General features: G+C 42.1%; 2 protein-coding genes across 9 annotated transcripts in view; both read left to right on the top strand.

The window, feature by feature from the left end:
• LOC125689973 (gamma-aminobutyric acid receptor subunit rho-2) overlaps positions 1 to 19,849 on the top strand; it is a 29,995-nt gene extending 10,146 nt beyond the window's left edge. For 2 of the 3 annotated variants that reach the window (XM_048937814.1, XM_048937816.1), the window contains 7 exons: positions 5,652 to 5,719; positions 7,944 to 8,167; positions 10,561 to 10,643; positions 11,817 to 11,957; positions 12,157 to 12,309; positions 13,694 to 13,890; positions 15,729 to 19,849. In XM_048937814.1, coding sequence (XP_048793771.1) covers positions 5,652 to 5,719; positions 7,944 to 8,167; positions 10,561 to 10,643; positions 11,817 to 11,957; positions 12,157 to 12,309; positions 13,694 to 13,890; positions 15,729 to 16,037 — 1,175 coding nt within the window. In that variant the 3' untranslated portion in view covers positions 16,038 to 19,849. The remainder of the gene's footprint in view (positions 1 to 5,651; positions 5,720 to 7,943; positions 8,168 to 10,560; positions 10,644 to 11,816; positions 11,958 to 12,156; positions 12,310 to 13,693; positions 13,891 to 15,728) is intronic. The other variant, XM_048937815.1, reaches the window with a different exon arrangement.
• Positions 19,850 to 35,734: 15,885 nt separating this feature from the next.
• GABRR1 (gamma-aminobutyric acid type A receptor subunit rho1) lies at positions 35,735 to 70,104 on the top strand. Of its 6 annotated transcripts, XM_048937820.1 has the most exons (11): positions 35,737 to 35,837; positions 36,271 to 36,363; positions 49,244 to 49,297; positions 53,292 to 53,401; positions 54,731 to 54,798; positions 57,262 to 57,485; positions 59,826 to 59,908; positions 61,086 to 61,226; positions 61,605 to 61,757; positions 67,611 to 67,807; positions 68,505 to 70,104. In XM_048937820.1, the coding sequence occupies exons 1-11, from the start codon at positions 35,821 to 35,823 to the stop codon at positions 68,790 to 68,792; spliced, it is 1,428 nt and encodes a 475-aa protein (XP_048793777.1). In that variant the 5' UTR covers positions 35,737 to 35,820; the 3' UTR covers positions 68,793 to 70,104. The 6 variants fall into 6 exon arrangements, with proteins under 6 accessions (XP_048793778.1, XP_048793777.1, XP_048793776.1 ...); XM_048937821.1 differs by lacking the exon at positions 36,271 to 36,363 and having other exon boundaries at positions 35,735 to 35,837; XM_048937819.1 differs by lacking the exon at positions 35,737 to 35,837 and having other exon boundaries at positions 36,116 to 36,363; positions 53,295 to 53,401.
• The last annotated feature ends 1,626 nt before the right edge of the window (positions 70,105 to 71,730 follow it).

The following is a 71,730-nucleotide window of genomic DNA, read 5'->3' as shown; positions in this document are numbered from 1 at the left end:
GGGTGCAGAGAGACTGTCTCAGAGAAAATAATGAGCCTTTGAAATAACTGCCAAAGAGTAAAAAAACAGGAGGTCTCACAAAGCTTTAGTCTCAGTGTGGGAGTGGAAAACTGACTTCAAGCATTTTTGTTGTGCCACGTTTTTCCCTATCTTCAAACATACCGCAGTGTTAAAAATAAACATCAAGTTTGAAGCCTCAACCTCCTGCTGCGCTGTGGGCAGCTGACCAGCCTGGTTCAGTTTCCTTGCTGCACTGGGATATGATAGGCTTTGGTGTTAGGCACCTTCTGATGTTGTCCCTGAACTGAATTTGTGGAAGCTTCTGTGCTTGCCAGAGAAGTTAGCCCTAAACTAGATGTTCCACACAGCTTGGGACAGAATTGGTGTAGAAAAGGGAATTTTTGCAAGTTGAAGCCACCAAGTCTTCTCAGTGTCAGAAACCACCCCACATGGAAGCCTGTCCGAGCTTTTGGTTGATCTGTTATTGTCTGACCACTGAATGGAGAAGCAGAATGAGCCTTCTGTAAAGGTCTTCTGTCCCAGATCTTTTCACCTTCATTTCTATTCCATCTGCTGAGTTCTGTGAGCTACTCTTCAGCAAAAGCCATTAAGCATTCAAAAGAACATGGCGGAAGCAGCTTTAGAAGGTGATACAGTGAATGGGTGCAGTGTTATTCTTATCACAGAATCACCAGGGTTAGAAAAGACCTCCAATATCATCTGGTCCAACTGTCCATCTACCACTGATATCTCCCCAGTAAACCACGTCCCTCAGAACAACATCTGAACGTTTCTGAACACCTGCAGGGACGGTGACTCCACCACCTCTTTGGGCAGCCCATCCCAGCACCTGACTACTCTTTTGAATGTGAAATTTTTCCTAATATCCAACCTGAGCCTTCCCTGGCACAGCTTGAGGCTGTCATCTCTCATCCAATAGCTAGTTATGCAAGAAAGGAGCATAAAAGGAAAAGTGCTCCCATCAGCCTCAGGTTGTGCTGCAGATCTCTTAAACTCACTCTGAGCTGTGTCAGAGATGCGAGAGAAATAGTTTATAGCTGGGAAGATGAGTTCATTTCTATATTGTATGTAGAAGTCTGACTTTTACAGAGTTGTGGAGGGTTTTTTTTGTTTGTTGGTTGGCTGGTTGTTTCTGGAAGAATAAGGATTTGTGTTATGCAAGATGTTGCTGTGGACAGTGTTGGCCATGACTGATGCTGATGTGTTTACTGTTCCTGGAGGAAACATGAAGGCTCTACAGTTTATCTCTAGACCCCAAACTTCAAATATTTGAGCTCATGTTTGAACAACCAGTGGTCCAATGGATTGGACTGGTACTTCTCAGAGACCAGAAAGCATGATCTGCAAAGCTTTGCTGGGCTGCAGGCTTTGGGCAAAAGATCCAATGCTTTTGCTGGGGATCTGTTTGGTCTCCCATCACACCTTTCTTATCCTCTGCTCCCCCCAGTAAGGACATTTTGTCTATTTACTCATCAGTGGCGACATTTGATAAGGAATTCGGGGAACCATGTGAGGCCCCAGTGTTCAAACACTTCAGTTTGTAGAGAGACAGGATTGGAAGTTCAGCAGATCCCGACTGGCTCTGAGGATTAGCGAGACCAAAAATCTCTTGGCTTCTTTCTGTGTCTAATCAACAGCTGTTTAATTCAGTGCTATGCTCTGTGCACAGCCAGGCTGTGACCCTTATGGGAAACTCAGATTTGTTTACAAGGTTTAAGGAGGGCACTTCTTTCCAGGGCTTCTGCTCAGCTTCAAACACTGTGTGCAGTTTTGATGTTGCCCACGCCAAGTGTGTCTGCAAAATGGCATCTAGATAGGAGTTTTGGAAGGGTGATGGGCTAAATGAATATGCAGAATGTTTGCTCTCTGATTCAGATAGCACAGTGTTTACTTGGCCTTAGAAGCTTCGTATGCACAATTTGAAATTTTGGCATACAAATCACTGTAAAATAGTGGTTAAAACTGGAACCTCATGTTGTATCAGCTTCCAGACGGGTACCTGGTCTCTCCTTGCAATGAGGTAATGGCTTTTTATCTGGGATCCAAGCTGAAAGTTTTGTGGAGGAGCATGGAATAAAAGAAGTGCCTTTTCTGAACACTGGCATGGTATTTTATCTCTGAGAGCAGCTAGGGAAGGAATGAAGAGGAGGGCAGTGTTCTTCTGTTGTTAGTTTTTAAATCAGTGATTAGTGCTCAGTCAAGCATGGAAATTGCAGCAATAAATAGACTTTGGATGGCTGGCAATTTCCTGAATGGAGCCTAAATTAAGCATTCAAGCACAGAGGGCATCTCTCTCCATCTAGAAGCTGGGGGGTACAGCCCCTCAGCGCCAGGCAGACCCTGTGGTACGTATGCGTCTGATGGCTGCCTTCCTTGTTGAGCCAACAGGATGCTGCTGCAAGGCTGCTCCAGCAGAGGCTGCCTCTTCTTTGTGAGCATTGTGTCTGCTGTTGGTGTGGCTGCTTGGGGATGGCAGCCAGTGGGCACCACTGCAATTCCAACTACTGTGTGTAACAGCAAATGACAAATTATTGGTGCTTTCTACAGCAAGAGACAGGCTAATGGCAGCCTTGTGCCTGTTCTGGTATGGGCTGTCTTGGGTTCTGAAGCTTTTCTGAGCCAAATGGAGACAAGCAGCATTGTGTGAGAGTCCGTGCTCCAGCTTCACATAAAGAGCATGGTGTCACCACAAGTTTTGGAGCAGTTTTGTTTGTTTGCATTTTTTTTTTTTTTTTTTTTTGAGGTTTTGGAAGCAAAACAAGCTTAAGAAACAATCAATCATAGGAACATAAAATATGCTGATCCTTCTGAGATTTAATTGAAAGCTTTTGTGCTAGTGTACAGATTGAGTTCTTATGAGACTGGGACTTCAATGGTTTTAATAGCCTGTAATCATCCTTCTGCTGCGTCATTTGATGTGATCACATCACCATCACTGGATTTGCTACAAATCAGGTCTAAACTCCATCATGCTGTGCTTTTTGAACGGAGGAAGAGACCAATGCCAAGGAGCAAAGCAAACAGACAAGGATCTTACTCTTGAGTGTTGAGGATTTCTGTTACAGCAGCAAGTTACACATCAAAAATATGGTTACACTAAAGAGCCATTGGCTAACTAAAGGCAACGGGGGGATATACAAGTACTGAATCATTGCCCATGCTCTCCTTCGCCACTGTGTATGACTTCACTAAGTATGTGAGCAAAGAAAGGTTAATTGCCTATCTACAGAGCACCACCTATCAGTAGCCTTGTGCTCTTTCCCCATTGATTACCCTGCACATCAAAGAAGCTGTTATCACCACAGATACACTGCTTCTTGCTACAAAAGTCTGTCTTGTTTTAAAAAACAACCTTTTTCCTTTCAATTGAAAGAAGTAACAAGCCAACTCCTTAATAACAGCACTATAGGAGCTAGTTTGCTTGTTAAATCTTATCATCCCTCATAACTACTCAGCTGAAGAGGACAAAACCACTGCCACAGTGTTTTCACTTAATGAAGCTGTTGGTTGTCTCTGGTCACACCAGCAGTGTTTGTGAGGTGACAGAATGGCCACGTGTTGGTCCTTGCCTGCTGGATGCTGGACTGCACACTGGGAAGCTGCAAGAGGCCTAAGCAATTTCTCCTCCCAAGATGGGCAAAGAACAAAACAGAAAAAGGGTTTATGGCAATGGAATCAAGGAAATCATATTTGTGGTTTTGCCATGGATTTGCATTTCTCTAATGAGTCACGGTGGTCTGAGAAAGAACCCGATGATGAACCATCATGTCCCGCATCCATATTTTAGGAGCTGAGCATCCTGGTCTATCAGATGTGGAGTGGCTCACAGGGAGCTGAGCTGTTGCTCCCAAAGATAAAAGGCTTGCTGACTCTTATTCTCCTCCATGCCTGTCTCTTCTGTTACCAGTGGCCAAATTGGGCACCTGGCAGGACTTTCCAGAGCTAATTCACTTCACTGATTGGAATAAAATAGTCTACTTGTTGCTGTTGCTTTGGTTTTGGCTGGTTTGCTTTTCCATGGGTTAGTGAGATGGACAGTCTGAGAGAAGGGCCCACGGCTTGTCTGTGCAATATCAGCCTCTGCTGAAAGATCTCCCCAGAGTAATTTGGGGAGGGAGCTGAGGAATGTTCTCCCCTGTTAAATGAGCACACCTAGACTGTGAAGCCTTGTGTACAAGGGGAAAAGCCATCAGCCCTTCTCAGCCTTGCTGTTGAAAGGAGTTGTCACACCATGTCTGCATTTCAGCAGCTGCTGCAGTTGGGGGATCTGTGGGTTTTCCCAGTTCCAGGGAATAAACAGGAGGAAGAGAATTAACTACTAAAAAGGAGATAATTTCCTCGGCCTCCAGTGATGCCTTAAGGAAGCAAGAGTGGCTCATCTTGTTGGACTGAAAAAACACCAACACTGTAGATCCTGAACGTTCCTGCAAGCCGTGATGAGTGCGACCGCAGTCTTCTGATGCCTCATTTCTGCTGGGCAAGTCACATGGATGTCTGCAGAGCTACTGTTTTGGTCTGTCAGTCTGTCCCAGTGAGGCTGCAAGGTTGGAGGCATGCTCCAGATGTGTGTGTTAGTGCAAGAGCTACCAGTCCCACTGCTCCAAGCTGAGAGCTGAAGCTAGCACTGCATCCACACAGGCTGCTCCTCAGCAATTCCTTGGTGTGCTTGGTGTGCAAGTCTCTGTATGCACTTAACTCCTCAGCACAGTGGAGAGATGGAATACCAGGAGATACCTCCAGAACATATGTAAAATCAATGTATGTTGCAACAACAAACTGTGGTACACAGCTTTGTCAACCCTCCTCACTCCTCTGACTAAGAAGCAAAGTAAACAGATAAAAACAGCACTGTCCAGGCACAGGCACAGTGCAGAACAGTTCTGGAGCAAATAACAGCATGTTTTTTATTCACAATTCAGTTTCCTCAAGTTCAGAAGCAGAGCAGAGAAAAAGAAAATGGAGAATAGTTGTCCACAGTGGAAAATGAAATGAGCTGTGGGAAGATACACTACAGGGAACTTGAGCAGCTCTTGGCTGTTAATGAGCAGCAATATGCAGAGAAACCTAGATATATGGGTCTTCTAGTAACAGAGGATTTATCATAGTGTGTTTTCTGCTTATTTATTCTTTGTGAATTCTCTGGTTGCTAATTTTAACACTGCTTTGAAAAGCTATTAACGTCATCAATGAGTCATACAAATGAATACGATGCTGGGCTCTTGAGAGATTAACATAGCTGTCTTGTCGAGAAATGAGAAACCCACAAGGAAGACTACATTGCTTACAGCTTCTTATCAGTCTCTGGTTCTCAGGGCTAAATTTCCTCTTATAAAGATGTAAAATGTATAATGAGATGGCTCAGCTTCTAGAAACATTTGCAGATGTTTCATTGTAGCTCACCAAAATGTCAACACTGCAGGGCTGCTATGGAGAAGAGAAGGCGATGTTTCACAGGGGATCTCACATGATTATTGACTGACTTGTTTCTCTGCCCTCTCTGCTTCAAGAATCATGGACAGGAAGGAAACCACGAGCTCAGAAATGTGTTGCATTCTACCTCATGATGTTAATCAACTGCAGATGATATAAAATAGCAGTTATTTACGTACCTAAATCTCATTCTCTTACAGGCCCTGCAATTCCTGTTGGAGTGGATGTGCAAGTTGAAAGTTTGGACAGTATTTCTGAGGTTGACATGGTATGTAATCCTTGTGATCCTATTTTATGGCTAGGCTCAACTATTCCTAGTGAGAGAATGTCCCTTCCTCCTGAAACAACTGGGTTTCAAATTGTTAGCCAGGTGAAAGTACTAGCAGTAACTGGCAAGTTCACAGAAACTTGACAAAACCAGGTGAATGTCAAAGGCTGATCTCTGTATCTTCAGATGAGAGCTACAAAAGATAAAGAGAATTTAACTGGTGCTATGAAGGATCTGTCACAGCAAAAAAGTGTAAATAGCTGTACGGAATGTTTGAAGGTATGTAGTGAAGGTCACATAAGCCATGACATTTGCAAGAGTTTTCTTTGCTAGGGAACCATTGAGTCTATCTCTTAAAATGCATGATTTGGGGAGGTGCGTTAGAAAAAAGAGTTGGCATCACTAATGAGAATGAGCAGTTCCTACTTCTTTGTCACTAGGAGTAACCTTACTGGGGCCTATGATGGGGAACTGTCAGCATGAGCTTGAGCCACTTCTACCAACATAGAACATGGTGTCTGGGAGTAATTATTTAGTCACTGAGGCTGTTCAAGAAATTTGTATTAAATTCAATTGTGTTTTGATATCTTTGTTTTTTGTTACTTAAAAAAAAGGTAGAAATGTAAGAAGTATGACATTCAACACATTTCAAGATATTATCACTGAAAAGAGTATTTGTAAGCACTTTCCTGGTTTGGTGTTTTTTATTTGTTTCTGGCTAGAGGTAATGGAATTAAGAGCGGAAAGAGAATTGGGAAGGGGAATGTAGAGGAGAAGAGGAAGTTTTTTGATTCCTTCCTCCTTCTGCCTTCTCCTTCTTGTTCTTGGCCACCATCCATGATGGTGTACAAGCGAAACACGAAGGCTTACTGGAGTAGATTTAGGCTGACTGCATTTTACTGCAATGCAATTACATATTCATCACAAGAGTAGGGCTTGCCTGCCCGGATATTGAAATAGAGGGTTTGGGAGATACACACAATGAACTGCGTGGGAAGCATAGGAAAGGGCTGTAACGAGAAGCTCTGGAGCTCTAATAGATCAAGATAATGTCACAGTAGTGAGGAGAACTAATTAGTACAAGTAAATTTCTTTCAGTGCTTTCTCTTCAGAGCATCTGATTTCAACAGAAGTCTCACCTATCAGAAAGCTGTGAAGTCAGCTCTCTTTGCTATAGATAGATCTGCAGTACTGGTTTCCCACCACAGGACAACTTCCTCCAGCGGCTGCTGATTTGCATTCATGGTAGGAAGACAGTCTGTCAGATCATCCTAAGCCAAGTTAGTTTGTTTTTCCAGCACTTTTCTCACTAGGGTGAGTGGTGCCTGTGGAAATCCACCAGCCCCTGCAAATGTGTCCCACTTTGGGCGCTGGAGGCTTCTTCGACGTATTCCTGAAAAACCCGAAGGCAATATGAGCTTGTTGCCAGAACAGCCCTTTGAAATGGAAAGTCAGGTTAATCGATGGCTTGGCGTCAGCAGAACAAGAAGAGGAGGTGGTAGCAATTTTAAAAAGCAATTGAGAGGTTAAGAAGGGATCTGAGCCTGGGTTGTTGATTGCTCAGTCTTGGCAGCTTCAGCTGCTGTAACCAATTTCTTAATAGGGAATATAAAGAAAACGGTGTGTTTGATCTCTCAGTGTGAGGGAGTAGATGCAGCTCTGAAAGCAACAGCTGCCAGGTTGGAATCAACAGATGTTTTCCTTTGTGTGAGTGAAGCTCCTGACCCCTCAACGAGATTAAAAAAGAGGTTTATTTATATGCTTCTTTGATAGGAAAAGCAGTTCTCCACTTGGGTGCTGTTTGCCACAATTTAGTTCCTTTAGAGATAAATTACTTGTGTTTAGCCTGACCATTTATTTTATTTTGAAAGGTTTTCCTCTTTATCACTCTGTTGGTGCTGTACTCTTTCAAGATAATTTTGCCACGACTGAAGAATACTTTCTGCAGGGCAGTGCTTCTTTTGGCACATGTTTATATCACCTTTAGGACTGTGTGTTACGGGGTACTGTAATACACTGATTGTGGATTTATGTTTTGTTTTGGCTGAAATGATTTTGTCAGGAATATCCATTTAGAACAAGCATTGGTCTAGAAAAGGAATAAAAGTCTAGAAAGGATGTATTTCATCTACCTAGCAGGAGTGAGTTTTCTTTCTGGCTTTTTTGAGATGTGAAAAGCAGCACTGACAATCCTCTTTCTGCTTCTCTTCTTTTTTTCATGAAGGATTTCACCATGACTCTGTACTTGAGGCACTACTGGAAGGATGAGCGTCTCTCATTTCCCAGCACCACCAACAACAGCATGACCTTTGATGGCAGGCTGGTGAAGAAGATCTGGGTCCCAGATGTCTTTTTTGTGCACTCCAAAAGGTCTTTCATTCATGACACAACCACGGACAACATCATGCTGCGAGTGTTCCCTGATGGTCACGTCCTCTACAGCATGAGGTAAAGGTCCTACACCCTGGGTCTTTACTGTCCATTTTGCCCTGGTGTGGCTTTGGTGACCTCCAGGACTTCTGTTGCCAACACTGCTACTCCTGCAGCTAATGCAGAGCTCTGTGGCCATCGGCCCCTGTACCAGATGCTTCACAGGAAGCTGAGAGAAACCATGCTGTGGGCAATAACAGGATAATCTCCCCGAGGGAAGCATTTCCCTAAGTCTTTGTGGTCAAAGGAGGGCTTAGTCAAGCAGGGATGTTCGTCCCAGGGTCAGTGTGTGATTAAACTGGAAGCTGCTGATGTACCAGATGGTGACCTCTATAATTATCCTATTTTGCTTCCTGTTTGTCTGGAAATACGTCTTCCTTTTTTTGTTTGAAGTTTTGCATGTTGATACAAAGTAAGTTTACTGAAGCTGAAACAGCAGTATTAAAGACACCTTGGAATCCCTGATTCTTTAGAACATGTTGACTGGAAGAATCTTGAGACACATCCCAACTGACTGTATTTCCTTCAGATGAATAGAAAAAGAGAGGCAGGGAAAAATGCACTGCCAGAGGAGAAAAATTCAAGAGCCCAGGTAGAGGGACATTTCCCCAGGACAGGAAACTTGCTGTCGATTACAGTGATTTTCAAATGTTCCATAGCACAAGGATTTATTTTCTAGAACCTCGATTTTATTCATTTCAGATATGGCAAAATAATGCTCAAAATCTAGATGTGTTTCCCCCTCCCCTGTCCCATTCCCCCTCAAAAACAGTAAGTTTGATTCAGGACGCTGTTTCTCTTCAAAGAATAAGCATCATGTGCAATAATTTCCCAAATAAGGCAATATCCAGACAAACCAGGGAGCTCTGAAGTTTGCTGGTTCCACATTCCAACTGCAATTATGATGAATTTATTTGAAAACAAATTACGGACAAATTATTAAAACCACAAAGGAAGTTGTGTGATGGAAAAAAAAAAAAAAAGAAGAAAAAAAAAGAGAGAGATGCTCTGTACAGTTACTTAATTTTGCCTTATCTTCCTGAGCTATAAAATCCCACCTTATTCAAGCATCTCAGAACCTGCCCTCTATTCTGAACCCATTTATTGCATACTACCTCAAATAAGCTCAAGATGCTGTCCATTTTATTAGAACTAAATGAGGATAAAAGTGCCATATAGAATGAGAGACAAGGGAGCAGAACAAAATGGAGAGGGATGTTTGATGTAAACTTGAGTCAGTTCTGACAGGAGAAGAGCAGAAGTAGCAGGGCAGAGGTCTTTTTGACTGATGTTTCAGTATAGCTGAGTATCAGTTGCATTGTTCCTGACCTGCAGTTGTCATGCAGAGACGCCAGCAGCACTCCTCTTGTTAGCAGTGTTCAACTACCAAAATGAAGAATGAGTGTGTTTAATAGCAATGCTGTTTCTATTCAGTTCTTCTCATTTGCTCTCTTGCATTTAATTTCAAAGTTTTCTGAGCCATCGAAAGGGTGATGTGAATTTGTAATGTCACAAGAGAGAAGAGTGTGAGCAACCATGGCTGACTACACTAGAGTTAAATTGATAATTAACTAATAAAATCCAAGGATAATGAGAATCTGCATGATATTTGGGACTGGCAGTGTTTAAGACTCTCAGAACCAGATGCGGTTGCCCAAGCATGAGATTCAGTGCTGCTGGATATGCCCTCAGATATCTGAAATATCTACATGAGGTTGGTACAGAGCTGAGGGGCATTTCAGTCCCTTTGGGGATCTTGTGCTTTCAAGGCCACCTGAACACTGTACTCTAATTGAGGAATATCTTACTGATGAGTTGAGTTTCTGTGTTGTCCCTAACAAACTGTTAATGACCATGGCTTGTTCTACAATTTAGGTAACGCTGAGGGAAGAAAATAGCACACTGTAAAGAGTTGGAGTTACATGATGTGTTTAATTGCTCCATACAACTATGGGAAGTCAACAATATACTTTCTGGAATGAAAAGCTTCTCTAAGTTCACTTCATGTGACTTGCTGTAAGGCTTATCATGTTCCTTAGGTTTGTTGGTGTGGTGGTTGTTGGTGGGACCCGGGGGGAAACTGAGCAAAGGGAAAGCAAGAAGGCCTTAAGCAAACTGGACAAAATGGGATCTTGATATGTAAATGGTGAAGTATTTTTTGTTGCTGTTGTTACCTTGTAGGGAAATAGTTGGATACAAATGATAGAGAAGTGTCTGTATTGGCAGTATTACCACAACGTATTACCACACTTTAGCTCTTTGATAGGTACTGAGATTACAGCTACCACAGGAGTGCAAGAAGTGCTGAGCATTTTCTTGCAGATTTTTGCTGTCTTTAAAGATGCCAAATTGTTTATATGTCCCTTCATTAATCCTCACAGAAAACAACCTTTCTCATTTTTGACTTCCAGGATCACAGTGACAGCCATGTGCAACATGGACTTCAGCCACTTCCCCTTGGACTCTCAGACGTGTTTTCTGGAGCTGGAAAGCTGTATGTTGTATCCGCGTTTCTAGTTAGGCATGCTCCACAGTTGCTGCACTCACAAACTCTGGACTGTTTTAAAGCCTAAAACAATTTCACCAAAGTCACTGGGAGTTTTTCTATTAACTTATTGGATTGCATACCTGGACCTTACACTGCAAGACCAAGACAGGGGAATTTGCAAGGAAAAACTCTTGGATGAGTTTTGGTGAATGGCACCTTCAAAAAAACAAAAAAACAAAAAACCAACATAATCAACAACAACAAAAAACAATCCCCAAGCCCCCATCAACAAGGGTCTTCAACATATATTGGATCTCAGCAGCTTGCTGATGAGAAATTTTGGGGAGAAGTTGTATTCTGTTTGTTATTTCTGATTGGGAAGGGATGCTTTCAGATGCCACAGTAAAAAGCTGAGTATAATGATCACTGATTTTTCTATATTTCAACACCAATATGGTTTATGTATGATAATCATGATCCTGCAAACGCTGTTGCTTGTGTTCAACTTTTTTAAAAGGAGTTATTCTGTGGAGAAGGTGATTTGAACAGTATGATTTTCATGGCTGTCTGTAAATCCCCTCCACATTGTTATAGGCTAATGTTTAACTGTTTTCAAGTCTTCCTGGTTATTGAACTGAAATTGTCCTTTAGAAACAACAGAATCCCAAAATGATGGGGTGGTTTATACTGGGGAACAGTTTCAAGTTGGTCTTGAGGTCAACTAGCCCAACGCATTGCTCAAAGCAGGAGAACTTTAGAGAGGCTTTCTCAAGGCTGTGTCCCATTGAGTTTTATATCTGCAACATAATGGAGGCTCCACAACTTCTCTCTGCTACGTATTGAGATGTTTGACAGTTCTCATTGCAAAAAAATTGCCTTAGAAAAAAATCCCCTGCTGCAGCTTGTATTCTTTTTGCCTTGTCCTTTCACTCTGCATGCTTTAGTACTGTGGTTTCACTAACCTGGAGTAAAGAGGATGTATTTCCTGAATTAGGATGCCCTGTTTTGTTGTTGCCACAGTATATCACATTAAGATCTTTTTCATTCACTGCTATTAGCAAACTTTTGTGGCTATTGCATGCTAAAGGTCCCTTTCTGTTTGTTGATTTTCTCTGAATCCATAAAACATTTCCATCTAAACTAAATCCACACTACACTTGCGTTTCTTCTTTCCCTAAGATGCTTACACTGATGAAGATCTGATGCTGTACTGGAAAAATGGGAATGAATCTCTGAAAACGGATGAGAAAATTTCTTTGTCTCAGTTCTTGATACAAAAATTCCACACTACATCAAGACTGGCTTTTTACAGTAGTACAGGTATGGGTCTTTGCTATTTAAGGCCATTCTTGAAGCTAATGCTGTACTGCCTACTTACAAGAGAGTTCTGAATCCTCCCATGCTTGTTTTGAAAGATCAGTTTCTTTTTCCTCTGCCCTTCAGAAACAAAAGGTCTTGCTTCTCTTTGGCTACCATTCATTCTGATCTCACCAATTCTGCCTTTCCTTCTTTCTCAAAGGTTGGTACAATCGTCTCTACATAAGCTTCACTTTACGCCGACACATCTTCTTCTTCCTGCTCCAAACCTATTTCCCTGCCACTCTGATGGTCATGTTGTCCTGGGTGTCTTTCTGGATCGATCGCAGGGCAGTTCCTGCCAGAGTCTCTTTGGGTGAGAGCAATCACAACGAGCCACAGCTGTGTGAAATTCTTTGAATGTGAAAATTTTGGCAGGAAAGGGAACCGTTCATTTTTATGGTCAAAGTTTCTGGGGAAACAACTGTCTAATAATTACTAACTAACTTATCTAATAATTAAACTAACTTATCTAATAATTAACGCAAAATTTGCAGTTTGCCTTATGTCCTTCCATTGCTAAGCAGTCTTAGAATTAGTCCTGATCTATAGTTAGCTCAGGGCAGAGCTGTGGTTTCAAAAATGAAGGTGGGCAAAGAGAGATTTCATTATTTATAAGCCAATGAATCAAGGTTTATCCTCGTTGTCCAAGCCTGCAGCACTGAGACTTATGTACCCATGAGTGAGAGTTGTGTTTTAAAGTTTAGGTACCTGAACTGAAATGAAGACTTACGTTATAACTTTCATCCAGAGCAGGATCCTGGCAATATACATGTCTTCTCACCCAAGGGTGCCTTGCATTCATGGTTCAGGCATTCTGGAGTGGGGAGGAATGGGAAAGAGAGAAGGAGCTGCTTGAAAATCCTGCATGCACCACTCTGCAACTTTGGATGTCTAAAGACAGGAGAAGCTTTTTCTATGTCAGAGCTGGAGGAAATTCTTTTATCTGAGCATAAAAAGAGCTGATTTGTTTATCACTCTATGCAAAGATTAGAAAAAGCAGAAAAATCTCTGAATGTTGATATGTAAGGCTTCCAATGCTAAAAGCATAAAACAGTATTTTAGCCCAGCACCTTAACTTGATTGGAAAGCTATGCACTGCAGCAAACCTGTGAGAAGAGGCAGCCAAGAATCTACTCCATCAAAAGAAATGTTTTGACTGGATATTTAAAAAAAAAAAAAAAAAGAACCAAGAAACTCTTGAAAAAATGAGCAATAGTAGCTGTGTTTGTAGCAGTCACTACTTTAAAAAGGCTCTGTTTTCTCTATTTCAGTAGCTTTGACAGCTTGCAAGTACTTTTATTTCCACAAGTATCCAAACCAAATATATTTCTCATGATTTTATATCATCTAAATATATGGACATACAAAACACCCCTATACACATACATTTTGCATATACAATTATACGTACATATGTACGTATAAATACCTACATGTGCTAACATCTATATATATATAGTATATTGGTCACTTTCAAGATGTTTTGATTCCTATCATTCCTCAAAACCCAGCTCTTCCAGTGAGCAGAAATGCAGGCAGCAGAGCAGTTCTGCATCAGTAAGAGATACTTACTACTAAATACTGCACATTTTATTTCTGATAGAGTATTTTGCAGAGCAAAGTTCTATTTTTCTAGAGACCAAAGGCTGTGTAGAATTCATCAGCTAAAGCCATTTATTTCTGTTGTTTCTTTTCAGGGATCACCACCGTGCTGACCATGTCTACGATCATCACTGGGGTGAACGCCTCCATGCCCCGCGTTTCCTACATCAAAGCAGTGGACATTTACCTGTGGGTCAGTTTTGTGTTCGTCTTCCTTTCGGTGCTGGAATATGCAGCAGTGAATTACCTGACCACAGTGCAAGAGAGAAAGGAGAGGAAACTCCGGGAAAAGGTATGATAGCCATTCATTCCTTCCCTCCCTCCCCCCCCCCCCCTTTTTTTTAATCCAATATTTATATTGGATTCGATTAATGTAATATTAGAGTTGTTCCCTGACATCAAATGTCAACAGTTAGCCAAGGTTATGCCTGTAATTTTTGATGTTTCCATGCTAATGTCCAAACCATACGTAGAATTTTTTTGGTGCTAGTTGGTCTGGACAAAATTGAGGCCAGAAACCTTTCTGACACTTCAGTGTTGTCAGTAAAGTGTCCCATGGGACACTCTCCGGGAATATTTAATTTATTAATGTCAACATAGACTAAAATTATATGGAATATTTCTGCATGTCCACTGTTGATTTAAGACAGAGTGAAGGTGAGCTTCTAATATATTAGGCTCCCATGTCCACGAGGATGACCATCAGCACATTAAGCCAAAGGAACTGCGACTTGACCTGGGTGCTAAAAGTACATCTGTGCAATTTATTTCTCTGTTGGGTCCTGCAGTGATAAACTTACTGCCTTTACCTGCTGTCCCTTCTACCCTCCAGCTCCCAGATGTGTCACCAGTTGATGATGACAAAGTATTTGATGTGACTTTTTTTTTTTTGAGAATGAGAGGAGGAAGACACAAGGGATATAACTTTATCTCTTTCCCAAGATAAATCAAGTTTCTCTTCATACAAAAAACAAAAAAACCCTTAAGTTCTAGGTACAACTACTTCATAATAACATATGTCTTAAAAACCAACCATTCAACTGTACCCATGGACTGCTCAGAAAAAGTCCTGGATCTGATGAGTGGAGTAAACAGGCTATAAACTTGTCATGCTTTTTTTCTTCACACCATCTGCTGTGAAAGCATTTGGTTATGGCTAAAACACAGAAAACAGCTCAAACACTGTTTCTCAAGCTTTCACTGAGCAGCGTGAGCTGTTGGTTAAATAACTTGAAGAGCAAGCTTTGAGTGTGGAGTTTTTCAGTAGCAACCTGAATATGCTGTATTTCCAAGTATATATACTTTGTTATTTTGGCTGAATGCTGTCCTTATAAAAAGTCCTTGGATAATGCAAGTGTCAAAACTGCCTGAAGAAGGAACAGAGGGCAAAGTATTACTGGGTGAGGAAAGCAAAAAAAGCAGGCTGTGGGGATTCAGAGTCAGGAACTTCTTGCAGAAAGAAGGCTGGTTTTTATTGCATACAAACATATTATCTGTATTGTTAAGACTGAAAACATAGATTTTCACTGTAAGAAGACTTCTTCGTATTTAAAATTCTTCCTGCATTCACTGTGGGATGCATTTTGGCACTGCTGAAATCAGTGTGAGTTTTGAAATGGACTTCGAAAGAGTTAGGGCTTTACACCCTTCTTGTAACTGTTTCTTGTCTTATTAAAAATAAAACAAAAACATATTTACATAGAAAATACTGTGTATATCTGTGAAACCACAACTTGGCACCTTTTCCCATAGCATGTACTGAATAAGACATTGCTACAGAACACTGTGTCTTGCCCTTGAGTAATGATAAGCCCAATGAATGCATAACAAGGAATCTCAAGACAGTGAAGTTGAACAGTGAAGCTAGGATCTTTCACTTAATTTCTCTATCTGCAAAATTACTTTCTCTAATCTTTTCTGAAGCTGCTTGCCAAGTATAGCTAAACCACATCTCCTCCATTTGGAACACGGAAAAAAAGCCATCTTTTGTTCCCAAAGTTATTTTGCTTTATGACACTTCAAACTCACACTTCAAACTTTACTGTTTACAAGCTGTCTGCTACAAGAAACTCACCACTTCTAGCTCTGTATTCTTCTAATATGCAGCTGTATTTCTCACTTATGTTCCAGTTTCCTTGCACGTGTGGGATACCTCATTCAAAAACTATGATGCTGGATGGAAACTACAGTGAATCAGATGCCAACAGCCTGGCAGGTTACACAAGAAGCCAGATGGTCCCAGAAGAAGAAAAACAAGAAAAGATGGTTGTGCACTTAGCCATGAGCAACGCTTCTAATTCATCAAGGAAGAGAGGCCTGAAAGGCCATGTGGGCTTGCGCATCATCCAGAACACTCATGCAATTGATAAATACTCCAGATTAATATTTCCAGGCACTTACATATTTTTTAATTTGATATACTGGTCTGTCTTTAGCTAGGCATATTGCACAGCAGTGATCGAAGCAGAAGACCGTCACAAAACTTTCTTTGTTAGTACTTATTAAAGTCCAGTTTGGTTACAAATGCAGAAAACTGATAATTTTACTAGAAAACTGATCATTTTACTGATACTTTGGAGGATAAAGAGGAGGACACTTCCAACCATGGGCAGCTCCATGCACAGCGTCATGGAGGATCTTATTCTACTTGTTGCTCTCTAACCCACACTCCAGCTCTCATTGGCTTTGTGGTACATGCTGTTTCTCATACTTGAAAATCTGTACTCTCTGTTTGCCCAAAAGGTGCTGTATGTGTATTTGGGGCTTGCAACAGTGAAATGGACTACCAAGAGATATACTGTGCTGGGGGATTAGACATATGCAACTTAGAATCTCATGAAAGGGTTGGAATTATATTGCTTTCCACTGACTTCTGAACAAGACATCCTTTTAGGGTCCACATTGCCTTCTCTCTGGACAGGGCCTACATTAATACCGGAAGGAACATTGGCTGACGAAAGTGCTGGTGGTATGTTTGAGTGGGTGGTCTTTTTATTTTGAGATGTGAAGTAAGGAGCAATGATAAAGCAGGGCAAAGAAGCCCACAAACTCACAGAAGATGTCTCCCAGGGTGCACAGGTAATTCAAATACTTGTGTGTGGCATGCACCGTCACCGTATGGGAATGGGCAGCATCTCTGGGACCCATCACTTTCTCCAAAAGCAGAAAACTGTCAAGAGCAGTACTAGTAGTGTTCAGAGATTTTTCTCATCCCTGTGAGGAAAGCGCAGCTCACAGAGAAACTGTGTATTCCAACATGCTTCTCGAAACCAACACATTGCCCTTTTGTTTAGAGTTTTCAGATTGAGGGGGAGAGATGCCTGCCAGAATATCCTTCTGCAGAAATACAGGCATGCCAGAAATTGAAGCAGCCAAGAATAATACTGTGGGATTCAATGAAACCCTCTCTGGCCTCTGGCTCCAAGGTCATTGTAAGCCCTTTGAAACAGCTGGAGAGCATTGTAACAAGCCTTGGTGCTTTTCATTTTTCGCCCTGTTATGTCAGCTGAAAATGCTGAGAATAAAACCCAAGTCTTTCTACATGATAGCAACTAGACAATGTTGGCCAGGTTTGCACACCTTTTGTTTCTGAAAAACATCATGGCTTTCTGGCTGTGGAGGAGAGTATGTCTATCAAAGTGTTTGCTGTTAAGCTGAAATGCAGCAGAATGTACAGAGACTGAAGCATAAAGACCCAGGACTGAAGCTTAACACTGATTCAGTGATAAGATTCAATTATGCATGTAACTGGGGTTGGGACATGAAAATTCAGCTAAATCACATTAACGTAAGGAAAAAACAAACAAACAAACAAACAAACAAACACTAGTAAAACTGTAACTATTTACTGGTGTGATTTTTGTTTGTTTGTTTTAACACAGCAGTAAATCTTGCATCTGAAATCTCAAGGGACATAGAAGTGGGCTGGGAATCGCAACCTCCAGACTATCAGCAACACCCAGAATTTTCTTTGTGCCTCAGATATTGCTGCCTAAGTCACACCAATGGTCACACTTACTGGAAACAGGAGCGACCAGGGAAACTGAAATGAGGAACTACATTTTCCTTTTCATCAGCCACAGTAATAACTGGAATTAGTGGAGTTCTGTGCGGATATAGAAGCAGGAAAATACAGCCCAGAAATCACTGGAGAGAAGGGGAGCTATGGGAAGGCAGCATCTGAGAGGAAGGCTCATCCTGCATCCCAGTCTGACATTTCAATCCTGAGCCATCGGGTTCATGCATTTACCACTCATCAGCCTTGAAGCTGAAACCTGGATAACTTTTGCATTAACAGGTGAAGATAACTACGTTGAAGAGATAAAAATCTCTAAAGAAAGAGCCCTCTCAACTTTTGAGAAATTAAAGCCTGAATGAAACAGGATGGACCTCTTCAGTATTAGCAGCTTTGAGCATGAGACAGTGAACAGCATGGTGCTGAGGCGATCAAGTGGAGTTGGCAGAAACCTTTGCTGTGGGATGAATGCTGCAGGAGCCAGTAGGGCTGCACTGCTGGTGCTGCTATCTTCCTACACAACCCATGCACATGGATTCAGCCTCCTAGTGCCTCTGCTTCTCCATCAGGAAAATGGGGAGCAATGACATCTACCTACCTCAGGAGGTGATGAGGGGTTTAACTGACTTAAGGAGGGCATGTACAGAGAAGTTATGATTTTTGAACAGGACTACCTTACTGTTGTTGTTTATGCTGGTGTATATGACTGATAGAGTAGTATGTACTGGAACATTCACATCTGTTTCTAGAGCATGTAACATCATCAAGGAGGGTATATTGTCACTAAATAAAAACAAAATCTCTATCTTGAGCACCACTTACAACTACAACTCGTTAAACAATAGATGAAAAATATAGATGTGAATAAAACCAAGACATCCACCTCTGCCAGGTTATGAATTTTGTTTTTCTGATTATTAAGAGGAGCCTGGCTAGACATGAAGCTAGAGTAAATATTAAAGTATGATACTGAGAAGTAGTTTCAACTCTGATTTCTCCTGAGTTACAAGAGACTTCATGAGCACTGACTTGCAGCCACAAGATCCAACCAATGTTTTGGAAAATAGTGCCTGAAGAAGCTGGGCTCTGACAACTGTGTGATGGATGCAGCCCAGTTCTGTAAAGCACTGCGCATCTGGACAATTAACCTACTAAAGGACAGGTTTTTCAGAAGTGCATAAGGGATTTGTGGAAATAAAGCCTACTAATGAGTATACCATCTCCACATAGCCCAATCCAACTGGGAGGAGACAGAACGTCAGTCCTACTCCTATGTCTGCTTGCATCGTATTCTTACCTCTGTGTTACCGAATTGTGTATTTAAAAAAGCAAAACCACCCACAACATATACACACACACACACACACACACACACACACACACACAAATATATGTAATGTACATACAGGTAGCAAATAAAAGAAAACACTGGAATGTGTACCAATGTCAGATAGCGTACATATGTGAAATTGCAATATGTTGAATGTAAATAACACCATGCCTGAGAAAAACTTACAGAATATGTTGATCTGGAGAAAGGCCCTTATTGTCAGAAAAAAGAAAAAAAAAGAAAAAAAAAAAATAAAAGCAGCACTGGCCAATTATTCCATAAACAGTAATTTCTCTGTGCTCTCATGTTTTCTTCAGAAAAAAGAATGCGTTGAAAAGATTTCAAGATGGCTGATGCTAATCTGGCTGTGCAATGGATACAAACTACTGTGCTGATAACTGTAATCAAACCTAGTAATTAAATAGCAACTGGAAAGGGTGGAAACGAGTCCACTTTGTGGTGTGAATTTTAAAGTATGATTTAAACTCTATTTCCAAACATTTGCTACATGCAAGTTAATGACCAGTGGTAAAATATTTGAATAAACATCTTATTTGTAACTGATTTTAAATAAAAAGTGTCTCAGAAGGTGGAAGAAACTCAGTAGAAGCATGCAAGTTGTTAAGTACATAAAGCTCCTTGGAAAACCAAAGCCATTAATTACTGCTATAAGCTACAGAGATCTTTTGTGATAACTACACCTCACAACTCAAGAAATTTTAATAATTAAAATTTCAGGGCACGTTTTCAAAAGCCTGAATAGCAGGTAGATTTCTCAGTCTCCATTTGACTATGAATGAAATCTTGTCATGTAATTCCTCCTTTGTGCTTTGAAAAGGTTCTCTCTGTATGTACTAATGGAAAATAAAACTGCCCATAGGCCCCAGCTGTCCAATCTTTGCTGTTATCCCTCATGCAGACAATGCAACTGAAAAGCAACACATACAGACTAGACTGATACCAGAACCACTGAATAATGGCTCATCTGTTGAGTTTCCCCAGCCAAAAGATTAGAGTAAGGCACAGTCCAACTGGGATGCTACCCTTCTGAAGTTTAAAGAACTGAAAAATGCATTTAAAAAAACAGCAAGACTTAGAAGACTTAGCACTATTAAAATTAAAATGTAATCCAGCCTTTCACTAAGCTGATTAATTCCTCCACAAAAATGACATTTGAAATAATGCACCAGGGTCATTACTCTCCCAGTTAGAGGAATTACCATTTCAGATGAAGTGAGAACAGTGGGGAGAAACACCAGCCACGAGCAGGGCAAGTGCTGCTCTTTGTGTCCATTTTTTGCAGCTGTGCAGGGCACCTACAAGAGAGGAGGAGAAGACCCAGCTCTCCCAAGGCAGCTGATGCCTGGCTATCACACATCACCAAGTGGTACTCTATTTTGTGCTAGAAGCTGTCCTGTGCTATATGGGACAAGTCCTTCTGCTGGCTCCTTTAGCTCAGACTCTGCTCTGGAAATGAACAAGGCCCCAGACTGACATCCCACATAGCCCTGCCTCCTAGAACTTCACATGACCCTCGGCAGGAAAGGCTTCTGGCTCTTGGTTTGCAAGAGGTGCTCAGGCTCAGACATAACTTTGTTCTTCAGATGAATTGTGCCTTCTGCCACTAGCTTTTGTTGCTAGTTTTCATCATGCCAATGAAAGAATACTTCACCTGCCATTGTACATCTGCTGAGGATCACAGCTAGTGAGCAGCAAACTAGGGCTGAAAGTCAGCCTTAGCATGTCACACTGTGATAGCTGGTGGGCATAGGACATAGTGAGGTCCAGCCATAGACTTATTTCCAGACTGATGTGATGATCTTACTATTCTCACACATCCTGTGTTCAGCTGTATAACACTATAATGTGATGGGAAGCACAGCAATGACAGCAGGGTAGCAGAGTCCCAAGCTGCAGCAAATAAGGATAAGCCCAAGTGCAGCAATGATGGATACAGAAACAAAGGAAAAAAGCTGCTTACCTTTGGAAAACCCCAGGTAGGCAGGGATCTCCATCAAGATATGCTCACCTCCACTGCCAACCCTTAAATGAGGTCTGGGAGGGGGTCAATCCTGGCTCCACCCCTTGTGGTCACTCAGATGCGTGGCCCTGCCTTCCCACCAGTTGAACCAGCTCAATCACTGGTTCAGGCTATAACTTAGCATTTGTGCTCCAAGCTGGCAGCCCCACGGCCCAGCTCTGAAGAGATGGGATTCCCCCAAGCCTTGAGGCAGTGGTACAGAGTGGTGGCACACAGTGATGTTGATGTTGTGACAGAAGGCTTGGGTTACAGTTCTGGCTGCATGTTGTTACCTGATCCTTAGCCAGCTGTTCATGGGGCAGCCACATAATATTGGGGTGTCTTGAAGGGCATCCCCCATCCCTGCTTTCATTAGAGACTTCCAAACCAGGACAACCTGTGTTGTCTGCTCCCCAGAGCAAATAGAAAGTCTTTAGAAAATGATAAGAAGGCTGATTCATGCCTCTGAGAAAACACATAAGACTCATTTTGGCTAGTTGATCAAACGGAGTTTCTCCCACAAGTCTTTTAGGGTGCTGTGAGTATTGATATGTGCCCTCACAAACTTAGAAATCAGCTTAGGAAACATGCCTGGGAACCCAACCCGTGGAAAATGCATATAAATGATGAAGGGAAAAGAATAATCTTCTCTACTTGTCACACAGATTTATAGACAAAAATTGTGTGTTTAGCTTAGAGGGAATTCAGAAAAGAAAATGAAAGGAGAAGTTAATGGTAATGACAGTTTGAATTACTTGAATGAATATATTTTGGGAAAAGCAACAGAATGCTGGGGTTGTGAAAGTATCTAGCCTCCTGGATCTTTCCATTTTACTTGGATTTTTGTTGTGATATAAATTCATTTCAATCATAAAATTTTAAATCTTTACTATTAAGGTGCGTAATGACCACATTTTGTAGGTAAAGTTGTGAGGAGATCTTTAGTGCCTCACTCTGACTGTAAAAGCAATGGCTTCCAAGTAGAAGTACCTCTATTTTGCCAGCTACTGTTTCAGGACAGAAAATGGGAACAGTGGAACTATTGAACAACTAGGTGGGGAGACAAAACACTCTTCAAAGAGCCAGGCAAGTGAAAGGCCATGTAATTGCAGGAGGCAGCGGGGTCTTGGCTAACACACCTTGCTGGGTTGCTAGATGCTCGGTGCAGTGCTCAAGCAGACTCTGTGAGACTGCATGAGAAGGTCTGATTGGGTCAGATCTGGAGACCATAACCAGCTTGGAGAGTCAGTTGTGAGTCAGTTGTGACCGTGATATGGATGCAAACCACTACCTTGGAGAAGGTAGATAACAAGGACATTTCCTCGTGGTCCCACACACTGTGCCCCTGTGGGCACCCTTTCTTTGTGGGGTCAGTGCTGCCAGGTGGCTGTGCTCTGCCCCAAAGTTGGTGTGTGGAAAGAAAGGATTCTTTTTCCCAGGGGCAGGGATTGCCCTTTCAATACTGTCCATGGAGGAGCTCAGTGCCTCGGTGTGATGGCTGTTTGCAGGACTTTGCTGCCAGATCCCTGTCATATCAGACCTGCCATACCTACCTGTGAAAGCTCAGGCTTCATAGGGTTGGCCAGTTTGAAGAGCAGCTGCTATACAGCACAGAAAGCAAGAACAGGATTGAAATGGGAGGACTTGCTGATGACATGCGGCCAACTGGCCTGCCTCAGGCTCTCAGGCACTCTGTGCCCTACATGATCAAAGAAGTGAAAACCGTGTAACTCAATTTTGAGTGGAGCTGTTAGATGGAAATTGCACTTTGGTGAGCTGCCCAGAGCCCTCTCTGGCATTTGTACAGAGCTGGGCTTGAGCATGAGCTCAGTGCATGTCATTTGTTACCTCAGCGATGCAGTAAGGCCTGGCATTGAGGCGATGTAGCCCAGGGGTAATGTTGCCCCTGGACTCTCTTCCCCAAACTCAGCTCTCCCACAGGAGGGTTCTCACCATCTGTCCTCAGCATCCTCAGGCCGAGCTTAGGAGGACACAGCTTCCATAAAAAAACAAAGAAAAAAGGGGAAGAGAAAGAGGCAAGACATGGAAACACCTCTCCCCCTCCCAAACGAAAGTATTCCTGTGACCATGCCAAAGGCAGGGTTTTGCCAAGCCATTAGCTGTTCCTTACTTCTCTATTTTTTCTTTAATCATGGCTGTAACATTTGTGCTTTCTCTCCCTTAGTCCTCTCAGAGCTGATGTAAAAATTGCAGCATGTCAATATTCTTCCCACGTCACAGCTGGTGACAAATGGCATGAAAATATGTGACTAACGGCTCCAGTGCTCTGCCAAAGGGAGAGATCACTAAGGCTGTTTTGCAGTGCAAACCCCATCCGCAGGGCCTTTTCCTTACCATGTCAATCCAATCAGCCAATTAACTTAACCAGGTTAATTGGCAGGAGGTGAAACAACTTGATACAAATATAAAAAACATTCTGCACAGACCTACTTGCCGTCTATTGATGTTTTGGAGGACAAATTCAGGCTTGCATACACTGGTTATTCAGCACTGTAGTGGCTGAACTGCCTTTGGTGCCAGCTCCCATCTTCATCCTCAGTGTGGACATGCCTGAACACTGTGAACACTTTGCTATGTCTCAGGCATAGCAAAGCATTGCCTTGATACTCTCTGTTTTCATTTCATACCACAGATAGCAAACTCAGCGGGGAGAGCTTTATGCTACTTGGCTGCCAACCCTCTCCAGCTATCAGCTGGTGTCTCCTGTCAGTTTCTGCCCCTTGTAAGGTGAGTAGGCACTGAACAGAGACAGGTCAGTGGCAGCCAGGTGAAGAAGGAAGGGGAAAGAGGCTGCAGGGGTTTTCAAGATGTGGGAAGATGGGGCTGGGCGGTCACTGAGATCAGTCCTTGGGTGCTTCAGGAGAGCTTGGAGCCAAGAGCTGTTGGGCACCAGAGCTCTGGCACAGCACACTGAAGATTCCCCAGCTTGCATTAAGGAAATCCCAACAAAAACCTGTTGTTGCAGCCCTGCCAGCTTGCACTGTTCCCTCCTGCAGGAGCAGCAGCAGGACAGGATCTCAATGGATGGATATCCAACTGAAGACCTTTCTTAGACTGGCCTAACAAAGCTTCATAGAATCATAGAATCACCAAGGTTGGAAAAAACTTCAAAAGTAATCCAGTCCAATTGTCCATCTACCAACAGTATTTCCCTACAAAATCACATACTTAGCTCAGCATATAAGTGTTTCTTAGATATGTTTCTTGCATGCCTTAGCTCCACCTGCTTTTCTGCTGAGTGATGGCCCGCCTGCATGCTCTGTGTCCAAAGCTCACGGTAGCTGGTACAGGTGTCTCTGCTGTCATGTTCCTCTCGGCCCACAGGTAGCATTTCCCAGCATAGATAGGGACATTGCTCAGGGAACAATATGCAAAGAAAGAGGAGCTGTGCAACTTTGGCACTGGATTTCAGTGCCTGCTGAGGAGGACAAGCACAGTCCCTCCCAACCAAGCAACAACAGTCAGGTCACAGAGCCCTGCCCTCACTCCTCTGCAGTGCTGCTGGTGTAGGCAGCCCAAGAGCTGGGCTCCTGCAACTGGAATATGGATAAGTGTATTTTCATACTGCATCTAATGTCATAAGTCAGATGAACACTCCTAGCCTGGGGCAGGCAGCATGTTAATAACCCCTCGTTACCAACAGCTGACAGTTGGTTAGCACAGATTAATCCCTAATGAAGAGAAAACCTCTTTATGTAATGTAACGCTTCTGGCTGTGGACCAGAGGTTGCAATCATCCACCCACAGCGGACCTCCAAATCCGGCTTTGTTCCACAGCAGAAAGCATAGACAAAATGTATGTATGGAGAGAGAGGTTGCAGCTCAGCCAACATCAATTAGATCCTAATTCTGAGAGAGCTGCACATGTGTCCTCAAGAGCACAGTGCTCTTCACCACAGGGTGCTGATGCTGAGTGTGGAGGAGGCATGGAGGCAGGAGGTTCCCTGGTCACAGCCCCATGTGTAGAAGAAGCATGTGGGAGCAGGAGGTGGCACCAGTGGGGCCAGGAGTGAGGAGCTGATATGTTCCTCACAGCTGGGAGATGAAAAGCAAAATCAACATGAATGCCAGATCCACTGAAACATCATTGATGTCAGTAATAAGTCTAGTCACAGAGATGATTCACACACTGGGAAGAGAGCTATGCATATGAGTGCTGGCTTCTACTGCCATTTCATCTTACTTATCGTCAGACAGCTTCCTACTGATTTACTGATAATCTCACAGGAAATAACCAGAATTAAATTCACAACTGCAGTTAAAAGAGAGAATTGCTCCATTTTATTTCAGCATTTAGTATTTCACAGTATCTTGACATAAACAAAATAAATGTTCCTACAGTATGACCCTCCGTACCCAAGACATGCCATGTAAATAGGTGAGGACAGATGAGAGTAATCAGCAGGTGAAATGGGAAGAGACAGAAAGGGATGGGGTGTCTGAGATGTTTGAGTTTACTTTCTTCTTTTCCTTTCTCCTCGCCTTCCTGCAGTGATGCCAGGGCTGCAGGGAGCAGATAAACCTGAAGGAAGCATAGAACAAAGCCAGCCCTGCACAAAGAGGGGTGTCAAGCAGCAGGAAGGGCTGGCAGGGAGAATTTTCACAGGGAGAAGTTTCCAAAGAGGTGCATCAGGTGATTAATGCTGTAACTAATTGCTGAGGCCACAGAGAAGCTGAACACTTCATTTTCCTGTTTGAGGTATTAATTTGAGTTCTTGCCATTTGTGTGAGGTACAGGAAGAGGACCTGGATGAGCAGAGAACCCAGGAGCAGCTCTGGGCTTCTCAGCACAAAGCAAAATCCACCTCCTTTCCACCCATGTCCAAGCCTGCATGTGATGTAATGGAAATTGCATGGCATATACATAAATATCTGAATAAGTTGTGACACTAACACAAAGTGAGCAGCGACGTGAGTAGCTTTCAGTTATTGACATCAGAGAAGAACCAGCCCTACTAGGTCACCTTAACATCCCTCAAGCATGCTGAATGTCTTCTAACTCTTTGCTTGGCCCACAAAAGGAGTTGCAGTTAGAGGGCTGCCAGCCGGGAGACTGTAAGTGGCTTTTTGGATCTAGCACACTGTCCATCTTTAAGGGAGAGATGAGTTTTCTGAAAAGCTGCAAAAGCCATGAGCAAAAAGCATGCACAAATTAACCATATGTATATATATAGTTAATTCACTCCATCACTAGAGAAAGGCAAAAAAGATCAGACAATAGTTTGCAGGAACACTGAAGTGTTCTTGACTTTGGGGTTTTAGGAGAATCAGGTGTATAAGACCACATCCCAAGCCCTTCAGTAACACTCAGAAAGTTTCTGCTTGTAAGGAATACACAGTTCCATTTTCTACAGTGTTTCCAGGTGTATAATGCAAGGAAGACAGTAATCATGTCATATTTCCATTTTTGACCATGGGATAGCATCTTTCTCTTGTTAAAATCAAAGATGAAGCTAGAGCTTAGAATACTCTTTTGATATCACTCTTTTGATAATGATGCTTTGTTTTCCAGACGTTATTCATTATATATTCAGCACAAAACATATTCCTACATACCAAGGGCTGAACTGCCTGGAGATATTTCTGCTGCTTCTGGAGAATTTCCGGGCTCACATCGGCAGATCTCCCAGAGCGCAGTCCACATTTTGGCTCCTCACCCAGAGCATCCCAAAAACAATGTCTCCCTTTCTATTAGGTCCACTCTGGGTTGCTCTCTGAAGAAAACACGACACCTTTTGCCTTTAAAGATAAAGCATTCAAATGCCATTAGTATCAAGTCTCTGATAACAAATTCCCCTCTTGACCTAAGAAATCAAGCTTGTTTTCCAGAGTCTGATGGTTCAGTGAAACTCCTGTTTGAACCAAAGCCATATGCAAGACCCCTATTGCTGAGCAGCTTTCCCTAATTGGTGTGATGCCTTCAGGAGAGGGACAGAGGAAAAAGGGTTGGCACTATTTCTTTTCTTTTTGATATCTCTTTGTCAGTTTTTCTATCCCTGGAAGCTGCTTGGTTTGTTGTTTCCTTCCAGATACAAACAGTCATCTAGTTGCAATCTCTTTTTCATGCTGGGGTAGCTTCTCTTGAAACACCCAAACATCCATCACGTCTTAGACTGGGTGTTGGGGCCTGGAGGTGCTCACCAGCTCTTTGCAAAATGGGAACAGCATTGCTGGACAGCCGGGAGAAGTGGTTGCAGAGCTGCTTGTCTCCAGCAGGTGGGAGCCTGCCTGCACCGCTGCCCACTGTCCTGCCTGCACTGCTGCCTGCTCACTCACAGACTCACCCCCAGAACTGCAGGGAGCTGGCAAAGCAAAGAAGTACCAAGGCAGTGTTCCAGGTTGAAAGCACAAGAAGAAATAGAGTGAATGATCAGAGAGGGTAAAGAGAGGACAAATGTAGGAAGAGTACAGATGTGTATCAAGAAGCGATGATATGAGAACACACAAACCCTGCATTTATTGTGTTAGTGTGTTAGCTGAGGCTTTCTTCTTTTATGGGTGTACCTGTGCTTGTGGGGACGCATGCATCCAGTTCATTTTGTCTGAAAACTGAGGAATGTGAGTGAGATCACCACTCTTCATCTTGTTTCCCCTCAATGGTCACTACGACCTTTCTGGCAGAATTTCTGTGCCCCAGTTCCCTGGCACTGCTCTCACACACATCAGTGACTCTTTGCAATGTCCTCAGCATGTGACCTCTGTAGTGCATGGGGGATGTGCGTGGATTCATATAACTGGCATTGACCTGGTTTGGAAGGGACAATAAGAAACAATGGTGAAACCACGTGGGTAAGTGGAAAAAAACAAAAACCAAACACTAGCTTTTCTTGTAATACAGCTCATCTACCACATTACAATCCTGACATTATAGCCCCTTCTTTTTCAACATCTGGTGCTCTATTTTTCCTGGGCAGCTTCTGCTCTTTGCAGGTCAAGTCCTTCCTGCCCTTGCTGAGCTGGCTGTCCCCTGCTGAATCACTGCTTCCTGCTCAGTGCAGGAACGTTGCTTCCCCCAGTAATGACAGCTGCAAGATACAGCTGCTCATGAAAGCTGCAGAATTGTCACTTGGAGGAATCCAAAATTCAAATGTACAGGGCCCTGAGAAACCTTGTCTGAATTAGATCTCCCAGGAGTAAAAGTAGAAAGTACCCTCAGGAATTTATTAGTAGATCATAGAGGAAGTCAAGCCTGTTCCTTGCTGTGTACTGATTAGAGAGAAAGTGCAAACATCAAGATTTTCTCTTAAGGCTCAGTTCATACTTGTATAAATACTCCGATATCTTTGCAGACCAAAGAAAGAAAGTAAAATCATGACAGGCAGTAAATACATCAATTCCAGGCTGTGGTTGTGCCCGTGAAATGTATGGCTCCCAAACTATGTCTAAGAAGGGGAAGAAACCAAATACCAGATTCCACTAATGAAAAAATGTAGATGGTGTGATTGGGTGAGAGAAAGGGCAGGTGGCCTGTTATTTTGTCTTTGGTGCAGCAGGGATCAGCAACAGAAGGAGGCAGTGCACTGGGTGCTGATATCTCCCATTCAGATCCTTCTGTGAAAATTTTAGGTGTCTGCTTGGCATTTTTTCTTGCATGTGCCCAGAATTAAGTTGGTCACCAGTTTTATACTTCAAAGGAAGTTTGTTTCTTGGGTCACACAGGCAAAACAACAAACTGGCTCCTCTGGGTGCCTTTTCTGTCTTTCTGCCCCATAAGATTCTTCCAAGAGTGGTCTGTGGTTATACCTGAAGAGACCCTGTTCCTGCAGAGGGACAAGTAGGACTCTCTGGCACTCAGGAAGCTCTACAGGTACACCAAACTGGCTCAGTTGCCAGTGACAGTGATTTCTAATGTTTTCCTAATTACAGTCTTCTATCTTCCCATGTTATGCCATATGTTATCTGCAAAGAGCCATAGGAGCAGAGGTTAAGTTATAGCTGGCATAAAAATTTTTGACAGGAAATCAATTGGTTGTGAAAATGGTCTAAAATAAATCCAGTTTTCCTACATAAATCTAGAGAACAAAGCAGTGGCACTGCAATGGAACTACACTTCCTGGCAATGGGCTAAAGGGAGATGGGGTGGGGAATGCCTATTGGGACATTCCTGTTTTGTTTTTCTGAAGACCAGAAGAAACTGCAAGTAGAGTGAGAGCAGGAGGCATCACCATAACCCACATCACCGTAACCATCACCAGCTGTGGCAGTGAAGCTATGTCAAATGTGTCTATCTGTCTGTGCAATTTGATAGTCATCTTTTATAACCCATCTGTCAGCTTTTAGAATGTGTCCATAGGCATCATAATGGCATATTACAGATTTGTGGTCCCAGTTTGCCGTTACCTTCCTATTTGTGCAGGGCTGGTGTGTTTCTGTGCAGTTGATGATATCAGGTTTTTTTCTGTGTACTTACATAGTTTTGTTGCTTGGTTTGTTGGGTTTTTTTGTTTGTTTTGTTGGGGCATCAGTGTTACAGTGATGAAGATGGACTGCAGAGAAGAAGGAGCCAAGTGGTAATTTTCCAAATGATTGTATAATTCACAGAGCTTCAGTACATCTAAGCAACAGACTAATGTCATTTCAGCAGAGAAATTCAAGTAATATTACCATTAGAGCTGCCCAGATCTGGGTCGTATTCTAACGTTAGTGCAAAACCATGAAATATCTCAGAACTGGCTGGTTGATGGGTCTGTCAGATGGCCACCCATGGAAGTAATTCTAAGATGGGGATCTCAAGGCAAGTCCTCTTGAGACTGAATGTTTAGACAAACACGGTAACTGGGGAAAAGACTTGCAAAGATCTGAGGAAAAAGAAGGCGTACTGAAGTAGCCAGGAATATGAGGGACAGGGTTAGTGGACATGGTGGTAATGGATTGATGGTTTGGACTAGATGATCCTAGTGGTGTTTTCCAACCCCAGTGATTCTATAATTCTATATGGAAAGGTTGTGGCTTTGATAAAAATGGAGCTGAGAGCTGGTTTACAAAGTCAGGGTTCCTGGGCACAGGCAGAACTGAACGCACTACCTCAAAATACCAAAAAGGAATCCCTCAAGGAGAAGGACTGTGCAGGTAGTATGTCCTGCTGAAGCCATCTTCAGGTCATATGAGTGTATTCTTAATGGAGCATTTGCAGTGAATTTACCAAGTTATGTTCTGCATAAAACAATGGAAAAATACATTTTTGGCTTTTGGCTTAGTGTCTGTGCAGTAGGGTGTAAACAAAAGACACCGTTATTTACTGGATCTTTTCTTGTGTAATTCCGTGTGCCCCTTGTTTGTGATCTTCCAGTTTTTCTGAGCTGCTTTCTGTTACTCTAGGCTTAATCAGAAAGCAGTCTGTATTGTATTCATTGGTAAGTACAGAACAGCAGAAAGAACCAGTCTCTTTGGGCAGATACTTTCTTCTCCTGATGAAGGTTTTCCACTTGCAGCCATACTCAATACACATTTTTAATCCAGTTCTTAAATGTTTTCATTATTTTGTGAATAATGTAATATTGATACTATATTATTGTTATTCTTTAATCAAAATGCCATATGGTGCAACATCAAATGCCTTACAGAATCACATTGCATAGCTTCATTTTCCCCAGTAAACACATTTGAAATTAATTGAAAAACGGACTAGCTTGGAATGATCTATTTTCTTTTAAGCCATGCTAATTGACGTTAATTAAATTGCCCTCTAACTCTTTATTGAGTATCATATCAGCCTTTCTAGTATTTTGCCTAGGATCAGTGTCATGCTGAGGGCTGTAATTACTCTGGTTGTTCATTTAATCCCCTCTGAATATTGGCAGAACAGTTCTCCTATTAAGCATTTCTCTGGACTGCTGGTGATGGTTCTGTTACTGTTATTCACTCCTCCATTAGGATTAGCCTTGAGATGGCCCTGTGAGGGCTCCATGTACACATTATAAGGATTTCTGACTCTTCACCCTTCTTATGTCTTCCATTTTGTTTCTGTCTTTTTAAAGGCACTTCAAATTATTTCTTCAGGGGCACTGAGTTTATTACTGGTGAAAATTCTGACGGGAGTAATGCAGATGGGCTTTGTAAAGAGCAGAGGAACCTGAGAAATCCTTCCTATCTATTGCAAAAGAAAAATGAATGATGTGGGCTGGATAATGAGAACTGGGGACCACAATAGTTAGACAAAATCAATTCCTATCCAGGGGATGAGAATGTATGGGGAATGCCAGGGGCATCCTCAACACCCACAGCATCTCTCTGCCTCCTACTAGTATATCTGCTAGCAGCAGATGTTTTTCAACAGTTTGTTAAGCAACAGAATGCGTATTTCAATTATTCAACTCAGTGCCTTTCGACTAAGGGTAAAGTACCTTTTTAAAAAAAACATATTTTTATCTTCAGTGTATCTTTCTCTTTTTAAAGCTTCTTTCCCCAGTTCTAGCAGCAGAATCTCCATGTGAAAGCCCCGGTGCCACTGCCGAGCGCTCACAAAGCCGCTAATCCAGATAGCGCAGCTCTGGGAAATTGCAGGACTGGCTGAAACAAAAGGGCACGGCTCAGCACGCAATGCACATAATCTCTCAGACAGAGCGTAGGACCACATAAAGACGCTTGTGAACCCTCAGGGGTCTCCCTGGGCAAAGTATCGTGCTGTGCAGGGAGAAAAAAAGTGTTGGGTGGACAAAAATATCCCTGAGCAAAGAGTTCTAGTGAAAGTAGAGAGGTATGAAGGGTTGCCTCGTTGTGGTGCTGTAGCATCGTTGTTCATTCCAGTAGTGAGGGACAACAGACATTAGACTCAAAGCACTGCAATTCACTCCAGCACATTGTTTGCTGTGGCCTTTCAGGTTTCTGCCCAGTGCAAGCTTGGCCCATTTCCCTTTCGTTTTATACAGTGCACAATCCATTTAGGGATTTATAAAGGCTTAGAGGCACATGTACAGTGCCTTACCTCTATCTGATTTTCATTCTGTGATAAGAATGCTCGAGGTCATGGGTTCGTTGGCACCCCTCTGCTCTCCCCCAGTCGTGTTGCATTGAAATCCAATTATTCATTAATGTTTATGATTTCTTGTGGTTCATCAGCATCCTCCTCACTATCTGCAGAAATCCCAGTGTTAGCTATGAGGAATGTGTGAGCCTAGCAAAGTGTGCAAGAGGGAACAGAGGCAGGGGCATAAAGGCAGACACGATAATAAAGTGCCAAAGCTATTTATGGTGAAATGTTTGGCCTCTATCAACAGTGGCAAGATGTTCTATCATCTTGAACTCTGGGTCATTCGCTGATCTTTAACAGTGAATCTTCCAGATGGTCCTGTATCTAACAAACACGAAGAATCCAGCTGACATATTTCAGTACATTTCTTAGGTAAGCAATCTGAAGAATAGGAGTACGCTTGTTAAAGCGAGCACAAGTAATGGCTTCAAAAATGCCTCTGACTTCATAGTTAGCCTAAATTTTAGTCTCTGACAACATCCATAACTGAATCCGCTAAACATTAATCCAGCAGTGTGCCATGGAGACACAGAGTGCCATTTCTGAAAGAACCAGAGCTGCATAGGGTAAACAACTTCTCAGAAGTCAAACAGCATCACATCAATTGTGCAGGTGCCTTTGTGCTCCTCCAGCTACTACAAACATGAATCACAGCAGAGATGCATTGACACATTCATCCATATTTGCATTAAAAGCTTTTGGACGAAGGCAAGGACCCATTAGGAAGAGGTTAGAAAATGTAAATGCTATGGAGTATTTTATGTGTGGCTGTTGCAGGCTGATCCAGGGTTATTTTGCACTCTGTATACTGTATATTAGTGTGCCATTTTAAGCTTTATGTAACTAACTGAAGAAGAGAAGGTCGAGTTCATGATTTGTGTAGAGTTGTCTTTGTGTCAGGCACGTACACTGCACTTCTGCTTTCCTGTGATGGCTGATGGCTTGCATGGCTGTTCTTCAGAGTAGATTTGGAGACAGTAGTACTCCTGGCAAGGTCAGAATCTTAGTACACACGAGTCAATGTCTTTGCTATTGTTTTGAGAATAGTTTGGTTACAAACAGAATCAAGCAAATAGTTGACTTTCCTTTGGTCAAATGGAAAAAAGTACTTTTTTTTCCCCTCAAAATGTGTTTATTTTACAAACTGTTTGACTCAAACTAGAATAATGTGGTTGGGTCAAGTAGAATGAAATATTCACTTCTTGGATGTTTCTCATCATCACTTGTGAGTGAAAAAGACAAGAAATACAGGATTTGATTTCTAAGCAGCCTGGTAAACATGTGTAACTAAGTCAAAGTGCAAAGTCCCACTGAACTCCTCTGAAGGTCAAAGAGACAAAGCTCCTGAGCAGGGGCAGCAGTGTCAGCCAGATGGTATCCACCTAGCCTCCAAGCTCAGCAGGAGCTGGGGGCTGCATCCCAACTGAGACCATGCCTCTATGCACGGGGTGGATGCACGGGCTGCCCTTCCCCTGGGCCAAGACTGGACTCACAAGGCAGTACAGGGAACTGTCCTGGAGGCAGTGAGAAGAATAGAAATGGTACATTATCTGCTGTGTAGTCCCTCTGGCCTGGCTCCATGTTCAGACACTTTAGCAGAAGTGTGAGTGCAGGGAAAAGTGTATAGCCATATGAGCACCCATTGATGCCAGCAGACATGGAGCTGGACTTTAAGACAACCCAGGACCGGAGTGAATAAAAGTCAACACTGAGAATTCAGGTATTCATTTCTGCTTCAGCAAGTGCTCTACATTTTTTTTTACCTTCCCTGTACAGCTTCATTTCATTCAGTTGCCTGAGATTTACTTTTTTTTTTCATTGTAGATTAGCATTTGCATTCAGCTCCTACTGTAACCCAGATAAATCTGGTATCCGACTTCAAGCACACAAGCATTCCAGGAAAGATGCCTTAAGCCATTAAAAGGAAATACATTATCTTTCCTATTATGAAGCTCAACATCACTCACTTGTCTTCATCTCAAAAGTCCATTCTTACTTCTTCATTTGCTCATGGATGAGGCTATAGACTGAATGTCTACAAAGGACTTGGCGTAAATATTTCACATTCTTCCCTGCCTGTAGAACTGGTACTGCAGTAATCAAAGGCAAAGGTATTGCAACTTTCAACTGACATTCTAAAATTTGCTTTGAGATTTTCCAGTGAATATTGTCAGATGCAGGTAAAAGATTAGAACATATACTGTTATTTGGGAATCTAGAATGAAGGAGGTATGTTTAATTTTATATCTGTGAACAGTCACTTGATGGGTGAACCGGAATAAATGTGAGCTTATCAAACCAAGAGAAATTAAACAGTGGCTCACATTTACAACGTTTCACTTTGAATCCCTAGGAAACAATTCCTTTCCCAAACATATCAATTGGAAAACTTAAATAATAAATTCACTTGAAGAAACTGCAGTCATCTCAAAGTTAGTCTAGAAGCTGCAAAAACAGACTTATTTGTTGAAAATACTGTTCTTTGCAAACTATTCCCAGAAAGCTTTCTTGTGTATTAGAAAGGGAATAGCACTTTAATAAAATCATAGAATCAGAGAATCATAGAATGGTTTGGGTTGGAAGGGACTTTTAAGATCATGTAGTTTCAACCCCCTGCTATAAGCAGGGACACTTCCCTCTAGACCAGGTTGCTCACAGCCCCATCCAGCCTGGCCTTAATTGCCTCCAGGCTGGGGGCATCCACAACCTTGCTAGACACCCTGATCCAGTGCATTAAGAAGTTACAAAAATTTATTCCAAAGATAAGAGAAACTTTATACAGTTTATTGCAAAGACTGAGAAGTGATTTGATTAGAGCATACCTAATATTATTAGGTGAAAAGAGCAGCCATTAAGGTACCTTTTATCCCCACTGACAAGGACATATGGATCAGTGGAACTGAAGACAGATCATTTTTGAAGATAAGATGGGTACGAATTTGAACAGCACCAGCAATTAACCTTTTAAGCAAACTAATGGTGACTGATTCCTCATCTCTTGAAGCTTGGGTGACTTTGTTAGCCCAGCAAATCATTAAACTGAATCTTCGTTGATGGAATGAAATTCCAGAGGTTTTCTATGTGTTGATTCTGTGGATCCCATGCCAGTGTACATGCTCACTCAGGATAATAAAGCTATGGCAGCTTAGACAAGGCAGAGGTCTGCTCCCAAGAGTTTTTGGAAAGGACTTCCTTGAAGAGAGATGGGTGACTTGACAAGTTGCTCTAAAATAGAACCTCATGGGTAACAGGCAGAGGAAGTGCCTTGTAAGCAAAGGGGTGGACGGGACAAGGCTGTCCTTCCTCACCATGTGGTAGGAGCAATTGCCATGAACATTCTGACAAGGTGACTGCGAAGCCTTGTGGGAAGATGCAGAGTAGAAGGACAGTAAACATGAAACTGTGGACAATACAGCAAGAGAGGGAGCTCCAAACAAGTGAGCAACGTGGCTGGCTCAACCATGTGTTTCTGCCCATGATATTTTCAGTAACGAGAAGAGGAATTCTGTTAGCCCCATGAGACCCAGCACAGCAGCCCTCTGAGCTCTTCCACAGCTCTGGCATACTGCTGCTCTTCTTTGATAGAATTCTTCCAAACAGCCCTGTGTTCACACTGTCCTTTTGTCCCACTGTCCCACTCTGTCCCCACTGGTATGCTTCCCAGAGACTCTGCTCAACCATGAGGTATGTGACCCACACCTCGACAGCACTGACCTGTGCAGTCAGACCACCGCTGATTGTTAAAGTATTCAGAAAAACACAGAGGATCAAAACACTATACGGCAGATCCAAGTGGAAATGAAGACTTTTTGCTGCAAACCAATATGTTTGTTAACACTTTTTAATTTATTGAAATGCCTGTAACAAATGTTACTAATATACAGGTAAGTTCAATGATTAAAAATGACTTATGACACCTGTCTGATTGGTTGCACTACTTTGGTTAACCAGACAGAAATACACTCGTGCCATTTATGATAGATACTAAAAAGGGTTCAATTTAAACCAATTAGTAAAATAGCTTGTTTGGATAAAAAATAATTGTTCTCTGAGAATACATGAACACTGCTAGAAAATCCCTGCCATCTGACGTAGAAGGATTTATAGGTTTAGTGGAAATTGCTTTCCCCACTGTCCAGATTAAATACTGCAGGATGATTTTTTGTATGAGTAAACATCCTTCCAATAACGATCAGACCGATAATGTCTTAAAAAGAGAAACAGGATCTACATTTTGGCTTTCTCCTTCTTGTATGGACTATTTCTGGACACAGAACCTTCAGGTAACATGTTGACTGTCCATAAAATGCATTTTAGCATCTTCCTGCTGTTCTGGGGATGGGTTTTATCCACTGAATGCAGAGTCCACCGACAAGGAAAAGAGATACACGAGGTATACAAAAAAGGCAGGTGAGTTTCAATTTTTTTACATTCAAATAGCTACTGTTTGGACAAATACAATGTTAATGATCAAAATACAGTGCCTATCAATTGTTTTGAATTTGCAGATTGTGATCTATCGGTCAAAATATCCTCTTCTGCAGTTTTTGACAATCACTAAGTCCTAATGCATTTTCTATAGTGAAAATCACTGTTTCTTCCCCAAAAGTGGGGTTTTGAAATATCTCGAAGTTTGGAAAGGTGCAGAAAAGAAGCATTTGATTGTATTTATCAGGATTAAAGTGTTGTAGAGTATTTACATAATAGTGGAAAGGAAACTTCAGTGCTTGAGGATTGTTGTATTCACTGAAGATTAAATTGACTGGAGATGTGAATTGAAAAGATTCAGAATTTATTTTCTCCTTCCCATGCTGTTTGTTAATAAAGCTTTTCAGGAAAAAAAATGCAGACCTCAAGAGTATAGTCAGTTATCAAAGAAAACTGAAAGACTATTGAGTGAAGATATGCAAAATGAATGAAAATATTCAGTTTACTCTTCCCTCTCTCTATTTCAAAAAGGATATGCATATGATGTATTTCTCCCACTGTCTTTTAGTCTTTTAGGAAGTTTTGAATTGAGGAAGCATTTGTTTGTTTGTTTGTTTTTCCCTGCAACTTCGTTTTTATTATTTGCATTCTGTGTGGGGAGCATTTGAAATTTTGTATGAGGATTTTCATACTCAGACACATTACAAGGTATCTCTGCAGGAAAGAAAATCTTTTTTTTTTTTTTTTTTTTTTTGGTAGATATAACTGACATATTTAGATCATTGTTGAAATGTTGTAAGCTTCTGTTTGTGAAAGGCTAAACCTAGGCAATCTCTGCTTTGCTCTGGTCACTGTTTCTGTTCTTTAATGACTCCAATTTGCCATCAATACGGTGCAAGGGGATAGAAATGCAAGACTACCACATTCCTGAGGAATTCAAGCTATTCCTGTTAGCTTTCAGGAAAAAAAAAATAAATGAAAAGTGAAAGGAAGGAAAGCATAGTGCCTTTTTACTTTCCAGGGTTCCTTGCTGTCACTGCTTAGGAAAACAAGGCAGAACAACAGCAGTGTCACAATGGTACATGAGGGTCCCTGAGCCATCTTACACACAGGAAATGGTTTAAGCATTGATGACACCTTCGTGGAGCTACAACTGGCAAAGTGGGTGCCATGCTCATGGTCAGCCCCCAGGGATGCATTGCCAGAGTCACTGTCTGGGGGGAATCTCAAAACCTCTGTTCTCCTTGAGGGTTCATGGCAGTGACGGCGGAGGTGGTATGCTGACTGTGGCAAAAGGAAGGCATGAGAAGCAAGGTGCTTCAGTTTGAACCGAGAAGCAGTCAGCAGGGAGGAGTGTGTATATCCAGCCATGTTCTTGTCCAGCATCTTCAGCACCAGCTCCCACTGCACCAAGAACCAAGCAGCGGTGCCATTAAGTAGCAGTGTACCAAATCACAGCAGAAGCATTAAAATTGCATGGAAATGGAAAATAAATACCTATTCAGTTCACATGGGAGTAGCCCTTTTACCTACACATAAAACACGTGGTATAATTGTGCTAGCACAAGCCTCTCAGGCTGCTCTGAGGCAGCTCCTAAGTCAGGCTCACCACCCTCACAGCACTCCCACACTGGCCCAGGAGTCATTTCTGGCCTACTTCTGCCTCAGCAGAGCAGTGCTGTTGCTGAGGAGGGCTGGAGGGGACAGGAGAGCAGCACTGGCTCATTGTCCATCAGCAACCCGTACAGTGCTTGCCTTCCCAGTATGGGATAGGCCATGCAAGATCAATAATCTGACAGCCTTATCACTTATAAGAACAAAAAGATGGCTCTGGCCATCCATTAGTTTTCCTTCTAACTACAAGCAATGAAGCCTTCTGCCGTATGAATTATTCTCTGTGAACTCCTAATTTCTGATAATTACCTTCAGTGCCAGATAAACAGAAAATAGTAATAATAGTATTGTAGGTATTTTTTAACCTCAGGATTCATCTGTTTTCTCCTATTCTTTGCTACTTGGTCTCTCTTCCATCCCAGCACGTGTAGGTGTATCAAACCCATTCTTCATTTCCTCTTGGATATATTCAGATCAAGCTTCTTAAATTTCTCAGCATAGGATGTTTCCCACTCCTTAGCTCTGTCCCCTCACATCTTTCCAGGGAGACAGACCCAGCAGGACTGGGTGCAGTATTTGTATGTAGATGCTGTTACTCCTGTTGACCTCCTGGCACTGTGTTCATAGTCTCAGTGGCAGTCCTGCAGTGGAGATCATGAACACTCGACATGACTGGGCACTCAGGTGTAGCAGGACACAAGCCCTTGTCTAGAGGTACAGCCGGTCCTATTTGCTGTCACATGCAGGATCCAATATGTTAAAATGCTGATTATATGAGACTGTTCTGAAGTAGCCATTTTTCCTTTGCATTTCAAAATAAGTGCCTTTTCCCATCACAGAAATGGAGCCTGGGAGAAAATCAGACTGCAGAAGGATTCTGTATAAGATCAGAAGAAATTTGTTATGAAGATTTCTCGTGACCATTTAGATGGTTTAGATTTGGTCAATGACTCTGCTCCCCTTTCCCTCAAGAATCAGCCCTGAAGCTCTTAAAGCAATTTACTTCATTGCTTCTTTTCAAGCACTGCTATTTCTTGCTCGACAAGGCTTGAGGCACCAGGATGGAAATCTACGGAGGCTTTTTCCTTCTGAAGAGACTCATTGGAGTCTGATGGAGCAAATCAATCTGAAGTGGGAAAGACAGGTTCCACATGGCACAAAGCACTCAGACTAGCTTAGTTTGCACCCACAGCCTTTCTAGCTTCCATAGGTCATGAAGCCTCCCACTTGCCCACCTGTCAGAGCTCAGCACTAGCCACCAGTGCTGACAGGCAGACTGGGCACCTGCTGTAGATACCTGCCTCCTTGAGTGTGCTGCCAGTTTCCTGCTCTCCTTGAGAGAATTGTCCAGCTCTACTCCTGACTCTCACGTACAGGTGATGGAGGAAATATGCACTTTTGGCTTGTCTCTTTGGATGGTGATGTTCTGCAGGTGTTAACTTCCTCCAAAGAGACTCTCTTGCTCTAAACTCTAATTTCAAATAAAATCTCACAATTTTATCAACAGTTGTTAGCCTCAAGGCTTGTCCTCTCATCTGCTCAAATCCATCTGATCCCACAGTCTTTGCTCTCCTGGTGATAGGGTGAATGGTGTGAATTTGGGCTGCAGAATCAGACACCATCTTGGTCACAATTTTTGTCACTGTGGGTACCCCAAAGCAGCCATTCTAGCATGAGGCAGGACAGGCTTGAAGTAGGATGAGCAGAGAGTCATGGTCCTTTGGGGACCAGGTTTGCAAGAGTGGAATTTTTCAGAAGGTTCCTAATAATTCCTGAGATAAAATTGATGATTCTTTGAGACACAAGACAAAGTATGACAATTAAGTAACAAATAAGCATAGGTTGAAGTACATACATACAGTGAAAGAAGCAGTCTAGAGAGTGTTACTGTATGAGACTTTCTACAGAGGCTCTCAACATTGTAATACATAGCCAAACTATCCATATGCAAGTCAAAGACTCAACTACTGATTTCTATTTATCTCTAGGACAAATCACCTCTGAGGAATTTCTCTTTGAAGGGTAGCAAAATAAAAATAAATCGTTTCACATCTTGCAGACCTGCTCACAGTTTGCAGTCAACCATGTGCAAATCCTGTAGAGTTTGCAAAGCTAAATTCATCCCTGAAACATTCACAGTGCCAAAACTCCTACAGATCCAAGCTGCAACCCTGAATGCCAGCACGGAGGCTGTTTACTGTCCCCAACTGCTCAGGCTCTTGCAGAGCCACCAGGTTGTGTGGGGTCACAACAACCAACAAAATCATTATGCCAACAAAATGGCCAAAGCCTGCATTGCTAATTAGACTTGCAGAATCTGCTAGGGAGGATGAGCAAAAGGAAAAGAACTGGCCTGGAGCTGAGCCCAGGTTGCTCTGCTAGAGCTAACTCCTGGGGGAAAAAAATCTCTTTTAACACCAAAATCTCCCTGGAAAGGATTGTAGCCACCTTTTAGACAAGAAACTCTCAGTGAAGAGATTTCACTGTACAAGATTTACGGCTTGTGTTTCTTTAATCTTAGCTGAGAGATTTGTTTCATGTTTTCAGTCTTGCCCCTGCCTTTCCTTGTCTACATTATAATCATTCTGCCTCACTGCAGTCTCCAAATAGTAACTCTTTTTCTGCTTCTCTCAATTTTCCTGTCCATATCTGTCAGTAAAGGCTATCTTTTACAGCAGTTGGTTGATACTCTCTACAACACGCCCTCTCAGGTTCACCCTCATGGCCCCGGATTTTTCTCTCTATGGCACTTTCAAATGTTGCTACCATTAGTGACACTCCTCTTAAGTAATGGGAGTCACTCTGCATCATTATGGCCATGGTTCCTTCCCAATCCTTTCTGAAAGGTTCAGCATCCTTCCGAACATTTGCTAAACTACATTGCCTTTTTTTTTTTCTTTAAACAGGGCTTTTTTGTTACCAGCTCCTGCTTTCATGGCTTCCAGAGGTTTGATTTGGACTCATAAATTCACCCGTGAGCCCTAACAGAATTTCTTCCCTTACTTCCCAGCAGTTCTTAAGCTGTCCTCTTGTCCTAGAGTTTTGCTGCTGTATCTTATCCTCAGGATTGATTCTGAAAGCATTTATTTGCAAGAACAAATCTTACTAATGCAAGCTGCCTTCAGATCGGATCTTTGGAGTGCACAGTAAGCCTGTGAAATGCCCATGAAAGCAATGTCTATGTGAGCACATTACCAGGAGCAATCCAGATCCAGTGGGGTGCTGAGCGCCCGCAGCTCCCAAAGCACTGTGTGTTCAGGTCAGCAGTCTGTGCTGTGCCTGGCACCAATGGCACTGCAGTGCTTTGAGAGCAGCAAGAGACCCGGAACGGGCTTCAGGCCAGTGTAATGGAAGCTTCTCCCCTGTTGGAAACCTGCCTTTCTCTTTCCTCTTTGCAGCTTCAACTCCTTAACTCTCCATGCTTGCTTCCTCCTCTTTTCCAGCTTGCTCTTTCTGTTTTTTTATCCCTGACTTTTTCAGCCTCCTCTTCACCTACCTCATCTATTTACCCCAAGACATATCAATTTTCCCTGTAACACAGCTCTGCCAAGTTTTTTTCTGCATTATTTTTTCTGCATTATTTTTTTCTCCATTATCATTCTGTAATTTCCTTCTCTCTTTTGCAGCTACTGCCTGTTTTTCCTTTTCTCCCACTTGCCAGAAACCCCTTTTCTCTGTCCAACAGCACTCATTTTCTTTATTATATATTTTCTTTTTCTTCATTTCTTTCTTTGTTGTTTCTCTAATTTTTCCTTTCCATCCTTGTTGCTCTTTCAAGTAACTTCAATCCCGCAAGGCATTTTTTCTTGGAAATTTTCTCAAAACCCAGGTGAAGGAGTCCTCTCTCTTCTTTTCATTGAAAATGATGCTTCTCTGAATCCTAGAATCATAGAATCACAAAGTTGGAAATAACCTATAAGATCATCTAGTCCAACCATCTCCTCATCACCATTGCCACCACAAGCACTGAACCATATCACGCAGCAAATGGCATTTTCTACTCTTGTGTTTATCACCCACCTCCTTTCATCCTTTCTAGAGCTTATTTTGGGTCTACACTCTACACAGCTCTCTATCTTTTCCAGTGATTTGTGTTAGAAAATTGTCTCTACTGATATTTCTGTAGCTACATTCATAGACAGGTACTGCGCCACTTTACTAAGCCACTGATGACAAAATCTCTGGTCAGTGTTACCATTACATAGTTTGCACAGGATCAGCAGCTCTGTTCTGTCCTCTAGCTCACTATTACCCCAGTGTGTTTTATAAGCTGGTGTGAGGAGACATAACAGACACTAGAAACATTTGTAGTCGAGCATAAGACAGAAGCAAATCACCAAATCAACCCAGAGATGCTGGGTAGTTTCCTCCCTCCTGACTACATATAAATTGTTCAATTTTCTGATTCATGGGTTGGATTCACACCTGAAACAATCCTTCTGGTCCTTTTTCTATAAATGCTCAGCCACCTTTCAAACTCACTTGTATTTTTTGCACCTTCAGCTTTTGGTGAGAGTGAATTTCACAGTGACATGCTGTGTTTCTGCACTTCCTTTCAAATTTCCTCTTGTTATGTGTTGTGTAAAGCTTTGAGCAACAAACTCTTGTTCACCTTCACCGTGTCACCCCTGATGTTATAAAGCTTACTTGTCTGTTACATCCCCTCCCCATTTGGAGAGCCCTGCAAGGCTGCCTGGAAGCTCTCTCCACCAATTTGTTCAATTTATTGAATTTTATTCAATTTATTGAGTAACGCAGATCTGACTGTAGATTCCCAGGAGACTGTAATGACCACCTTTCCTCATAGTAAAAACTTTCCATTATTCCTTTTGTTTTTTTTTTCTGTTGTAGCCATTCACATGTCATTTACATGCCAGTCTCTGGAAAAAGATCTCCAAGTGGAATCTGAGAAGTTACAGATTTCTCCACTGGAAATATCACCTACAAATATAATAAAAATCAGCAGTAATTGACAGCAGGTAAATAGCATAAATTGACAAAGAGTGAGGGACAATTTACTTTTCTTGAAGGATGCTACACTCTATAAATATATTGGAGTTCTCAAAAAGTTAATGAACTTGCAGATAAAGGTGATTGAGATGACACTGTACACCTGAGTTTCCAGAAACCTATTCACAGGACCTTCCCAAAGACTGGCTCCACTTGGAGATCTTTTTCCAAAGAAGAATAAAGTTGTCAACTTATATCCTGTGGTATCAAGGATAATTTTAACACTGGTTCAGCATATTCCTACTTAGTTTATTTTGGATGAGAGCCTGTAGTCTTCCTCCTGCCCTGTCCACGAGATCTGTTTCTGATTCTGTGCAAATATAAATATTTCTTAATATTAACCCAACAGTGGAATTATTAAAATCTTGTATTTTTTTGTAATGCAAACAAATCCTTTCACTATCGATGTTTTATGGACCTGTTTTATTGCCCTTCTAATTCTTGTAAATAAGGAATTAAGACAAGTGTAGTAGTGCTGATTAGTTAGTTATTCCTTGTTCTGCATTTGTACAATTGTTTTTCTGTATTTCACAGTTCTTTATATTCTCTTTTACTGACATTCATCTTAGAAATACTGGATCATACCTGTAATGTGCTGGGGCTGCTTTGAATTCTGATCCAAAATCCCAAAGTGTCTGTATTCCTTTCTATCATGCTGTCACGCAGAAGATTTATAGTTCTGTCATCTGCATTATTATTGAAAATATTGACTAGTACTTCCCTGGATGAAATACATGAGATGTCATTTAAAATGCCTCTGCAGCTTGACAGCAAATTAATGACAATTGCCCTAACCATTGTCTTCCAACTATGCTCAGTCATACTTTCATCTAAACCTTATTCTCTAGTTTAGTAATGAAATTTTAAAAACCTTACTGAAATCTATGTTTCCTCTTGCTTACATTAAGGCATCCAGTTACACCATCAGAAGGACATCAGACCATTTGACATCAATTATTGTAAAGATTCACATTGAGTGGTCTTTACAGTCTTGTTATCCCCAGAGCGATGTACAAACAGTTAATGAATTTGTCCCAGTTTGTTTCCAAATGTCAAAACTTCAACATCCTTATTTTCCTCCCTGCTTTAAACTGGGTTTGGTGTTTGCCTTCCCTCCTCTCTCAGAGGAAACTGTGTGGAGTCCTTGGTGGTACCTGCTAATGGCTTGGAGACTATCCTGGCTGATACTCACTGTACTTCTGAGGATATGCCATCAGCCTCAGTTGATTTAAATACCTCTAGCTTACCTACATGTTCTTTAACATGCCATTCCATGACCTACATTGTCCTGCCAGACACTCACAAGTCAGTGTTTCTTCAAAAACCCAACAAATGCACATGCAGTAGGTGCAGTTTTTGCCACACAAGGGAAATGTTATTTTTGCCACTTCAGGCACAGTACTGAGACCTCAGGTAACATGACATTTTTCTGAATAATCACTAACTTTCTTTGTTATTTTTTACTTTTGCAAACATTCATGACCAGCCAAAGAAAAAAGGAAGCACAGAACTTAAAGGATGCTTCTGCGTCTTCTGCCTTAGGATATTTTGAATTCTACAGTTTATCTGTATTCTAGTAATACTGGATTAAAATGTCATTCTCACTGAACTTTCTACATTATTCAAAAATAAGATGGCTTTGAATCCCACTGTTTCTCAGACTTTGTGCTGTGAATACAAAAAGCAGCTCTCCCCACTTCTTTTCAAAGATGTGGCCCCATACCATAGCAAGAAGTGATATTTCTATGACATCTTTAAACCTACTAACCAGGACACAAGAGCCAACATAATTATAAGCAAACAAGAGCTGCCACATGCCAAGATAAAATACATTCTGTGATTAACTTCCCTCAGTTTTTAGTTGCTTTTCTACGGCTCACAACTGGTCATCCTTCCAGTTTAAGCACAAGTTAGTGTTCTTCCATCACATTATCCCTGGAAACTGATATTTTATACGGTGTATCCCATCTCTTGCCACGTATGCCACTGGATTCTTATTCAGTCTATATTTCATGCAGCTATTTCCTGCTGCAAGTTTGCCTTTTCCTGCTCAAAGTTACTCGTTGTTCTTTCTCCTGGTTTAGCTGCACCACTTTTCTTCCTTTCCCAGAGCACTTCTCTGGGCTCTGAACTGCCTCCCAGCCTTCCCCTAGGCCTGCTGTACCACCTGTCCACCACCAGCTCCAGCCTGCTCTAAAGGTTTGAACTCATTTTCAAGTCAAAATAGTATTACAGGAGAATTGTTCTTCCTCCTGGACAGCTTTCATTCCTTCTAGGACACCAAGGAGATTAATCAAGCCAGAGAGGACCATGCTGGGCAGTGCATCTCCAGGGTCAATCAGCACCGCCACACAGCACCGCTCCGTGGTGAGGGGACACCCCTACTCACTTAGGAAGGAGTAAATGCCTCAGTGATTATTCAAGGCACAAGGAGATTTGCAAGCTTTCTCTTGGTTCTGTCACAGAAGTGGAAATTTCTCCCACACCTTGGGCTAGCAGCCGAGTCACTGAAGCCTTCCTCTCTTCATCTCCATAATATATTTCAGCAATTTACCTTCCCTTTTTCCTTGTTTTTTTCCCGAAGAAAAGCTGTGTTTTGATTTAATTCCTCAAGGAAGAAATACTCTCAGGTCCTAGTAAGATTATCCTAAGAGTGCAAAATTGATCACTGTCTGCTAGAGGCATATTGCCTCCTGTAGAGAAAATATAGTATCATTTAAAGATAGGAAATCTGTCCCGCATCAGTAATTACAAACCAAGATGCAAGGATATGTAATGACTTCTCTCAAATTTGTTCCCTTCAAAAGCTCCCATTTAAGTGATGAGGAATATTGAGGGTAGTATGGCACACAGTGTGAAGCTGGCACTCCTCTGGCACACATGCTTTGAAGCACGGCATTCGGAAATGCTTGCTGTGTCCATCAGCTGTTGTGTTTGGACCATCTCTTCTGAAAACAGACATGACTATCCCTAACTCTGCAGCTCTCTTTCCTTTGTTGGAGGGAATAGAAGTGCTTTTTTTTTTTCTTTTGAGTAGTAACTTTGTTTTGCCTTGTGTTATATGAAAAGATGTATAGCTCTTTTCCTGAAAGTTTTCTTCTTTAGGAGTCCTAAGGTTTACTCACCTAGTGGGGGTACCTGCTGGGACAATAATGGCTTTGGAGGGGCTGCATCATCCAGGTGCCACCAAGAGCCTGAGAGCTGCTCATGCAATGCAAAAAAAAAAAAAAAAAAAAAAAAAAAAAAAAAAAAAAAAAAAAAAAAAGCAAAAACAGGGAGAACTGTGAATAAAACCAGCCTGATGCAGTGATGAGTATTGATTTTTCATAAAGTGTGATTTTCAAGAGAGCCATAAAATTCCTTTTGACACTATAGCTGTTAGGAGTTAAATATCAGCACTGAAATTAAAAAAAAAAAAAATGGCTGTTCATTATTCTGATAGCACAAGGGGGGAGAAATTTAAATAAAAAAAGAGTAGATTTAGGTTAGATGTTACGAAAAATTATTTTGCTCAGAGAGTGGTAAGGTGCTAGCACAGGCTGCCCAGAGAAGCTATGGATGCTCCATCCCTGGAGGCACCCAAGGCCAAGTTGGATGGGGTCCTCAGCAGCCTGATCCAACGTTGGCAACCCTGCCTATGCTAGGGGGATTGGAACTAGATGATCTTTAACTTCTTCTCCAACCTAAGCCATTCTATGATTTTATGATTATTCAGTATATTTTACCTCTACAGCTATTGATTAGTTTTAAAGACAGCCTGTAATCCAAATGAAGGCAAGAGCATTATGGTCAATTCGTGTAGCCATATTGGCAAAGAGTTGCACCAAGTAGTCTGTATGCAATGACTGGCCCAAAACTCCCAACTGCAGTTATGTGCTGCAAAAATACAGGGACAGTGAATGCTCTGGGAAGTGCATTGCACCTTTCAATAGATTCATAGCCCAAGCAAGCAGGCTAGTTGGGTTCCATAATGTAGCTTCTGGTGATCTCTAAATCAGCAGAACATTCCCAAAAAGCAAAACAGAAATGCTATGCCCTGAGAAGAAAAATATAGGGCTTCAAATCACAGTAACTGGGGAATGGCTAGCAATAGGTACACAAGATTTTCTGCTACAAGAGGTGGAAAAGTGAGACAAGCTCATTAACCTCAGAGCTGTGACAGGGAAAATGGAATGAGGTTGGTGTTAAGAAGTTAAGGAACTGAACCAAGGCACAAATGAATACAGTCCTGCAGTGTGTGGAGCATGGTGAGGTTTTTTTGCTGGTTTGTAGTACAGAAATAAAGTTTAGTATAGGATCAGTGGAGAATCACCTTGAAAAGAAACTACATGAGTTTGCCAGAGAATAGATAGGATTTGGCCACAAATTCTTGATGGCCACTCTTTGAGGGCTCCCTCAGCAGTCAGGATAGTGTCAGAGCCAATATGAAGCCTTAGATCAACTCCACAACAAGGAATGAAGAAAAAAGAAGATGAATTACTTCATCCCTGTTTGAATATCAACATTACAACCAACAAGCAAAGAGTTTACTAGGGCACCTTAAAGTCATGTAGGTAGGTCAGCTCTTCCTCAGAATCTGCTGCCCAAAACAAGGGATACTATTTTCTTATGGCCGCCAAACAAGAAGTGTGCAGCAGTAAGACAAATCAGAAGCAGCTTAAGGGCATATCAAGAAGATAGAAGTCTCCAAACAGTGCATTTTGCATTTTCAAGTGCATTTTGCTGCGTTATGCCTGGGTCCAAGCACCAAAGAAGCTGCTACTTAAAAAAGCAATGGTGCTATATGGCTCAAAAGCTCCCCAGCAGGAGTCTGCATGTGGATTTATTTTCATCCCCCTTCTACAAAAAACAACAGATTACATCAAGAAACCAATCTCACCTGGCAAATGCTTCATTTCAGGGTGATTCAGGGTCCTGTGCCCACCACCAGCCTGGGCAATATGGAGATTGTCTACAACACTGTAAGAGCAGCAACATGAATTCTCCTACAACATTGTTAGCTCCAGAGAGTTTCCAGCCTAAGATTAAATCACGAAGCCTGATGTTTGGCTTCCATTCACCCCAGGGATGATGGCACTCAGATAGTGACAGTGATTGCAAATGAAGTTTTTCCTCTGCCAGTCTCAAGATTGGGATCTGAAATGTATGTTAATGGGCAAAAAGTCCAATTAGCAGAGTTGAGCAGAGCTAGTGTTTATTTCAGAGATAAGCTAACTTTTTAAACTTTTAATTAAAAATCAGCTGAAAGAATTAAATGTTTAAAATGCCATTTTTACTCAAAAAAGCATTTATACTGCTGAAACATTATTTGCTCTAATGATAAAACAAAACATTGTCCCAACACTAGGAAGGTACAGAGACTCTCATGAGAGCCAGCTGCAAGAGAATGTGAAAACAGGAACACAAAATTCTAAAATGTATTTATTTTTTTCCCCTGGAATACTTTACAGAGATTGTCTTCTCATGAAAATATTCAATTGCCTTAGTTGAATGATGCAATGTATAAAAATGCTTATGCCCATGTTTTCCTATTCTTTTTTAGCTTTGATTACATTGTATTTCTATTTCTTTTTTCTTTTTTTTTTTTGCTAGCATGTGTGCACCTATAAACATCTTTCCCTACATAAGATAAAACGAAGACTTCCAAATGAGTTAACATGATGCTCTGTTTTGTTAGCTGACAAGCCAGGGTTTGCATCTTTAAAGGGTTTATTGTTGTTTTGTCCCATCAGGACCACTAACACAGCAGGTCCCCATACAGCAGACCCCATTGGGTAACCTGCATGGGGTGTGACATGGAGGGATAGAACTGGGACCTCCACAGATCCCTGAGTAGAACAAAACCCTTTCTGCTTATTTTGCTGCATTATGTCTGGATCCAAGCACCGAAGAAGCTGCCCAAAGTATTTTCTGTCTAAAACCACCCCTGTCTCTGCCCTCTGGTCACAGACATGGTTGGACTGGACGACCCTGTTGGTCTTTCTAACCATAACAATTCTATGATTCCTCAGATAGAAAAAGGGCCATGAGAAGAGCAGCCCTTTTTACCAACCTTTGATGAAAAGGTAAAAACAGGTTAGAAGCACTCTCCAGAGCTACAAAATGCAACGCTGCAGGATTTCTGTTTTTTCCCTCCCAAGCATGTTTTCCTCCCAGCATCGTTAAAATGTGTGATGGTAGCTGTGTCTCCTTATAGCAGGCTGTTTCAGCTCTCCCTTTTCTTGTTGTCTCCTTGCAGCCGACTCCAGCGGCAGAGACGAGAAGCCCACGGCGAGGCACACAAGCAGGGCAGGTAGGTGAAGGCTCAGCCACTGCCTCAGGCTTCCCATTACAGGGTCAGCAAAGCAGGGGGAGCAAAACCATCCAAAGCCAAACAACAATCTAGCACAAACATTCTGAATAGGGTTCACGCCATTAGCAGAGTTGAGTGAGGCGTGAAGGAAGCCAAATTCCCTTTGAAGAGCCATGCTTAGATATCGTTTCGCATGGCCCCTTGGCTTCACACAGCAGTGCTGCGTGATTTGTGTCAGGTGTGGGGCAGTATTTAGGTCAGGTATAATCCCCTCCACTCAGGGTCACTGCTGTGGCCACTGGCACTTGCCCAGCATGGCATGGAGCACAGCCATAGTCAGACACCTGACAATTTGGAGCTGCTCAGCCAGTCCCAGCTGGTGCAGAATTGCAGCATGCCCTGAAAATCTCCTGTTCCCAGAGCTGCAGAGCCCAGACCCCAGGAGACTTCCACTGTTGCCTCTGGGGGAGGCAACTTTTCACTTTTTTAGAAGCAAAAAGATTGTGACATGCATCACTTCATACTAAAAAGTCCTCCAAATTTCTCCCACCTTAGTTTTAAACTGATCTAGCAGAATCACAACAAATCCAACTGTTTTACTTGAAAGATTTTCTGTATTTTTCTGTACTTCAGTAAAGAGTATAAAAACAACAACAAAAAATAATTAAGTTGGAATAATAATAACCTACATTTTACAGCTTCCATCTCCCAAGGGGAAATGCCTTTAAATTTAAACATCTTTCTGCATGCCTTCTGGTGGAATAGAAGTGTTTTCACCTTTCTATTCTGATTGTATATCTGTCCCTCTTCACCAAGTTGAAAACAGAAAATTTGAAGGGAAAAAAGAAATCTAAGAGAAAAAAAAAACATAACAATAACCAATAAAATTAAATCCTCATTCTTTTCATCTAAAATAGAATAAAAAATATTGGTTTTACAAGTTTATCCAAAATAAATAACACTATTCATATCTTCTCACATTTTTACAAAAAAAAATCACAACTCAATCCAAAAATATTTTTTCCACTTCATGCTTATGCTCCATACTTTTCTGACTTCATACTTCTATTGGAGTTTTCAAGTTTTTAAAATGAGCCACTGTAATAAGGACGTAGCCAAAAAACTGAGATGAGCAAAAGTGATTCCCAATAGCATAGGCATAGTTCAAAAGTGAGAAGTTGAGTTCAGTGGCAGGAAAAATAAAAACCCCTATAGCCATAAAAAATGGGAATACAAGTTGAAAATACAAGAAGTCTCCCAGTAATGCCATTTCTGCAAATATAAAAGGAAACTTTAAAAATAAAAGCTCTATTATACATATATTAATACATTTCTATTAAGTTTAGAAATGTAATTCTAAAAAATATCCTCCTTATGTTTCAGATGAAACTGTTGTAGGAAGCTGGCAAACGTGACAAAGGCCAGAATGGCCATATGATGGAGTCAGGCATCCATGAAGTATTTGATATATACTCAGGAGATACATCTAAACCTTAGCACTAGATGGAAGTATCATGCAAACAAATCACATATCCATTATAAACAGATTAAAAACTGTGGCGCTGGTTTCTCAGAATCTCATTGTATGTGGAAGACTATCTCTAAGCAAGCTGTTTAAAACAGAAATGTGAAGAAATCTATCATCAACTGCTGTTATTCGGACTTTTGAGTAACAGGATGATAAAACCCATGAAAGAGTTGCTAGTGAAGCTTACAAAGAGTATAAAGCTTAGTGGGGAGGCAAATAATTGTAGGATTGGTTAATCATCCCAAACAATGTTGGCCAGCAGCCTATTTGGGCAACATGCCAAATGCGTGTGAGTAAAGGCATGGTCATCAGGTGCGTGGTCCCAGAGGGTGAGGGATGCACTTTGGAATGAATAACCCCATGAAATGTATGATGTATAACTGCACTCAAAAGCAGGGAGCAAGGGAGTGTGCTCACCACCTTGTGTGAAATGGGAGAACCAATGTGCAATCTCTAAAAGCCTAGGAAGGAGAGGGACTTTCCAGTGACCAGATCTCACCCCTAGTAACTACAAGGACCATCTCCCTGCCACAAATGAAAGAAACATTCTCTCCAGCCCCACCTTAAGGAAAGCGGAGCCTTCCTGCTCTGTTGGTTAGAGACATTAATTTTGACCCTAATTTAATCCTAACATTTGTTCTTAGCTGACGTTGCAGTTTTGTTTGGCCCTTTCACCCTCTGCTGACACACCCACAGAGCCCTGCACCTTCCCTTCCCTTGGAGCCTATCTCCTGGCTCTCCATCACACTGCTTACCCTACCTTCTGATTATATAAGGGAGAAAATGCTGTTCTGAGCACCAGCAACCAAGACTGCGCACAAATGTCTGAGGCTTTGCTAGTGACCTGGTAATAACATTCCCTTGTCTCAGCTGGGTATAAACGTTTCCCAATGAGTGTTTGCAATCCCACAGGTCTTTCCATAGCTCAGAATTATGCCCTCTGTTCGCTGTCCAAATAATTCCCTTTCTTCTATGCCAGTGCCTGACAACTGAGGTTCCTAGGCAAACCTTTTGATGTTAAACACTTCTGTGTTATTTTCTTGTACCTTATACCTGTTACTTTACTACTTTTGTTCACCTACTCCTTTCTGGATGCTGACAAATAGGAGGAACTATAGGAACAATTCAATATTTGGGAAATGAGCTTTTCATCAAGACAGGAAAAATACTCATATATAATCACTGTTAACAGAGAGATTAGAAACTATTTTGGTTTATAGATTTCCCATTTTATTATAGGGGCAGAGTGCCATGGGAAGAGGTTGAATTAAACAGACTTAAAGCAGAACAGAGGACCACATTTTAAAGTGTCCTTTGGGATAAGTAACAACTTGAAGAGTTCACCAATGGATGTAGGCAACTCATCACCCCTAGAAATTATTAAATTGAGACTGAGCATCTTTGAAAGATACTCTGTAGTCCAGTCTCTGTTAGCAGATTGTTATGTTGGTATCTTGAGGTACCACTGCCTGTGGGCCTCAGTACAGGCACAAGAAGTACAGCACGGTTAAGCAATCTCATTTATGAAGAGTTTTATCACAGGAAAATATTCCCTGTCAAGTTTCTTTGTTGTTCTCTGTCTCTTTGATCTATTGCAGACTCGTCTTCTGCATAGTCAGATAAACACTTCTTGGAGCATATCATCTTTTTTTCAGATGAAGAAACAGCAAAATCTTTCCTCTGTTTTTGAGCTCTCCTGCTGCCCTAGCAGCTGTCATGTGGCTGCTCAGGGTGCAGCAAGGCTTCACAGGCATGGCGTAGCCGAGAAGAGCTGCTACAGCTCCCATCCTGGCCAAGGTGCTGGGGAGTCAAACAGTGCTTTTTGCCCTCAGAGATGGCCTTGAAAGAGAAGCAGAGCATCCTCTGCTCAGTGCTCACTGCAGCTCCAACAGCTTTTGCAAGACCATCCCTGGCTCTCTTGTCTTTAATGCTCCTTTTTATCTTTGTTAGAAAACTGGAGCAGGAGCTAATCAGTTTATCCCCAGTTAGGGGATGGCCTGCCTCCTGGCCTGGTTCCCAGCCTGTCTCCATTTTGTTCCTGGGCAACAGCCAGTAGCTTATTTTATATATTGTTTCCCTAATTCCTGGCCTCACATCCTGTCAGAAATCAGTGTCAGAAATCTTGTCTCTTATTTCCTTTTCCTCACTTACCCACACACATAATTTCTCTAGGACATATATTTGAATTGTCATATTCAAACTGTGTTATAAGCACAGGTAATTTTACAAAGACTCACAAAGCAAATGTTTTCTCAGTGTGTCAGAACTATCACAGATGCCTAAGTGCTCCATATTGAGCATGGGGGCCATTTTGTAATGACATGCTGCCAAGCACTGCATTCACAAGGCTATGGCTTAATGGGAACATGAACATGAGCTGGTTCTCATTTTTGGACTGGAGTGAAGTGGTTCAATATCTCTCCCATGAACTGTGAAGGGCTCATAGCTGTGTTTCTCTCTTCCTAGTAGTCCTATCCTAAAGCGAAGCCCTGACATCACCAAATCTCCACTGACAAAGTCAGAACAGCTGCTGCGAATAGATGACCATGACTTCAGCATGAGACCAGGTTTTGGAGGTACACAATCTGCATATTTGTTACTGTTCCTATTTTGCACTATCACTTCATTATACTGTAGCTTTAAGTTGGGCCAACAAGCAGAGGGACGAGCAGAGCCTTTTCTTTCTCTAATTAGTGTTTTTATTGTAAATCCATAGCATGCTTGGGGGGATAGTGGTGCAGTGAAATGGCCTTCTTCCTTGAAAAACAAACAACTTAGTTGAAGTCATGGAGATATGATTAGAGGCAATGTAATATTCCTGATACTCAATGACACTTTCTTTTGATAAAACCTCCAAACACACTTTGCATGTATTCCTGGATGACGGGGAAATTCTACAGATGTGGCTTCCTGTGGCAATTTGTGTGCATAATCAAATCACATACCAAGTTTGCTGACCTGGCTGTTTCATTTCTAACACCAAAGAAAATATTTCGACTGCTGTGTGCTAACGCTTGCTCACAGTTTTGTGGCTGTACTGTACAGCAACCAGAGCTTTAAGGGAACAGGATGAAGGGGAACATGCTTTCTGTCAGCCTGTGGATTAGGGAATGATGAAATTTATCTACTCTTTCTGGCTGACAGATGGTCATTCAAATCCAGGATACCATTATATACTCTCATGAAAGTAAGTTTTTTTGCTAAAAGCTCAATATACCAAATACCAACATGTTCAATTAATTTTAAAAGGTTTCAGTTTCACAGCAACCCACTAATGTGAGCATTATTTATCTTGTCAGTTCTCCTGCACTGTAATTGCCAGAGGTATGTGAGGGGCAAGTCAAACTCTGGAGGAAAGAAAAAAAAAAAAAAAGAAAATCCCAATTATGGGATGTGACCTCAGCTCCATGGCACACACCTGAGTCCTGTAGTGTAGTCCTACCCAGCACCTTCCCCTTTCCACAGCCAAGCAGTGAGTGATGTGAAAGCCAAAGATGCAGAGCAGTTTTCAGGGTGGTATTAGCCCGAGAGGTGAGCAGAGAAAGTGATGAAAATTTGGAGTAAATCTCTCACGTGCCCTTAGCTGTACCATCTCTGCTCTCCATGCACATAGGAGCTCTGTGGGCATCTGTATGACAAGCAATAACCTTGAGCATTACAGACTTTTAAATTATGACGGGATGTAGAATGTAACAATAAAAAGAGAAAGTTAGTAAGAGGTCATTCTCACTGCTGAATTTTATTGTTATTAGGAGGTTTTTGTTATGAATTCCAATTGCTTCTACTTCTAATTGTTTTACTGTTGTTTTGTTCCAGACTGAACATTTATTTTCTAAGATGCCAAAACTTTATCTCATCAGGTTTATACTTCCTCAACTTTTGTGTTTTGTTGTTTTTTTTCCTAGGCCCTGCAATTCCTGTAGGGGTGGATGTCCAAGTTGAAAGTCTGGACAGCATTTCTGAGGTGGATATGGTAAGTGTCACAGAAGGGCTGAGGCTGGACTGGACTGTTGGAAACCACCTAGTCCTAAACCTGCTGAGAGTAGGGTGATATAGAGCAGGTTGCTTGGGGCTCTGGCTTTTGGATTTGAATTCCTCCTTGGATGGAGACTCCTGTCTCCTGGGCACTTTGTTTGAAGTGAATCTGCTGGCAATTACTTCTACTGACCTCATCTTTTCATCCCTCTAAATATCTTAAAGCAAAAGGAATGAAAGTTAATCTGACATTTTCTTTTCTCTAAGAAAGACAAAGTGATAGAACACTGCCAAAACTGCCCCAAAGGATTTGGGTTGTTACATTTTCTTGAGAAGTGATAGCATGTAAAAGCTCCGAGGAGACCAATTACTGTGTTAGGCTTAGGGTGCTCTGATATATTGCTGGTAAGATTTCACTTTGGCCATGCTCTGAAGTGATCAGGGGAGAGGTTGGTCCCAGCCAGAATCTGTCCTGAGAACTACCCTGGTGAGAGCATACTTGTCATGTGGCAGCAACACCATGAGAACAGAAATACCCAACATTTCAATGTCCCCTCACTTCAGAGGAAGGCTTAACCCTTTCAGTGAGCTTCCCATCTCACTGGGAAGTGTGTAGTTGTAAGAAGGCAAGAGTTTTCAGAGGACAGAAGTTTCCTCAGAGCCCACTTTTGGCTCAGCATCAGTTGTGCCACCCCTACTGTGTGGTGTAAGGCTTTGTGAGTCCATCCTGAACCTCCATGTTGATGCTGAAGTAGTATTTCAGGAGCACACAGGTCTGGTGCTGCCACACTGCACAGGCTGATTTCATTACTGAGTCTCTGTCCTTCTTATGCTACCATATAATTGGTAAGGTGGAAACAGTTTTCAAATGTTGTTTAAGCGCTCTGGATTCTGCTGGAGGGGCTTTCATCATCATAAAATGCTGCTGAAAGTAAGGCATGATCTCTGCATGAGATTTTCCATGGGAATATTTGACATGCAGACGTGACACAACAACAGCCCACACCAAAGAGCAGGAGCACAGAAGGAGAATGGGAGATAGCCCTGTAACCAACTCGCCCTGTTAAAGCATTTCGAGGGTCTCTAAGCAGCTATGCTTTAGCTTTGGAAGGAAAAAAAATCACACCCCATTTATAAAATATTTTCAGAACTGTTCTGCTGCTCCAGCAAATGCATTGACCAGCTCTGAAGCTTTCACAGAAAGCTCAGACATCTCCGTACTCTTACGAGCACCCACCTCACCTCCTCCTTGGTTAAGTGAGGAGCACAGTTGTATGGCAGCACAATTGGTGCTGGGCAGCTGCTTTGGGTGCATGTTTCAGCTGTTCCAGTGCCTCACTACCCTCATGGTAAATAACCTTTTCCTAATATTTAATCCAAATCCACTCTCTTAGTTTAAAACCTTTAACCCTTGTCCTATACCATGCTCACTGATATCTACCTGGACATCAAATTGTTGGCCATAACTCTTTGAGTGCCATCATCAGCCAATTCTTTATCCACTGAAGTTGTCCATCTGTCAAATCCATGTCTCTTCAGTGTACAGATAAGGTTCTTGTGTGGGACAGTGTCAAATGCCTTGCACAGGTACAGGTGTTAGATAAACTTCCCTTAGATTAAGGGCAATGTATTATGTTACATTCTAAGATATTGTGCTTATAAAAACTTGTGCATGTATTTTTCATCAGATACATGATCAATTTATTTGAAATAAGTAAAAAGACAAACCCAAGCAGATGCCCTACTGGGATCAGACTCAAAATACAATAGAGTAAAAAGAGTATGATCATACCTTACATCTAGAATGCACAGTATGTGGGCAGAATCATAGAATCATAGAATTGCTCAGGTTGGAAAAGACTTTAAAGATCATCAAGTCCAACCACAACCTAACCATACTACCCTAACTTTAACAACCCTCTGCTCATGTGCCTGAGCACCACATCCGGACTGTTTTTAAGCACATCCAGGGGTGGTGACTGAGCCACCTCCCTGGGGAGCCTAAGGGCAAAATAAAACATTTCATTCAAATACTGAGCATCTCATTTGCTATGCTGGAGGAAGAATTCTCTCTGCAGCACTTCTCTAGCTGTCCAGAATAAGAACATTGCTATAGCAGCTGCAGGAGCAGTTGTTCTCAACTCCAGAAATGCAGCATTGTAGGGATGGCGGGTTAAATTGTTGGTAGTGCTCATTGCTGACAGCTGCCTCTGTGTATCTCCCTTTTGGTCCCTGGAGTGACTCACAGACACCAAAATGAAAATGTTTGATTTCAGAGATAAATTTGCCTCTGGATGAATGGTGTCTGATTTCTGAACACATTAACTCATGTTCCCTGCCATCTTAGAGAGTGGATGTGCCCTCGTGAACAGTGCTTTGTAAGGTGCAGTTTGCACTAGAGAAGAGAAATCATTGCTACGCTGATAAGGCATAGGTTGTGACACAAACCTTTTTGTTGCAGGACTTCACCATGACACTTTATCTGAGGCACTACTGGAAAGATGAGAGATTGTCTTTCCCCAGCACCAACAACCAAAGCATGACATTTGACGGCAGGCTGGTGAAGAAGATCTGGGTCCCTGACATGTTCTTTGTCCACTCCAAACGTTCCTTCATCCATGACACCACCACTGACAATGTCATGCTGCGGGTCCAGCCAGATGGGAAGGTACTTTATAGCCTCAGGTAAAAGTGCATTTGGTCATTGTGAGCCATTAGTGGTATGAGAGAGAGAGCGGTTTAATTGATTCCTGTATTTCATTTCCACATGACTTCACAATAACAAAAATTAAAAATGTGAATGCATTGACTAGCCATTTACATCATGAGGAAGAGGCTCTTCCTTTATCATAAGAAAAATGCTCATATGTTCAGGGAGAACAGCTGGGGGGTTTGGGTAAGCGGAGCGAGAAGTAGGACTGGAGCTTAATTCCTAGGAAGTTTGTGTCCCATCCCTTCCCTTCCCCTTCCCTCTTTTCCATAGCAGTGATCTCAAGTTTCAAACGTAAATCAGATGCCTCACCAAGGAGTTGAACATTACTGACCATAAGACTGAAGATTATTAAAACAGGATTTTTCTTCTTCCTAACTGCTGCTTTCATATGTGGAGATGCTAATTCAGGAGCATCTGTCACTCTCCAAAAGAAACTAATATCAGTGCTGCTTCTTCATGCCTGCAGCTCCATTCAGTTACAAAACAAGTGTTGCCAAATGACCCATAAAAACCTATGAGAGAGGAAATTGCTGTACAATATTCTGATGCAAGAATGTCAACATCAGCTCCATAGCAATGAAATAGCAAAACATGCGATAAATAAGCCAAACAGCAGATAGATAATGTATTCTGAAGGACAAAAAGAAGGAAAATCTGACTGCAGGAGGTCAGTAGCACCAAGAAGCATAGATTTAACTTTAACTAATGATAAGGCTGCAGAACATGTTGCTTGGGATGATTGTGGAGGTCTTTGAGGGCACATTAATAACCTCCAGGAGTGGTGGAGGTAGGGCTGAGCTCTACTCCTCAGCCTGACAAAGTATTTTTCCTTTTACAAAAGGAAACAGTACAAAAAAAGTAAGGCACAAAGTCCTTTGTGGTAACTGTTTGACAGGAATTTTCTTGTTTCTCTGATATTTTTATACTATTTGTTGGGATTCACAGCCTGGATAGTGCTAATCTTATCGTTACTGAAGTTTTTTGTTTCTTCCAGTGTGTTAAACATGGTTCAGGTGTTCTTCATGTCTTTGAAAAGTTTGCTCAGATCTTTGCACAATAACAAAATGACAATAGAATGACATAAAACTCAACTACAGCTACATGCTACACATGATCTACACTGCAAGTGTTTTGGCTATTTAACAATGATGGGGAAGGAATATCAAACTACACAGGTGCTGCCATATACAGACTTACGTTTAACAGGCTACTTTCAACTGGCCTTCATGAAATGGTAGTGAATATCTCGAATAACAGGGTGACAGTTCTTCAGTATTTTATTTATTGGTGACTGCGGGCCGAAGTACTTTATGGTTGGAAGAGAAATATGAATACTTAAAAACAAAGATGTCTTTGCTAACTGAGAGCCTTTTCTGAATGCCTTTGCCTGTACATTTTATTTTTTTCCTTGGTGTCTGCCTTTTTAAAACTCTTACCAGACATCTCTTTTCTTGGAAAGTTCTCTAAACCTCACTGGCACCTAAGCAGTAAATCTGAGCCAAGCAGCTTCACTCTAAGATAAAATCTGGATAGGGAAGCAACATGAACCCAGACATGCATAAGGAGTACTAACATAAGAGGCTGCATCTTGATTTTATCATTATGTGACAGTTGTCTGTCGAGCTTTAATCCTGTTATTATTCATTAATTCTTTCCCCACTGCAATTTATGTTTTTATATTCATTTACTTCCCTAGAGTTCAAGCTAGTGGAGTAAAGACTTACAGATCCTTCCAGTGCAAACACAGATTTCTGCTATTAAAATTGACATAATCAGACTACATTGGGACTGGGGTTTTTGATACGTGAGGTGGAGCATTTCAGTGGTCTTGGATGTGCGTCAGCTCCAGCCCTGACTGGAGGTGAGCCCTCTGCTGGCTGACACCCATGGGCGATCACCGGGCTTTCACTGAGCAGATGGAGGTCATGGTGCATGGAGAAAACTGCCCGCATCCTGCACGGCACTGGGCTTTGACAAACCCAAATTACTCTACTGTGCAAAGAAGCTGTTGAAAGCGCAGATTTCTGCAGAGATCTGACGGCAAAAGGGAAAAAGTGTCCTCTCTCTGTCCTTCCCCGTTTTCAGTACTTGTGTCGCTTGGTAGCAATTTATTACGGCCAAACTCTTTAGCCCCCTTTTTAACACTGGTTTGCTGTGAAGAAAAAATAGCTCTAACTTCACTGGAATGCCTTTAGCTAGATGGAAGGTGTTTATTTCCAGTGACCAAGTAGTCACTCAAAGTCATCTTGCAGCTTTACTATTTTTCAGTCGCACAAAGCCGTTTTTAATGAGGTGGTTTTTATTGTTCCCAGGGTTACAGTAACAGCGATGTGCAACATGGATTTTAGTCGCTTTCCCCTGGACACACAGACGTGCTCCCTGGAGATTGAAAGCTGTAAGTAAGCAGAGCCATAGGGAAGCTGAGTGCTGCACCCTGTGGGGACCTGAATGGTGTTTAATTATATCCAGCAGCAACTGCTACATTCATGAGCAGGGCTCCAACTATAGCCAGAGAACTTCAACACTGAGAAAAATTCTCTGCCTGTAATTTTTATCTAGAATTAGATGGTGTGTACAACAAGGCAGTGTTTGCAAATGCCAGCTGTGAGTGCCGTTTTGCCAGTGTCCCCACAATCCAGCTGGGCTGCTCTGCTGCAGTCCTATCCCCAGAAGGCACTGGGTTACTTGCCCGCAGGTTGCAGGTGTGTAGCAGCACCCACTTCCCCAGCACCACAGCTCTTAACACAGAAACAAATGGCTCTGTGCCCTTCCCATGCTCATCTGCTCATCTGTGGTTTAGGAACCACAATGCAGCCGCCAAGCCGATCACCTTCCCTTGGTGTTTCTTACATCTGTGAGTGACAAACCCAGCTTATACAGAACTGCTTTGTCCCAGGTGTGGTTTACATAAAATAGTCCTGCATTTTGTACAACTACATTTCAAACTTCCAGCTTTTTAAGAGTTGTTTCTTCTCCTTCTTAAGTCTGAAATACACAATTATAATCTTAGTTATATTTGAATAAAGTTATTACAGAATATTTTTTCCTCTCTGTCTGGGAAAGGCTATTATTAAAGCCCATCTGAAAGGATCAACATAACTACATTTCCATATGCATTAAAAAAACTAGACCTGTAATGTTCATATATACATTATAGACAGAAGGTTTACTCAAGAGTTTGTCCTTCTGCACACCTCAGACCACTGATAATAGCTTGTTCCTCCTGTTACCCTCTTTCCTCTTCTTTCCTTTGCTTCTGATTTTAGAATGGTACAATTTCTGATGTGGTGGGTAACCTGATATACTGATTATATCTGATTATATGTGTGAAATGAAGGTAAGAGAAACTAAAATATTTACAGAATGTATCATCAGGACTGAGCACTGTGATCTTGAGCCTGTCCATTCTTTGCTGCAGCCATACCCACCAATGCTGCAGGGGTTCCAGTCAAACAGTGGCACTGTCCCTTTCAGCTGAAGCTCATAGGTAGCCTTGGAAGAGTGTGTGAACACAACTTAGGCTATAGTAGCTGGCTCACTGCACTGCACTGAGGCTTGCTCTGCTTCCCTAGATGCTTACACAGAAGATGACCTCATGCTCTACTGGAAGAATGGAAATGATTCCCTAAAAACGGATGAGAGGATATCGCTGTCCCAGTTCCTGATACAGGAGTTCCACACTACCACAAAACTTGCCTTTTATAGCAGCACAGGTGGGTACTAGAATCCCTAGCAGAGGCCAGGGGAAAGAGCTGCAGACTTATGTTCTTGGCCACTTCATCTTTAGACCTCCATCATCAGATTAGATAGTCTGGAAAGACAATACCTCTTCAAGAGCACACCAAACTTTAATGTGAATTACAACCCCTGAATGTACAGCTTGTATTATCTTCTCTGAAAGATGTGATCCTGAGAGGTGTTGTGAGTATGATAGTTGGTTCAGTAAGGAGCCTCTTCTGTAAACTGCAATGATATGTGATTAATTCTTTTCCTAAAAGCAAATATGGTGCTATTCCCACTGATATAACACCTTATCTGAAAGTAGTTTGGTGGTGGTGTGACTTCTCTTTTTCCTTCTCCCTATTCCACAGGATGGTACAATCGCCTCTACATCAACTTCACCTTGCGTCGACACATCTTCTTCTTCTTGCTCCAAACCTATTTCCCCGCCACTCTCATGGTTATGCTGTCCTGGGTGTCTTTCTGGATTGACCGTCGAGCAGTTCCTGCCAGAGTCCCTTTAGGTAAAAACAATATTGTAGTCAGCACACTTGAAGGCCAGTCGTATGCAATGATGGTTTTGACCACCAAGACAAAATCACCGGTGCTATGCACTGCCTCTGTGTTGTCCCTTCATTGCCTGGTGGCACAGAAATCAGCTGTGACACACATTCTCCCTGTGCTGAGGTCTTACTCTCATCTCTCTCTCCATTTGCCCTGCAGTGCCAAGTGAACTGCCTTTCCTGTTCTGACAAGTGCTAGTTGTATATGTTGCAAATCAGGGAGCAAATGTCAAGCTCTGCTTCTATTGCTGCTAACAGATGCATTGGACATAGAGAAATGAAGTACCAGTATCCTTCAAAGACTTCAGTGAGTAAGAAGGTGGAAAACATTACAGAACAGCTGTGACAACATTTCAGTTTATTGAGCTTTTCTAGCACAGAGTGTGTGGAGGTAAAACAGCAAGCCAAGCTTACTTGTTCAACTTGTTAAATTAAATTACAGTGTAGTGTGAGGGATACAGCATCCCCTTCTGAAACACATTTCAGGCAGATGAAGCCATGTGCCAGAGAAATCACCATGGGAGCACAATTATGTTGTTGACATAAACATTCTGAAGAAGATTATTTGCCCTTTGCAAAATGCCATTTGTATGTTTGCAGACTTGAAGCCCAGGTTTGCTTCCATTTGTTCCAGGGAACACATCTCAGAGTTTTATTTATTGTAAAAATTATGTTCATAGTTGGAGAGGAAATATTAATAACAGATACGGCAACAGGCCACATGTCTGCTTAGAATCACTATCCATTGCCATGAATCATAATTCAGCAGGAACGAAAAGTTTTGTGCCATGGCTTTTTGAGACAAAGGCACTGAGTTTAGGAGAACTTTTCTGAATGCTCCTGTGAATTCAGTCCTTTATGGTTATTCATCATATAAACATAGAAACATAAAATTGTGGAGTCATATAATCATAGAATGGATTGGATTGGAAGGATCTTATAATTTAGCTCCACCCCTTCACCTTTCCGAGCAGAGCTGCCACCCACCAGATCAGTCTGCCCAGAGTCCCATTCAATCTGACCTTGAACCCTTCCAGGGATGGTGCATCCACAGTTTCTCCAGGCAACTTGTTCTTGTGCTTCATTTCCCCAGAGAGGAATTCTTACACTCTAAGAGTTTCATTCTAATATCTAATCTGAATGTACCCTATTTTAGTTAAAACTCTTCCCTCTTGCTCTGTCACTATCAGACCATGAAAAAGGCCATCCCAGTCTTTCCTGTAGGCCTCCTCTAGGTACTGGAAGGCCACTTTAAGGTCTCCTTGGAGCTCTCTCTTCTCCAGGCTGAACAATCCCAATTCTCTCAGCCTCTCTTCACAAGAGAGGAGCTCCTGTCTTCTGGTCATCCTTATGGCCTTTCTCTGGACTCACTCTAACAGCTTCATGTCCTTCTAATGCTGAGGACATCCAAAGCTGTACACATTACTCCAGATGGAGTCTCATGAGAGTGTAGTAGAGAGAACCCCTTCCCTTGTTGTGCTTGCTGCAACTCTTTTGATGCAGCCCAGTATTACCGTTGGCTTTCTGGGTTGCAAACACACTGTCATGAGTAGATTTTTGCGTAGGTTTGATTTATTAGCAATTTAGGACTTATTAATATTTTTATATAAATCACAAGTTAGATCGTATGATCCTTGACATCACTTTATCCATACTTTATCATCAGCCAGTTTAAAACCATCATTCAACAGACACTGCTACAATTGAAAGTGTGACTTGGTTAAAGATTCAAGAATAGCGTGGGTGATGTGAGGCTTATTGCAGGGTAGTGGGGGGTTCTAAACTCTGTTGCACACCCGAAGATTTCCCCCTTGGAGAACTACTCACCCTTCTTTCTCACTGGTTTTTGTCAGTGAATGAGCTTCAATCCTGGAGGGGTCTGTCCTAAGAGGTATCCCAGCTCAGAGGGACATTAAGTATCACAGTCCAGTGTGACCCTGGAGAGCTCAAGGGGCTCTTTGCTTAGGACCTCCGTTTATAGGTCCACAAGTTGACTGTCTTCATTCAGTGACATTTCATTCTGGACACAAGGCAGCTGAGATCATTCTGGAACATTCCACCAGCCGAACAATTCCAATCCTTCCCAGACCATCCAGATCTGGTACATTATAGACTGGACTACAATCCAGGCAGCAGGTATTGCGGGTGGCTGATCATTCTATCTTCCTGCTCTTGTAATGAAGGCAGGAGCACAGTGCTGCCTTATCCTGAGATCACAGGCGGGTAGGGGGCTGCACCAACACAATCCACCCCATGGCTGAAGTCAATTGTTCTCTCCTGAGAGTGGTGGTGTGGTCACCTCCTTATGCTAATCACCTGGCATAGGACATGCTCAGGATTGGTGAACAAGTTGGTTTGATTGTAGAGATATTAACATGCAAGAGTGGTTCAGCTCATTTAGGAGACAACAATCCATCGTGGTCACCTACAGTCCAAGTTCAGAAATTTGTGGAGATAGAATTTTCTTATCCTTTACAGTAGCAGATGTTGTTGTACTAAATTTAGTAATGCACATTTTTAATGTAAATAATAACTTCCCACTATGGTGAGTCCAGAGGCAAGCTACAAAAAAAAAAAAAAAAAAAAGAAAAAAAAAAGAGAGTTTGATTTAGACTTCACTTCCATATTCCCATTATACTCAACACAGGCATGGGTTCATAGCCCCTCCCACGCTGTCTGATCACAGGTTAGGAAAAGTAACATTACTAATGTCTGGAATGACATAAACACCACACTTTTGTCATCCTGAGGAGTGCTGGAAGAGAAAATAAAGACTTGTTCTAGTGGGGAGATTCCAAAATGGTTACCTACCCCATTAAAAAGTAATAAAATCTATTGTGCACTACTTGTATGTTTTGCATCACTAACTTCTCGTTCCTGGCTGCAATGGTGTTGATTATTTTCTTGATTTATTTGATCAACTACCCAAATGAAAGGTAAAAGGACTTTTGTCTATACAGAGTATCACTGTTCTCTCTTTAAAAGCAGTTAAATTGGTTGCACTGCTGCTGCTATCCTCATCCTTTGAGGGGCTGTTCCTCCAGTTGCTGTGTAATATTATGTTGGTGCAATTTCACATCTCTTGGGGGTGAAACTGTTCAAAATTCAGCATGTACAGCACACATGGTTGTAAGGGAAAGAGATAGCTTGCTATTTTTCCAAATCAAATGATTTAAAAAATTCCACCGTGTGTCACTACAGAAATTGAGTGCTGTGGTACGCTAATAATTCTGAATTAGAAAGTACAGGGACTGTGAGAAACACAGGCACTGTAATTGTGTGCATGACCCTGTTCTTACCAGGGTCAGAGATTGATGTTTGAGCTGAAGGACCTGGTGCCAAAGTTGGCTGTTTAAAACATTGAAATCAGTAATATTTTTCATGGCAGTTTAAAATTGCAAGCAAATAGTCAACATGTGCTTCTTGTCTGGAAGCAATAAATTGGCCATGGCAGCCTGGCAAATAACATGCACTCCATTCAAACCACTCATTTTAACTCTTTACCATCCAGATCTCATGCTCAGCTTCTTGGCATCTGGTTGTTTTCCTGTTAACATTTGTTCTGCTGTATTTATTAAAAAGACTTCACCAATTTTTCTTGAGGAACAGTTGGAATTAATATATATGCATGTACCCATACACATACATATATAGATACATGTGGAAATAGACTATTATTACTTACTTATGGATAAGCTTTTGCTCCAGCAGGAAGGCCCTATGCATTCTGTGCACAAATTTTTCTTACTTCTGGCCTTCCAATTCCTCCCTAAGCGGGGCAAAGGAGTTTGCTCCTCTCTGGGCCTGGCACCAGGGGAGTTAAAATGTACTCCTTTCCTTCACTGCTACCTCATTTTTGGAATGTCTCAGACTCCAAATAATACTAGTAAGTAGACAGTGCATCACTGCTCTGGGAATGCCTAGGGTTAATGCTGTTTTTCATAACTCATTTCTCTGTTCTTGAAGTTTTGTTTGCAGAGCTTTAGATTTATTTCCCTTTAACTTAGTTTCTATTCCATGTTTCATGGGTCTCAGTTTATAGCCTCCTCTCCAGGGCCTCAGGGCTGACATGTCATCCCAGCCCATTTCACAGCCATAGTTATCAATACTGTATATTAATTCTGCTCATGCAGGAAATTGAGAGCACTATGAACATTACTGTCTTGTTTTTTGTTACATTCTGTGTCGCATCTGATTTTATTCTGATTTTCAATTAGGTAGAATTTTAGAACTCCTGAGACTCCTCTCATCTGTCATTTTCACATTGTGAAATTTACTGTAGCAAACAATATCCTCACAGTATTCAGTAGAGTGGAGTAAATCATCTTGAGAGTGAGCTCACACAACATGTTCAGGACAACCAGGGGATCAGGCTCAGCCAGCACAGGTTCCTGAAGGGCAGGTCCTACTTGATCAATATCATCTCCTGCAACCAGGTGATCCGCCTGGTGGTTGAGAGAAAGGCTGTGGATGTAACTTACCTAGACTTTAGCAAAGCCTTTGACTTTGTCTCCCACAGCATTCTCCTACAGAAGTTGGCAGCCCATGGGCTGGACAGGTACACTCTTTGCTGGGTAAAGAACTGGCTGGAAGGCCAGGTTCAGAGAGTGGTGGTGAATGGAGTTAAGACATGAGTGGTGATCTTAAGGGGTTGGTAGAGGGGCCTGTCCTGTTTTATCCTGTATGAGGGCATTAAGTGCACCCTCAGTAAGTTCTCAGGTGACACGAAGTTGGGAGGAAGCATCAATCTGCCTGAGAGAAGGAAGGCTCTTCAGAGGGCTCTGGACAGGCTGGGCTGAGGCCAATTGTATGAGCTTTAACAAGACCAAATGCTGGGTCCTGCACTTTCATCACAGCAACCCCATGCATAGACATAGAGCAGAATGGCTGGAAAGTTGTGTGGAAGAAAAGAATCTGGGTGTGTTAGTTTACAGTTGGCTGAACAGGACCAGGTGGCCAAGAAAGCCAACAGCACCTTGGCAACGTATCAGAAATAGTGCAGCCAGCAGAAGCAGAGTGATTGTCCTTCTGTACTTGGCATTGCAGGGACACCATCTTGAGTACTGTGTTCAGTTTTGGGCCCCTCACTACAAGAAAGACATTGAGATATAGGACTTAGATTAGCAGATATTTCCTTGTTGCTTCCTAAAGCATCTGTGTTCCCTGGCTCTTCTTTGTCAGACAGAAAGAAGTACATCTCTTTGCACTTGTAAAATATGTCATTCCAACTTTCAAGGGAATCATTAACATGCCATAATTAGCCCCTGTGATAGGAGGAGCCTGGATAACACTAAACTATGGGGGCTCAGCTCTTCCTGGTAGGTTCATAGCACCTACCTGCAGGGTAATGCATGACAGCATTGCCCTGTGGGCCACATTAGTCCCTGAGAGGAAGACACACACCAAGCATGGGAGCTGACTGGTGACTTCCCATGAAGCAGGACTTTCTGGGGCAGATGGAACACACAAGCCTTGGGGAACCTGGTGGAAGCAGCAGCTGGAGGAGCTGAACAACAAGCTGTGATATTTGTGCTTTTCACAGGACTGCCCTCCACCTGGTAATAGGACACAGGTAGTGCAGGCTCAAAGCTCTGCTGCCTACCATAGGATGGAGGTAGTGGTGTGGTGGACAATCAGAATTAGAGCTGTTCTCACAGAAAATACGAGAAACCCAAGTAAGAAAGACCTTCCTTGGGCAGTGAAACCCCCACACTAATGTGAAAAAGTCAGCTTGGATGTCAGGAAAAGGTAATTTGTGAAGAAGAGTTTAGGTTGACCAAACCTTACAGGATCACTCTGCTGCTGTGTTCCCAGGGATCACCACTGTGCTGACCATGTCTACGATCATCACTGGGGTGAACGCCTCCATGCCCCGCGTTTCCTACATCAAAGCAGTGGACATTTACCTGTGGGTCAGTTTTGTGTTCGTCTTCCTCTCAGTGCTGGAATATGCAGCAGTGAATTACCTGACCACAGTGCAAGAGAGAAAGGAGAGGAAACTCCGGGATAAGGTGAGTTTTGTCTTCTCTGATACTGTTTTATGCCACTGAGAAAAAGTGAGGCAAACGTCTAGAAGTGTGCAGAAGTTTAAACCTGCAATGTGTTGCTCTTGGATGCCCTGAGAAAATACAGTGGGGGCAAGAAGACACCTGCAATGAAGCATTCCTGGTTATAAAGATTTGCTACAGATAACCAGCATCTCAGTTAGCCGTTTGTTCTTCAAGATCTGAGGGCATTATATCCCTCCACACATAGCCCTAGACTTATACACAATGGTCTGATTTCCCCCTTTTGCCTTCATTACCTCAAATTGTAACTGCCCAAAATTTCAGCCTAGGCTCTTTTCTTCAAATGGGGCAAACCTGATACACTTCTCCTTGGAGCTCCCCTCTGCCACCTTCTCTGAATTTCTCAGTTTCTAAGTAGAGGTCGCTGTACTGTTTTATTTTTGTCCTGGTACTCATGCTTAAACCAAAGGAACTTTCCCACAGACAGCCTCGCTCTCTCTGTGATTACGTTGTGTCCAGCAGATGTGAAATAACAGAAGCCAAAAGCTGCTGCCCATTCCACTGCCTCGTTGTCCTTTCTATACTCCCTCCATCTCACTTCCCCAGGCTTGTCTCCTCTCTGCTTTCATAAGGAGTAAAGGGCTGTCCTTGCATATCTGAACATAACTCCAGAATGCTCTTCCCTTGCCTGTGCCCACAGCTCCCCTGTGCGTGCAGCCTTCCTCAGCCCCGGCCCATGATGATGGACGGCAGCTACAACGACGGTGACGTGAATGAGTTGGGGCACTACGTGTCCGAGAACGGAGACAAGCAGGACAGAATGATGGTGCAGCTGGCACTGGGGTCTGAGAGGGGCTCGGGCAGGAGGAAAAACCAGAGATACGTCAGCATGCGGATCGACACCCACGCCATCGACAAGTACTCCAGGATAATTTTCCCTGGCGCATACATTCTATTTAACTTGATATACTGGTCCATTTTTTCATAAACATACGTAACTTCTGTAGTCACAGTGTATTGCGGCAGGATATCAGAGTACTGTCTCATAGGCTAACAAAATGAACATAGAGAATTAATTTGAAGATTGATTTTTTTTCAGGATTTCAATTTATTTTTTACTAGGTGCAACTCATCCGTGGCATAAATAACTGTGCAAATTTCACGTTTCAAATAAATATAGGATATACAATCTAAAACTTCATACATATTTAAAGCTGTGCTATGCTCCTTCTTGTGCCTCACAGGCCACTGTAATCTACTTCAATGAGTGACACTAATTGCCAGCTGCTTATATATGGCACAATTTCCATTTCGTGACCCCAAATCCCAGTTCTCTCAGTGTTTGAGCCCATGCCTGCATCTCTGAACTCAGCAGACAGACAGCATTTAGCACCGATAAGTACAAAAGATATGCAAACACTTGTGTGCTTGCAGGATGAGGTCAGAAGCAGCTTTTGCAAAAAAAGAATGTCCAATAGTGGGAAACACTTCAGCAAAACTATTGATGGCCAAAGGCGGCTTTCACTGCTCCATGCACACTGTGCTGGCAGTGCTGCACTGACAGATCCAAGCAGCAATACCTTTCACACTTGTGCTGTCTCAATTGTACTTAAAAACAATGAAGTATTTCCAAGCTGTATTGATTAACCTTTTAAAACATAACTTGCAGTGTACATTTACCAAGGAATCCATCAGTCTGAACAAAAGTTGGACTTTCCATGATGCCAAATCCTCTGGGAAACACAGGACCTCTCCTTGGAGCTGCTTATTTGGGTCAATGGGAGTTTTGCTTGAGTTTCCTAGGAGAGGGAAAAGATTTCTCTACAGAGCAATCCAGTGAAGACAAGTGGATGTCTACAAAAAAGAATACAATCACTGTAGGAGAAGCCACTTCTTGCTGAGGCAGCCTTGGTGCTACTGGTTGGTACAGGAGAGCTCTCTGCAGCCTGAATGCCAAGAACTGCTGCAGCTGGTGAAGTCCTGCCCCTGCCAAAGCCTTTGGTGAGTGCAGGCAGTTCCAGAAGAAGCCTGTTCTATCCATTTTTAATGAAAGGCCAGCAGAAAAGTGTTCAGCAGGTGACGAAGCAGATGCAGTGACTGCTAATGTAAAATTACCATGCCAAAAGCTTTGGAATGAAGTGGAAAGGAGTTCTGCCGACCCAGGTCCAATTGAACAACTCTGCTTCTCCCTGGCACCTCACAGCCTTCCAGGTCCTCAGAGCAGGCACAGAACCATCCAGGGCAGGACAAGATGACAAGGCTGGCACAGGGGGCACTCAGTACTCACCTCAGTTCCTACTTGACATCACAGCTTCAGAAGAGCAGCCAGCCAGCATAAATTCTGCATCTGTTCAGTGCAAAATCTGTAGCACATAAGTAGTAAAATATTTCAGGAAATTAGTTCAGAATAGGTTGAACACATACAGGGGCCTTCGAGGTAAAGTAGCACTGAAGCTATCTCAGAAAATCAGTCACTGAGTTGGTCTGCTGCCACATCACCCACATGCACAGATAACTGAGGTGTGGCACTAACAGGACTTTAAGCACGTGCATGCTTTGCACACTACCATGGAATTCTACAGGTACACATTTCAGGTGTCCTACTGAACAACACCATTCTTCACATGGTGGATGCTGTTGTCTTTCACAGGTGTAACTGCTCTGAAAACGAGGCTAAAACAGTGGTGTTTCCAGAAGGAACATGAATCTTCCTATATGAAACCTGCCCTGGACTACATGCATTATACATGCATGTAGTATACATGCATTATACTTGCAGCACAGACATTACAGCTATTTGAACACTGCTGGCTGCTGCTTCAATTTCGTAGGTAAATAAATATCATGTACAAGTACTCAATGCTTCTTATAACTGCCGGAATCTTGAAATGCAAAATGGACCTGCACTGCCTCTACGTGCCACTGCAACCACAAGAACTACAATTACTGAAAGACAAACTCAGCCACCATGAGATAGCTTTGTTACAGAGACTTTTCTTCATATACATATAACAGCTTCTTCTTACCATACCATACTTCTATCCACTGAGGTTGTTGTTCCCCCCCCCCTCCCAAAGATTAAAAAACATGTATTAAAATGTAACATCTTAATTGGATGAAAGATCACTGCGGTAGAAGCACCAGGACTGCCTGCACTCCTTCATTCCAAAGGCACCTTTCCTCACAGAGTGCTCCAAGACTTCTTGGGAACTGCTCACACAGGGACACATTTAGATCCTCACTAATGTTAAGAACTCATTTTCTCCCACAATTCTAAGAACAGCACAGACAGGAGCAGCAGATACTGTGGTAAGCTACCCAGCTTTGTAAGCCTACACAGTGTAATTTGCTTCAGTATTAGACCATTGTAGGACCATTAACCAGAAAATTAAGGAAGATTTTGGAGATACAAATGGGAGCTGGACTTTCAGATTCCTCAGCTTCCAAGGGAAGACTGGTTTCTAACTCTCCATGAGATTCTGAAAGCTTCCCTCCCATGGTGTCCTAAACAGATTCTGCAACCTCTGCGTCTGGATTCACATTGTGAAATGACTTGTGTTCTATTTTGGAAACTCTAGTGCCTTTTCAGTCTTATGTAAATGTGTATATAGATGCATTGTATAAGAACAGGATATGTCATATACAGCCAGTGTTTGCTATTAAGGACTACAATCATTAAACATACTTCATACACAGTAACTACTTCTCACCTTCCAGTGGTTTGTATCCAAACATCAACGCTCTGCTCCCTCTCATTTCCACTATAAATCAGAGTAGTTTCTTGGTTTTGGTTCTAGAAATGCTCATCATCAAAACCACAACTCCATACTTATATAGCACTGTGTTTCCCAAATTCAAATGAGTGATCTCCATGAGTTTATATCCACACAAAAGATCTTTTTGCTCTGGATCTGATCAAGTCAAAT

The sequence above is a fragment of the Lagopus muta genome, chromosome 2 (genome assembly GCF_023343835.1).
Source record: "Lagopus muta isolate bLagMut1 chromosome 2, bLagMut1 primary, whole genome shotgun sequence".
Taxonomy (NCBI): domain Eukaryota; kingdom Metazoa; phylum Chordata; class Aves; order Galliformes; family Phasianidae; genus Lagopus; species Lagopus muta.
This window is presented reverse-complemented; position numbering and strand designations above follow the sequence as displayed.

Bases quoted from the DNA above. Each gene is read 5' to 3' on its own strand.
- GABRR1 (XM_048937818.1), top strand. From the start codon at position 36,242: ATGTTGACTGTCCATAAAATGCATTTTAGCATCTTCCTGCTGTTCTGG. The intron at 36,364-49,243 runs GTGAGTTTCAAT...GTCTCCTTGCAG, and splicing joins GAGGTATACAAAAAAGGCAG to CCGACTCCAGCGGCAGAGAC. The intron at 67,808-68,504 runs GTGAGTTTTGTC...CTGTGCCCACAG, and splicing joins AGAGGAAACTCCGGGATAAG to CTCCCCTGTGCGTGCAGCCT.